The following is a 51,734-nucleotide window of genomic DNA, read 5'->3' on the forward strand; positions in this document are numbered from 1 at the left end:
GCTCATAAAAAACAGCTCTAGCTAGCTAAGTGCAGACAGTGAACAAATAGAGGGCTACATTTCATTTTTTGGTACAAATAAAGCCTAAATCCATTAAGCCAATTGGTGCTCTTGATTTGACTGTTGTTTGATGTGATCTTGTTTTCCTGTAGAGTCGTGGTAAATAAATAAAATGTCTGAATCTGTCTCACCACATCACAGTGCCATTTTGTGATATTCATGTTGCTAGCCTCCTTTTGGCAGTACGCTGTGCACAGCAGTGAGTGTTTGTGGATGGAGGATGGTGCATTATGCATGGACGACACTTAAACTCTCAATTAAAGCGACCGCATTTATGAGCTTACTGCTATCTTTGAGACCATGAATTTATTTAAAAATATAGGAAAAACAACAAAAGCTACAAGCCATCTTTCAAGCTGCCCTAAATGATCAACAGCATTCACCAGAAGCTTCGTCTGCAGTGGAGCAAATCCTGTCTTAAGTGTCCATGTAAGGTACAGAGACTGTTTTGTAAAGATTTTTTATTAAGGTATGTGGCCAACCAATGATATACCTGACGTTTTTGAGTTCTCAAAGGTGTGATGCTACATAAAACTAGGAACAATGCACAAAGTGGTAAACATGGGTAAGAATCTTAAGTCCAGTTTTGATCTGACAAAAATTTGAGTATGACAGCTATCACTATGAAGGAGACACAAAAAGCACAATTTACAAAGATCGGAGAAAATAAATTGCTTTTCTCATTATGACAAGAAGAGAAGCTCATTTCTCACATTTGCTAAAGGCTTTCATATGTATTAAAATGTAGACTAAATTATATAATCTAGATCTCAGTTCTCTGGAAGAAGACACACAGGTTACATTTTTTTCAATGCCATCATTCTGCTGTTGCATTGTATGTTTCAAACCAACATTTTCTTTATTACACAAGATGATGTTCTTTTAAAAAAAGGGTCAACATTTTTTTATCGATGGATGTCTAAACATCAAAAATCTACCTTCATTCATTGGAAGAAAATCGCCTTCACTTTATGTCATAACTGAACAGGCGCTTCAATAAAGAAAGGACGAGCAAGGCCGAACAGGGAAGATGGAGATGACATTTGATCAATGATGACTGATGCGTCCATGGGTACAACACTACCTGCATGCATACACTGACTCATAATGGCTCAACACTGATGTCATTCCTCTCACTGCACCTCCTCCTCCATTTTGTTTTCCAGCCTCCTCCAAGCTGTCGGTGAAACTTAAACTCCTTGTCATGGTCAGAGACATCCCCATTGAGTTGTTTTTCTGGCCGTGGCTTATTTCCCACTGCTCCAGTTCTAGTGAAGTCCTTTAATAACGCCGTGCAACATTTGCAACACCCACTGCAGCTCTTCAGCTGGTCCCTGCAGAAACCAACCCCTTTTATGCCTGTCAAGCTCCTTTATGTGAAAAAACAGGAGAACTGCCACTGCTACAGTCAGAAGGTCTTGCTGTGAGATCACCCTCCCTGCTTTTCTTTTTAAGAGCCTCCTTGATCATATTGCATTGAAACAATAAGAGGAGAGATGAAGACCTTTTTTAATGTAAGATACTTCACACCCAGCTGTATTCCTGGATAGATATGCCATTTATCAGAAGAACATTCAAAGGATTCTTTCAACAAATCCCTTTATGTCCGAGATGCTGTCCTGTAGATTGTTAAAAGGGAAAGTTTCTTCAGCAAAAAATTGACTTGTGGAGCATGGGGTTCACCGGCTGATTAATGCTTTCTTACCAGGAATTTGAATGTGCTGAAGCAATTTTTTACTATATTTTCATTGGTATTTTATACTGAAAAAAGTCAAGAGAAAAATAATCCCTGTGATCCTCAAAGCCTCAATTTTCCTTTGATAATCTTCTAATTTCTGCTGTGTCAAATTGGCGAGTGCACTTATACCTCAGCCTGACACATGCTGAGGATTTTCAGATTGTGTCTTGTCCTTTCATCTAAATCTCCTCTCTGTCTACATGGCAGCAGTTTTATCTGGCAGTGGTTGTGCTTGGGAAGTGCCCAATGTTATGACGCCCTGACATGAACAGATATGGATGAGACACACAGAGGGTGCAGAAACAAGTACAGGACTCAAACAGACACTCTATATTCCCAAGACACGATTCAACCCCCTCCAACGTTGGTAGACGTCTTTATGATGGGGGGAAATTATATATTGACCGGCACCTGGCTAGCACATTCACTTGCAACCTTTATCTAACTGAACATTGGTCTTGTATTGTAAAGATACAACTAGAGTGCTGAAAACAGTTCCTCTCTAAAAGATGACTACTGCATAACTGAAAACTCTTAAAAGGCAGACAGTCGTTTTTTTTCGTCCAGTTCATCTGTGTGTTTGGTTTAAGTCAGGCAGGATTGGTTGCAGAAGGCTGTTGTTTTGCAGAGGGGAGAGGGGAGGAGGGGTGATGGTGATAGTCTGAAGATAGGAGCCTCCTGGTGGGAGTAGAAGTGGAAGGATGGTGATGTGAGCACAGAGGCTCAGATCTCCTCTATGGAGTCAGCTGGGACCAGACCTCTCTTCTTCCCGCTGCTCAGCTTTAGAAACACATCACCTTCTTCCCGCTTCCCCACACAGATCTGAAAGGAGAAAGAAACTGAGTCATTATATTATTACCTTTAAAGTAACTGATAATAAACTATAAGGAAGTTGAGATATGAATTGAACTTTGAGAATATATGTCTGTGTTGGGGGAATTGCAACAAAAATATCCATCTTGGCAGAAAAAGATGTGGCTGAGTGTCTTAATGTTTCCCTGCAGCATAAGCATCATCAGAATGAAGGAAAAGCTTGAAGTTAGTGCCAATTGCCAGAAGGTATTCAAATGAATGTATGCTTAATATATCTTTATTACAAGTAATTTTGAATAAGAAAAAAAAAAATAGCCCTTTTTTGACAATTTGAATTCCAAAGTACAACCCCTCATTTGAACTTATTCAGAGGTTTTTGGAGCAAAATATGAAGTTCATTTGGGTTTTTTCCTTTCATTTTCAAGAAAATATGGTGACCTGCGCTAAAGGACAATGTTGACTATGGTAAACAATGGTGAAAGTACACAGGAACATTATATTATAGTGGATACACAACCCGTTTTGGATGTGGGGAGATGTTTGGATGAAACTTTGTTTAAAGTGACATTGAAACAACAATACTCTGTGTATTTTCGTGCTGTGAGTGTGTGAAAGATGATGGAAACAAGTCTTATAATAACCACACAGAGATCATTTTGATGCCAATCCTTGGATCAACCACTGATCAGGATGTATCCCGCCTCTCACCCAGTGTGTGCTAGGATAAGCTTCTGCACCCTGCAACTCTGAACAGGATAAAGTACCACAAATAGATAATCCCAACAATGCAGGCTGACAAATACTACAAAGCGTCAGTGTAGTTATTTGAGCCCTTGACCTTCTAACATAGGAATGGGGTGGGGGACCCCAAGAGTAAGCTATTGCAAGAAAAATACAACAGTTTTTCTCATATGTAATTATGAATGCAAGAATAATCAATTAATAAAACTTATAAATAAATAAAGTTAATCTGTAATTAAGGTAATCTGTGTCTGTCTACATCAACATGAAAGAGTATTACATCAGGACCCATGACGGTAATTTTATCTATGTATTATCTATAGGTATTCAATTAAAACTGCATTGGTTGAAACTGGGTGCTTTTGCCTTGTAAAGTGGTATTTTTAAAAACAAAAAAACAATGATATGAACTCATTAGGAACAAATTAATTAACACAGTAATGAAACATTGGAGTGATCATTAAGCATCTGCGACTTCTGTGATCCGTGGGTACACCAACCATATGAGTTTTGAGAATCGTAAACATTAATGAGAGGAAGACAAACAGTGGAAGAAGTAATTAAAAGGTTGGATAATATCCTTGTACCTGGGACTCCTTCACGGCCATGTGTCCTCTCTCTCGGTTTCCGGGAAAGCCCTGAACGACCCGCCATACTCGCTCTCCCGGCCGGACCCTCTGAACAAAGTTGGCAGGAAAGAAGCCTATTTTGTCGCCACTCTTGCCCTGGAAAAACACAGGACAAAAACCTCTGGTTGTCAGGATAATCGCACTGTTGAAAGATGACATAGAAATTCTGAAGCTGGTTTTGTTACGGTTACTGATTCATGCATTCTGTCCATATCCATTAGTTTTCACGGTGTGGTTGTTGATGAGAATGTTTTGTCTGACACAGAGGTCTAGACTGGCTTAATGTTTCTGAACTTAATAATGCATTTCATCATGTTTCACTGGTAGAAAAAGCAGTTTCTAAATTCTGAATAGTAATGGGAAATTAAAAAACAAAGTGAGATAAAAAGCGGCACATTTCTAACTGTGCAGTGATGAATCATTGAAGCAGCAGAGACTAGTACAAAATTAGGCAAACAGAACACTAAAATTACTCAAATTAGGAGGCAATTTCATTTCTGAATGCGGAAAAAAATTGCTTCACCTTAATGTCACATTAATTCTTTATGTAGTAAAAGGAACAGCAACGTGCTGGAATAAGAGACAATGTGTGAGTAAAGCTCATTATGCAGCAATGATTCAGTTTATCACCCTCTGCTTCAGGTATTGATGTGCATGTAATTCACAAACCTTACATCAGTTATGAACAGATGAGTCACAAATTATACCAAATTTTTGGAGCAGCAGTGTTTATTTTAAAGTGTTTAATGACTGCTGCTTCACTTTAGGCCACCTAAGTGCTAGTAAACACTGGTACGCTGATGGAAGATAAACAGACTGCACTTTATTTAAGTCTTGGTGCTTCTTCCTTTTTCTGTGATGGAAAAACCACACTTACAGAAGAACATTTTGTTTTCATCAGGAGCAGGCAATGCTCATTACCGACTCAATAAAGACCTCCTTGAGGTTCCAAAGCTTGTCAGGTTCATTATCTTAAACTCTGTTATTTTCAGAGGAAATTATGTTCTATTTCTGTCTGTGGCTGCCTACATGTTTATGGCAGAAATGAAGCCGGTGTCATGCAGTAGTTGTTTTAAAACCTTAAATTAACACATGCACACAATAAATACACTCACACACATTTCTATGCTCTCAAACACATATTATACACACAGGTACCCGCCAACAGGCACACACAAATACACAAGAGCAAGTGATTTATTACCCACCTTCCACCACTCCTCATTAGAGTCGTCAGTGACCTGCACACGATCACCAGGACTAGAGGAGATAAGACATGAGATACGGTAAAGGAGGCAAAAAGGGAAGGTGATTGAGGCGGAGGGAGGTTGGATACATGATGGGGAGAAGGAGAGGAGATCAGCAAACACGTCAAGGAAAAAAAGAAGTTGATGACAAGGGTAGAAGACCACATTATTAAACTGCCATAGAAAGCTGTTGTACCCATGGCTACAAAGTGGTTAAAGTGTCCCTCTGCAGAGTTTACACAGCAGCAGCTTCCAAGTCATCACGTCATCATGAAATACGACTCGGTAGTACCAAGTCTGCAAAACTGGCCTGCTATGTCGCTACCGGTTTTTTACTTTTCACCAACCCCCTGCCCAAAAAGGAGCACAAATTGTCCTAGTTTCACTGAAACTGCTTTTCTGAATGCACTTCTGTACATGGAGTCTCCTGGGTGTCTGCTCTCCCTACTACCCTATATGATCGTTGCAACACACACACACACACACACACACACACACACACACACACACACACACACACACACACACACACACACACACACACACACACACACACACACACACACACACACACACACACACACACACACACACACACACACACACACACTAGTTTGCATAGTTACATAAACTCAAAATAGGGTAAGACCCATATATCCCAAACTTATACTGACCATGTTTTAAATATGAAACAAATATCATTTCTCACAGCTATTTATAAAGGTTTTAGTTCCCATACACAATTACATTGTATATGCTGAACAGGATGGCCTAGTTTAATTCATGTCTTTGGTACTGGCAAATTGGCTCAGTGTCAGAAAGTGCACATTTAATTATTCTCCAATAATGGATAAGGGCACAATTTGTAATTTACATAAATGTAATCATTTTGCAATCTTAACATTTGGAAATATATCAAATGTTGCATCAGTATTTCCTGTTTCTGTGCAATCACATGAAATTGAAACTGGAGAAACGAAAGAGTACATTTATATTTTGGCATCACTCCTGTTTTCATCCTATTACAATGTATGAATAAAGCTAAACTAATCTTATTTCACATTTATATTGAAGGTTTAAATATAAGCAAGGTATTGAATTGTGTAGGAAACATAGGAGGATATCCCTGAAATAACACTAACAATTTTAAAATCCCCACACATAGATCTTTTTCAGCATGCACAATAATTTGTCCAATGCAGTCACCTGTAAAAGTATAATTTCCAGGTCACAACAGTGCATGCTTATCACTCAGAATCTGTTGGCTTTGGGTAAATGATGTGTAATGTGGGAAAATAACTTTTTAAAAGTAAAGCTCTTTTTACATATCTCCTTTTAGTGCATTACATACTGTGATTTCATTAGCTCACGTACTGTATATTGTATATCTACTTCCATTGTCCCCTAACCATTCATACACACACGTCCTGTCCTTGTTTTTACTGATCCGTCCTTCCTTTCTTCACTTTCTTCGTCCTTCTTCCATCATAGGGCTTTTACTTCTATATCTACACTTTTTTTCTGCCTACTTTCCCCTGCTCTGCCTCTCTGACTGTAATAGTCTTCAGCTTCATTCCCACTCCCCTTGTGTCTGTCCGCTCTATCATTTCTCAGTTGTTGAGTTTCTCTATCCTCTCCCCTGATGGGAACACAGCTCAGACTACAGCCCTGTAAAGGGACATGGATGGGCTGCCGGTTTATAATTAGTCGTCCTTAAGGGCACCCCGGCCCCGTCCTCTACAGATGGTGGGGACATTTTATCCTGCAGGAACAACAGCTGGGGCAACCACAAACCAAAAGCAAATAACAAGATACTAGCACTGTGGCATTTTTATTCACAAAATACAAAGGTAAAATGCTTCCTGTATGCAGTCAGTTTGGCTTCTACTCACTGAAGTTCCAGGTCGTTCTGTTCTTGAGGCAGAAACTTGTAGAGCGCTACATAGGTGTGGATGGAGTGAACTTCAATGCGCTTGGGCACCTGGACAAAAGGGACAAAGATGCAGTGACACAGAAATACACGCTCCAGGGAGCAAAACAACAAAATGTGACAGTCTGCACAGTGGGATAAAACAGAGCGTACCATCACATTGTTCTCCTCTGCAGGATCAGCAGCTTCTGCAAGAGTCTGCTGGCTGCCGTTCTCCTCTTCCTCCTCAATCTCAGCGTCTGGGAAAGGGTTGTCTGAGGGTGGGGAGGATTTTTTCTTAGAAGTTGTCAAGCATTCACATATATGCAATCGGGCATGTCAGTTTTAACAAGTAAATCTCTCTCACACACAGAAACGTATGCACAGCAAACACAGCATAATAATAAACACACAAAGGCATGGATATACAGCACATATGCCTATCCACAGACACACAGCAGTGTTTACCCCCTGTCTCCTGAGTAATCTCTTCATCCATGCTGCACTGTCTCTGCTGCATCTCCTCACCTCCCTCCCCCTTATCAGAGAAGGAAAAACAAATACAAAGTTAACACCAGGATATCAGAGAGTATGCATTTGACAGTGGGCATACAACTTTGTTTCGTAATTATTCAGAAAGCACACCAGACAGATCAGTAGTACTAAACACTGTAGAAAGTAGTTTTCTGTCGTTGGGTTTGATTTTAAGTAGGGGACTAGCATCACCCTAAAAGTAAGAAGTATTTAACAAAGCACTAATTTCAAGCGATAGTTTTACCATTTTTAGGGAATAAGGTTTCCTAATTTGTTTTACAGTCATTTGTAAGATGAAGCCACAAGGTGGTAACAATCTATCCATCTTTTGATGTTTATAGATGATTTTTAGAAAATATGGAAGAACTATGAACCTGGGAGTGTAGATATCAGTGCACATCAGTATCTAGGGTCTCCATACCTCAGCAGTGAGTTAACAAATGGACTGATCTCATAAAAACGTCTTAATCAAACTGACCGTACTGTCCTCAACCCCCAACACAAGGTGATGATGTCATACCAGGCTGCGTGTTGGTGACTCTGATAAACTGCCAAAGCTGGAGCGGCTCATATGCGCCAAGGACGTCCCGAAGCGCAGGGCAGCATACACGGGGTCTACACGTATCCGCGCAGCCTCTGAAACACACAAACACACATTCATAAACTCATGCACCGTTATGTTCATTTTCTTTAAGAACACATTAAAGTTATTCACGCAAAGATACAGCTCCACGCACAATTTGGGCTACAGTATGTGAGTGCCGATCTTAATTATTCTGAAATCTGGAGGAACCACAGTGTCTAAATATAAATAAAGTACCACAGTGAGTCCTGGGCCAAACTGACCCACTTTAGATCTGACAGTGAACAGCAGCCAAAAGTAATGAGACATCAAGACTTTACTAAACTCTACTCACTTTGATTTCTTTAATACATTAAATTGATGGCAGTGAATGTGTTTTAGTCTTTAATAGTTAATTTCAAGTTATATAAGGTGAGCTAGTTGAGGAGAAGTGGAATAAGAGATAAGATTAAAAATATCGAAAGCCTGAAAAATCCTTCATTGCTTCATTTCACTTCATGAAGTTAGGCATTAAGTTTTCTGCTCTTTTTTCCATCCTTATCGAAACGATTCAAATGATGATTTTCCTCCAGGGTCAGACGCGCTGTGAGGGTGCAGGATGAAGACATAATGATTTGCAGTTCCATATATCAAAGTCAGTCAGGGGATAAATTAAACAGGAACGCTGACAGTAATACTTTGGGTAGAGTGCCTTTGGTGCACCTGCTGTAGGTAATTACAGGTGATAAAGTTTACCTGTGCTTGAAATAGATTGGAGTTTATTCAGTGACGATGGCAGTTCTGCAACTTAGAGCATGCAGAGGAAGTGAGTAAACAGCAGGAAGTCTTGCTGTGACTAAAAATAACTATTTCCACGACGCAAGTGACCTTCAGCTTTCCTATCAGTTCAGAAAAGAGAATTATAAATGTGGCATGGCTTCATAATTTAATTACATACTTCGACAGATAAGGTTTACACTGAATAACAGCCACGGTTTGACAAATGACTAATATTTTAGTACAAACAATATTTGGGGGGGTTTCCAAAAAACTCTTTCACTTTAACTTTAACCCAACACAGCTTTTTTTTTAATTAAGAATCCTTTCACACGTTTCAGTTGGTAGCTAATAAGATTTTAATTGTCATTTAAAGTTTGCAACCTAGAGCTCTGAGTGTTAAGTACTTCACTCCTGCAGCAATTCCTCTCACACTCATAAAAGAGGTTCAATATGACACTGCTTTGCCAAAAGGCAATTGATGGGAAATTACTTGGTCTGTAACTAAATCTTATATGAGTTCAGCATCTTACCAGGCCCTTAGTGAGCATAATTACAAGAACACTTTGCAATGTGTGATTGTGAGTTTGGCAGGTTGCAGCCTCAGCTGGCTCTGGCAGAGTCCCAGGCGTCATGCTGCTCAGCTCGGGGTGATGACAGAGCTGTGGGTTAATTGTTCCCTGCTTTATGGAAGGTGCAAGGTAGTGACAGCATGAGGTGCCATGATTCAGTGAAGTATAAAGTATGTAGGGGGAGAAAGACCATATCTCCAATACGATATGCACACATATTCCGAAGTTAAGGCAAGGAAAACAAGTTCTCATGTAGAGATGATGATGAAAAGAAGAACAAATTCAGTGTGTGCTTGTTCCTGTGTTTTAACAAAACAAATAAATCCAGTTTGTAGCTTCCATTATTGTAAACCTATAAGTAAAAGTGTGATTTGTATATATAAAACTTATATTGCTGAGGCAGGTTAAGACCAAATGAAACTGAACCAAATGAGTTTCAAGTCCAAGAAGATACAATACAAAGCATAAACAGAAATATAAAAAATGTATGAATATTTATTCACATACTTTCAGGGTGCGTCCGTCAGCCTCCAAGAGAAGCTGAATTTGTTCTTCCTCTTTACATTTTCCCACTTCATGATTCTCGGCCGTCAGGTGAGATGGAGACAGTTCTGGTTTTATTACAGTGCATGCACAAGCACACAAAAATCTACAAATAAACCAAAAAGGCTAGACAGGAGCAACATCACAAAACAAAAGCACATACATAACAAGTGCACTCACTCGTAAACACACGCGCACACAGTCTTTCAGGTATGCTCACCTTGGCTCGGTTGAACTTCCTTGACGACAGACAGTTGGTCATTGACCAGCAGTGGGGAGCTGAAGTTTCGCTTGAACGCTCCAGACTAACGGAGGAGAGCAGAAAAATGATTTTAAATTCTTGTTCATACACTGAGCTGATGGGAAAATGGCCCAATATATGTAGTGACATTAGGACATTGAAGGAGTAGAAATGACTGAGGTTCCCTTTGCTGCTTATAATGAACAATACATTGATCAACCACCTACAAGTATGCACATAGCTGCAACATACAGGCAGGGACATACTATGCTGTGTGTGTCTGCACGGGTACAATTTCACACTGAATTAAGCAGAGTAAGTGACTCGGCTGAGGTATCAGTTTGTCTTTGCATTGACTTGCAAATGAGCCACCCAGTTTATAATGATGAGGAGAGAAACACACTGTGACACCAGTGCTCCTGTTACAAAAACCTGGTTGTTGTCTGATAATATTGTACCTTTTGCTGCCTTCATCGTTCCCCTGGCTCTCCCTCTCTGTGCTTTTCTATCAAAATGCCCTGAGTGGATTTGGACACAGTGCTCTTAAATTTTCCAAGTGGCTCTCAGAAGGTCTCGCCTCTTTCTGCATGCTAATGTCCTCTAGCCTGCACAAGAGGACAAACCCAAAATCTCTGTCTGAAATTCCTCCCAATTTGAAGTCTACTTCACTTCTATCCTCACGTCAAGAGTGTTCGCATGTTTTAATTTTTTCCATGTACAGTTTTAAATACTGTTCCACGAATATATCACATACGTTGTGAGTGCAGGTAAAAGCATAATAAAGCAGTTCAGTTTCATGCTAAAGTTACCATGGTAACAATGTTCCTGCTCAGGTTATTTAAATCATGATGTAATCTGAACTGTTATTGTTGCTGGTGTCTTTTTAATCTGACCTAAAAAAAAATGGCAGGGAGAGAGAATGGAAGTAAAACTAGATTAGGGATGAAAAATGCAATACCTGCAACAAAAAAAGCAAACAGAGTATAATAACCTAAAAAAACCAGACAAACTCTTACTGAAAGTACTTCTTTTTTTTGCTAGATCTAAGCTAATATTTGTTGTTAAAAAGCATTTAACATCAGAAACATTCTCATAATTGTTGTTTGTTGTCTGTACATTGAAGCTGGCAGCAGGTTAGCTTATCTCAGCACAAAGAATAGAAACAGCCCTTTTGTACGAACACAATCTGCATCACTCTATACCCCGCCACTTAACATGCGTTGTTCACTCCTGACATGCTTCGTCGACAGAGGTTTTTTTGTGTAAACATCACAAACTGTCTGAACAAAAGCACTTTCCAAAAAAAAACAAAGCATGGTTTGCTGGTCCAAAGAAGTTGCCAAATAAATAAACACAGAATCACAGATTGGTTCCCAGACAAAACACTGAGCAAACAAAGATATTCATATACAATTATATATAATTAAAGGGAATGATATCACCAACATTTTGTAAGCTTATTCGCACCTTCCCATGACACAGCTGCTGCGAGAGTTCAGAGGTGCACCACAGGTGAGCAGCCATCTTGCAGGTTTTACACCGCAGAGCCTGTTTGGAGTTTCCTGCAGAGAGGGACAGAGATGAGAGAATGGCGCAGACTGCCACAAAAAAAAAAATTTGCAACAGGCAGGCAGTCCTAACAAACCAAAGTGTCCTTTAGATCATATGAGCAGGTTTCCTCTGCTCAGGTAGAGAGTGTAATCAAGAGTTGTCCCAGTTTTATTAAGCTGGCACTGACACTAACAGCTTCATAATCAACAGCTCCTGTTCAAAAACAACCTGGAGAGATTGAAAACCAGCTGGATATATTTCAATCATAACTGATCTGGAACGTTGCTTTGTTTTCAGGTGATACAAATTTAGAGCATTGAGATGTTATGCAATGATAAATCCTTTGTTGAATGCTTTTAACCATTAGGAGTTGAGTCACTCTTTGTCCTAAAAACATAGAGTGGTAGATTTTTAGATTTGTTGATGGGGAAGGCATCGAAGGGTCTCAGAAACAGCAAACAACCAAATTGGATGGCAAAATGAAAATACTGCTTCTGCTTTGAAATATCTGCAGCAGCAAGATGATGCATTACAGAAAGAAGAAAAAAAATCACAATGCATGCAAAAAAAAGCCCTCACGGACGACAAGGCAGAGGAGCAGGTAGGAGTCTGTCATTAATCATAGTGACATTAAGTGGATTTAGCAAAAATACTAGAAGCAGCTAGGAGTTCATACAGGCAGCAATTAGGGATGAGAGCACTCACATATCTGCACCACAGCAGGCACAGTGCTTCAGATATAAGTGTAAGAAAGCAGCATGAAGACTAACTGTCCAATGCAGACTCTTATTTTAAATAAACAGAGCAAGAAAAAAAAATCAGGCAGTGAGGTGAGGTTATTTAAAATGCTTTCCTTCAAACCAAGTAACTCGATTAGCTTCATGCCATTTGTGGAGGATTCATTTGACATGGTTAACGTTTGCATTTCCCCAAACATCTGGCTTTTGGTTGTTGCAGACTTAAATCCTGCCGTAGTAATCAAGAAATAAAACAATGATAAATGCCTAAAGCATAATAGGTGATGTTCACTTAATTGTTCTCCAGGTTGCACAATGGGATGCCACATACTGTAAATATGAAGACTTGGAGGACAGAAATCCTGTGAAAACTGCAGATAAGAGTTGGCTTAATGAAGATGAAAGAGAGTCCAGGGAGTAGGTCAGAGTTCTTACCCACTATCATGTGCTTGCAGTGCTGGCAGTTGGTGGGCTTGCGAAAGACATGGTCCTGGAAACAGTGGGTAATCTGAGGTTGGGGAGGCTTTATGGACAGTGATGGTGAAAGACTGAGGTTTGGGGAATGGGAGGAAATGGATAGGTTGGGGCTGAGTGATGGTGATATGGAGGGTGAGCGGTGGCCGACGAGAGGAGAGCCAGGAAGCAGTGGGGGAGAAGGGGGAGGCGGGTCCGTGATGAAATCTGGGGGCAGGCGAGCGTCGCTGTAGGACCTTTGGAAGAAATTCTCCACGCTTTTGCTGCGCATGACGGTCTTGAAGGACAGCGAGCGTTTTAGTCTCTGGAGCTACACACACAGACATTGACAGAGAGGAAGAAGGCACACTTAGTATAAACAATAGATAAGCAAGAATGCAGCGCCACATTTGGGAGCAATAACAAATGTCCAATATGCCTGCAGGGTAGCACATATATCTTGGCCTTCATAAGAACAACACTCGGTTCCAATCTGTATACCATCGGGCAAGAGGATGACTCATGAAATGCAATATCACCTCATATGGAAACAAAACATTGATAGCTCAGATGCTTGTATGTTCCCTTTAAAGGAATACTTTATAACCCGAACCCTAACCTATGAAAAATATTTTGCTCACATCTTCACAGTGAAGAAATAATCTAAAAAGTATTGGGGAATTTAGTGGCTGTTTATCAAACCTCACACAACTTGTGCAGGCGAGACACTGTTCATGCGAAAGTGTTTTAAATAAATGTATCTAGATTTCAGCAAAAATTCTGAGAGTTTTGAGTTGATCTGAGAAAACTGATATTTTGATCTATAATGAAGTATTTTCCGTTTATATTCCTTTTTTTCAATTCATTAAGAATTTTCTAAGTTTAAGCATGCACGAATATGGTTTCCTTGAATGATTCAAGGAAACACAAGGAGAGTTGTAAATAGTAACATAAAGTGTGAATTATTCCTTTAGTGATACAATGCATATCCTTCGCAGAGACACATTTAACAGAGCAGTGTGTGCATCACATGGCTTAACAAGATAAGCCTTGCCTCTTTGAGAATGCCCATGGCCATACATTGTGGACTGCTGTGTGCATATGACATTTTCTTAGTGGCAGGGGGGCTATTGTGATGAAATGAAACCAGACAGTTTACAAAGCGTTATCATCTATCAACAGCCTATCTTCAGGGCACTTAATCTGATGGAGTCTGCTCGTTGGACCTATTGATGGTGCCACAGGCTTGCAATAAGCACACAGGGCCGATGGATCGCTCTAAACAGGGCCTACAACATCAAACAATATCAAACTGCATTTAACCTCCTGTGTATTGACCCAACTGGCCATGCTTGTATCTTTTCCGCTGCATTGAGCAAACAGTCTTCTGAAATTGATGGTTGCTGCAATTCAGAATCAGGAAAATCAAACAATGAAAACGTCACATGGGCTACAAAGCCTGTAAGCTCTGCTCTCTGCAGCCATCTAGCATTGATTGGCTAGATAAATGCATGTTTCCTGACGCTTTCCTTTGGCTCTGTGAACAGATGATGACGCTAGTTTCCTGGGGGATAGGCGGACATTTGTTACCCTGACATGCAGTGGCAGCTGGTGAGCAGTGTCAGGGCGTGGTCGTGTCGCAGGGTAGAGAATGGATCAACACAGACAGACAAGCACACAGATAATCAGTAGGCCACAGACACTCCATGTGCACACGCTCTGCCTCCCTGCCTCCCTGCCTGTCTGCGCTTGCTCTCTGCTCAGCGCCAAACATAATCACTTTACAGGGACATGCTGTTTACAGCTCCACACGTCTGGGAACAAGATATGAAAACAGTTTGTCTATTTCAGTTTGTGTGTGTGTGTGTGTGTGTGTGTGTGTGTGTGTGTGTGTGTGTGTGTGTGTGTGTGTGTGTGTGTGTGTGTGTGTGTGTGTGTGTGTGTGTGTGTGTGTGTGTGTGTGTGTGTGTGTGTGTTTATAAGGCAGAGCAAGAGAAACAAAATTCTATCTAAGTGAGTGCATATGCTTCCTGTAAATCTTCATTAGACATTTTCATCAGATTACACTGATGAAGACCAGCTAATACAATATAGTAGCTTTAGGTGCACAGAATGGTGTTATTGTGTGTGAGTCAGTCTGACTCGTGGCATTGATTGTTATTCAGTATAGTTTTTAGCCTATGGAAGGAGATTTTCAATTATTCACTGTAGTCTAAAGAAAACCTACCAGCATTAATATAAAGCCTATGGCAGTTACCATAAAAGTGTTGTTACCAACTAAAGTGCAACCAACTCTGCCTTAAGTGACACCACTTGAGGAAATGTATCAGACTTCGCACAACTCAATGTAGGTCAATTCAGGCTATTATAAAAATGTTCACACTCTCTAAGACCATACAAGAAATGGACGTAATCATTGTCAGGTTACCCATTGGTTTCAAGAAGGTTTTGAGGCCTCAAGCATGGTCACTTAATTGTCACCATTTTTTGCAACCAGAAGTGGCAGTGAAAGGATGACACAACGGTTAACCAATCACTGAACAAGACCTTTTGAGGTGACCAAAATCTAACAATTAACTTTCATGAACTGGAAATTCACTGTTAAAAGGTTAAAGTTCTGGGAAAAGAGACACAAATAACACCCACACTGTAGAGCATCATGGTAGCAACATGTCAATAAAAGGGTAGCCTGTCCCTAAGAGCATTTCCTGCTTTATAATCTATGAAACTTTAAATGAGACGATCATTTAAAAATCAACATGATGCTGAAGAGGATGAAATGTTAACGTGTCTTCAATGCAGCGTCACAGTCTTGAGCTATGCTCTCTCCATCAGAGCAGCTGAGTGCTGGAATAACAGCTCCGGCTAGAGCACATGTCTCAATTACTGCTAATCAAATCATCCGTCAGTGTGCGTGCCTAAAAGTATTCCTGTTAGGTTCGATTTGAACATTAGCTGAGAGCATTATACTCCTGAGTCAAGCCAGAGGGATACCACATCCATTGGAGGTTGGATGCCGATGTTTAAAATGAGGCAGATTGTGAGCCGAAGTTTACCATGGGTCATAACCTGATTGTGATGATTAGTCCAGTCCCATGTATTATTGATCCACTGTAATTTCATGACAGTACCTGTCAAGAGAATTACCGCAATATTCTTTCATTTCTCTACTAAATGTATTTCTCATGATAACTATGTTAAGCAAAAGGTTCAGTTTTCCTTAAAAGACACATTTTGTTTCAGTTGAGCTCACTGATGTTTCTCTCTAAATCAATTATTTATACATTTCACAGATGACTCACAGTTCCATGCAAAAAGCAAAATGTTGAACGCGCACCTGCACCGACAATATTTTTCAAGCAGCAGACCAGATTTTGACAAGTTGTCTCAGTGGACCTGTAAAAGCTCATCATTTTTCAAATCTTCGATCCACATGCCAGCCTCCAATTGTTCTTATGTAGCCAATATAGATGTCCGAAAATCAATGCTCCATATGGACTGTTTGAGTAGAAATAATTCAATAATAATGCTTTTATTTCATGCAAACATACAGCTTCTCCTCCCTCCCTAAGAGCTGTATGCTCCAGCCTGTTTAGATGTCAAGACTGAGCAACAAAAGATGAGTCCTCCGGGAATATGACCATAAATACAGCCTGTGGCCATGACTTACTTTACTGTCAAGCGACCTTGGGTATTATGAAAGGCGCTATATAAATCCAAGTCATTATTATTATTATTATTAGTACAGACTGTTTGAAACGATTCACCCAGTAGAGAACATTTCAATTTCAATGAAGGTCATCCAGTCAGACAAGTCAAAATATAATCTCTTGTCTAGACTTTGGTGAAAATGTTTTGTTGGTTTGCCTTACTCAACTCTTGTATTGGTCTAAAACCAATAGTCAAACAGTTACAATGCTTAAAGTAGAGAGATGTAAGGTGTGCATGGGTCTAAAAATGGACAGACTTGTACTGCTTTTCTCTTAATATTTGTTATTCTACCACCATCTTCACTCCTAAACAATGGCAATCACACCTGTGTAGGCAGCAGCAGAAGAAAGGAAGTGCAGAAGTAATTGGGGAAAACAAAAAAACAGATATACACCTCCACTTTGCAGTTTGAATTAAAACAAAATCCATGTTCCTGCAATATTTAAGCCTGTAATTTCAATCAATTTTCAAATCCTGTTCCAAAGCCTTGCCCCACCTCAAATGCTTGTTTCTCTTTTAACAACCCGTCTTTTTTCATGGCCAAAGTCATAGTGTGCAACCTTGATCTAGATGAGGATATTTGCGTCTCAAGAAGAATAACTGTGCTGAGAAGGATACAGTTTCCTGTCCAAATCCAGGTCTAAGACATCAGAATAGGTAGTTTCAAGGGGAATTGGCAACCTCCAGTACCAGGTGTAGAAGATACATTTACACCCTCACGGCATGGCTTCATTTGTTTTTGGGAGGGTAATGAAAAACCTTAATAAAAAAATAGGATGCAACTGCCACTAAACAGGGGTAAAACAACCTGAACGATTTCTCACAACGACCAAATAATTACACATATAAATACATCTTTGAGCACAGCGTTCAAATAGCTTTGGTCTTTGTCAGCACACAGACACTGTGTGAACCAGTTTCATGTCCCAACATTTTCCTTCTCGGCTAAAGTTTGTCATTATGCACGGCAGCCTTGCAGATCCGCTTTGAATACAAGATACTGCTTCTGTCCCTATCAAACATATTACCACACAAGCACCGCCAGCCGATCCCAGGCTAGCTCATACACACTCTCCCTTTGATTGTTTATTGTAGAGGGAAACTGTGTATGAAATAGTAGCGTGGATTATACCCACTTACACCTCACTGCTGTGTAATTCATCACGCCCACATTCAGCCAACCCTGCCACGCAGCTCTGCCCTGGTAACTCACCATCCAACCGTTTTCACTCACCCAATCACTGTTCACACACTGAACACCCAAAGCACGGTGGCTGTCAGTGTCTGACGAGGGGAGGAGGATGTTATTTCTGAGTGAGCATCAACGGCGACAAATAAATCTCCCAAACAGATACTTTCTTCCTCTCATCAGCTATGCACACATATACAGCTAGTTATCATCTACTTGTGGCCTCCTAGTATCCAGTACTTCAACAGCTCACACCTTTTCCTTTAGTGTCACATCAATAAACATCACAGCAGTGAAGGTGTTACATCAATCAATAAAGACCTTGGCCTCCCTTTGCAACATCCCCCCTGTACGCATCTCTCTGCATAAGCGTCATCCCCCTTCATATGACTAGAAAGTACATTTCCATTTTAAAGTGACATTAAAAGTGTGTATGGTTTCAAATAGGTGGAAGGTAGAAGAATAAATTGTAAAAAGACAGTATAGTTACTAGAAATCACCCATGTATACCCTGTACATCATTGGCAACATTTGACTGTAGATGTTATAGTTAACACTGGCTTGTGTAAACAGGTGTGGCTAATATAACCACACCACTTTTAAGTGATATATCTGCGTAATCACGAGTGTCTGAGACACAGATTGTTTTCAAAAGTACTGAAAGATATTCAGACCCATATTTGATGCCCGTATTAGCATCTCCTGCCCTTAATATTTAAATGGATAGAGAAACCAAGGTGTCTGGTTTCTGGCTGTAGGGATATCACGATCCATCTGTCTGTCACTCGCTCAACCAATTTGCAAAGATACTTTTGCACAGGAACTCGTGGTCCCTGAAAGATGAATCCTACAGATTGTGGCTATTTTCCAATTCCCAATCAAACTAGTTCATCCAACGTTTCACTTATTCTGGGAAAAATCAACATAATAATTCAAATATTTATTCAAATAAAGATTTGTTTTATATAAATACTATATATTATACGTTTTCCCAGGGTTACTTGGTTAACTTTGATGATTCTTTAACGTTTGTTTTCGTGCCATCAACAGCACCAATTAGGAAATGTTAGCACGACCTTAGCATTCAGGTCAAAGCACCTCTGGGCGTACAGCTTCAAAAACCTATGCTTATCAAACTGGCTTTTCTGATATTGTTTTAGTATAAGTATCGCAAATGACTGCATTTGGCACACAATCAGCTCTTATTTATTATATGTTTTCAAGGGACAATTGTTAAGCATTACATTCGACAAAACAGTTCAAACAGATACGACTGGTGTTTTCATTTAGCTTGGAAGCGCCCTCAAGTTCTCAATTTTCCAGACCTAGGCATTTCCAGTCACCTTTTATCACTCTACTGACTGAGCATTGAGTGAAGAAATGTGTGTGAAGAATAATGTTCTTGTCACAAAGTGGGCGAGCTTGCAAACGGGCCAATGTCAAAAAACACGGTGGACGGTTTTTATCATTTTGAAATCTTACGCTCAGAGGTTGCCGGTTCACTCATCATAAAAGGATACCTGTGTGGTCTATCACAGAAGGGCTCCCAAGAATCAACAGTCCTGACGGAGATAACAGGTCTTAACAAAGAGCGACAGTTCACTGATAGCTGCTCAGGCATTTTATCTGCTCAACCAATCACATTTCTGCCAGGCTTGGCAATACACCACAGTACATTGTTGGGAGCCAGAGAGAAAGTCCATGCATCCTTTCCTCTTAATCCTCTGGCACAGTTCTCCTGTGTTCCTGATTTCTGATATCCATCTTGGTGGGGAGTTTGGTTCTGGAGAATTTCAGGGAGCATCAGTTATCATAGCAAGCACCCTGTCACCTTATCTAATTAAAACCATCATGGACACATGGCTGTGTGTCTGATTAGATTCCCTCAAAAGTTAAACCCTTGGGTAGTGATTTACACTTTTATAGGTATGGTTTTGATTAAGTGCTTAAAATAGATATGGGTGGAATATTGATAAAGAATTTCAATCTCCAGGGAGCACATCATAGATAATATGAGATCCAGGCTGACATTAACTTAAGTTTGACGGCTTAAGTTTTTCATTGCCATACACTGTAGCTACTGTGCAAATGGCAATAAAGTCTTTGAACTTCAATATTCTCCTGTAAGATTCCTTAAAAGACTGAGAAATATAAGGTTGCAAATTATCATTGACCCTCTATTAGATGTAGTAGGCTAGTACAATTATGCTTTTCCGCACACATGAAACAAACCCTATAATTTAACCAAGTAATGAGCATGAGAGCTGAAGATTAAAGTGAAATATATTAAACAGAGCCCTGGAATTCAATCGATTGGAAGAGCAAAGGGGGATTAGGTGATTGAATGGTTGCCACATTACTTTGTGGAGAAAATGTTTGTGATGTGGTGAAGCTGACCAATGAGTCATGTGAATACTAATCAGTCCCTTTTGGCACAAGATACCGCTTAATTCTCGTTGGTAGCAGCTGGTGAGCAGTGGGAACTGAAGTGGAATACACTAGAGACAGGTCACCATACAATGCTGACTTTCTGCATCTAACAGAGGACGTAAAATATTTGAGTGTCACTTTGCCTCAAACATTTTCACAGCACGTGTGTGTGTGTGTGTGTGTGTGTGTGTGTGTGTGTGTGTGTGTGTGTGTGTGTGTGTGTGTGTGTGTGTGTGTGTGTGTGTTTTCCTGGGCGGCCAGAAGAAGCATGAGATGGAGACTCAGCTGAGGGAAAGTTGTATCATATTTGGGCCTTATGAATCAAGTGTCCTGAAAGCCCTTCATTAAACAGCAGACATTGAGAAAGCTTTCACAGTTCCTGCACTTGGAGGACAGCACTTAAAGTCTTTGTTTATAAAGTCTAGTCAACAAATTGAATGGAATCATAAGGACACTTTGTAAGGACACTTGAGACTCAGACAGCCCCACACTGTCCTGTTAGAGATCCAGCTCTGCATGTTAGGCATTAAATGCACATATAAATATACATGGCCATTTGTGTTTATTGCAATATAAACATTCTTGCAGCATATAAAAAAATATTTTATAACACAGTGTTATCAGTGTTTGAAAGCAGCAATGAAGGGAAAGAGTAAGATATGACTTCAAGTAATTTTTGATATCTTCATAAAAGTAACTTCCAGTAATAACTCTGAATATAATTTAGTGTTCTTCTAAGAAACCCTTACTCGTTCAAATGCATATTATGAATGAATACTAAGCATAAATCCCGTGTGTGTGTGTGTGTGTGTGTGTGTGTGTGTGTGTGTGTGTGTGTGTGTGTGTGTGTGTGTGTGTGTGTGTGTGAGCAGGAAGTGAATTTGGAGCGGCAGAGAGAAAGGGGCAGCAGACAGAGTGACATCACACCTTACGCGTGAAGTTACACCTAGTGACGCAGACATGATGAATACAACTGCAATTGTGAGGGATTAACATCAATATTACATAAACCAGTGGAATAATGAGGAAGGAATATACAAGGATTAACAATAAGCAAAACAAAAAATACTATTAAAAATAATCTCCCCCCTTTATTCAGACAAACATATTTTGGTTTCAGTGTGTGACGGAAGCTACTGTGCAAAGTTGACTGCCTTTAATTCAGCTCGTTACAGAGATCATATTATGAACTGTAGGACATTAGAGTCTATTTAATTTACGGAGGAAAGTTCAACTTGCCTTGGATGACATCGGTTGGATGGACATGGTGCTTGGGGAGCGCTGGAGCTGAGTGTCGCTCTCCATCTCATTGTTCTCAGTCATCATTGACACCGTAAAGAAAAGAGTCGTTGAGGACACACAATTAAAAAGAACTCTTCAAACTGCTTCCTGTCGATAAGAAATCACCGGCTTCAGCCATATAAAAGCGTGGCAAATTGTAACAGATCCACATCACAGGAATGTGTGTGCGCTGCGAGGTGGACGCCTTATGGCCATTAACTCTGCACACACCAACTGCATGTTGATTAAACACTTTCTAAACATAAACACACACCAGCTGTTTATATTTCACTCATGCCATGCAAAGACAAGCATTCAGGATTAAGGCTCGCGTACGGCGCATTGGAAAACTCCAATGTGGCACAGTTCCGTCCTTCAGTTTCAATAAAAGGTTGAAAGCATCAAAACGTCGATGACGAAAAAATATCTTAGTATGAATACATCCAAACAAAGCTTGTGATCTGGAATGCTATAAATCCAAAGCGAACTGTGTCCTTCACCACTGCACAGACTTAAATTTAAGCGCAACCTGAGGCACGCCCTCCCGTGCGTCCGGGGCGCATGATTGGTTACATTTTTACAACTCTACCAGGATTGATTTAGACATAATCAGGATTCACGGTCGTGGGTGGATGCTTATTTTAAGCCCAAATATAGACTACCTTTCAAAAAGCAACCCGAGAACTAATTTTGTCTTTGAGGAAATTAATGTTTTTTTTAATTTTTTATAACAAAAGCAAGATGTCTTCATTTTCTGCCTGCTTTTTAGTTAATCGATTGTTTGTTGTAGCCTAGCATACTTGCAAATTAAAATACTTACAACTGTAACTGCATAATTGCATTTAGTTCAAACAGACTAAATATGACACCATTTGGCTTTTGTTAAATCCAAGAAACCTATGAGCACATCTAAACACAATATTTAAGTGGTGCCTTGTCAGTATCCTTCTGGAAAATCTGTTACAGATTTACACATGTTAATAAACAGATGAGTAGTGCTCTGATATGCGAATAATTTCATTGTACTGTTGACCTCTGTTAACCAACTTGAGAAAAATAAAAAGGAAACTTGAACTTTCCACTAATTGATTCTTCGAAAGATCCTATGATTATTTCTCTTCTAAACATGTCTAAAACAGCCCTGCTAGTGACACCGTATAAAAACAACATAAAGTATTTCATTATTATGAATCAATGTCAGAGGAATGTGAAGTAGTGACAGAAGAGGGTGGAGGACATTGTTGCAGATTTCTCTGCAGGCTGTATAATGGAGCTGTGAGTCACCAGGGTCATTATTTCCTATAGCAGAAAAATGACCCAAATGGGATGAGCTGAACTACTTTCAGTTGTTTTTTTGGGGGGTTGGAAAGCAACACTTTACTCTGTTAAAATGTATCCCTTGTCATTTCCCACCTGCCCTCGGAAGCACTGAATACTGAAGCAGCTGCAATGCAGAGTTAAAGATATGCTATTTTTTCTTTTGCATGATTTGTTTAAAGCAAATACAACAAGGCTAGATGATTGCCGCCTCGAATGTCAAATTCAATCCCATTTCCTACCTGTTTTCACCAGCCTCCTGAGGGGGTTTTCCATTGATTGCCCCTTTAGAAGACATCAGATGAAAGAAAATAAGGCAATAGGGTGCAGTCACAGCTGCTGATTTTGGCATTAACCCCAATAAGGTGTAAAGACAGAGATAGTTTATCTAATTGGGGTATTTTAAAAAGGCGAGGCAAAGCAAATAATGCAAATAAATGGGATTAAAGTATGTTTATGCATCTTTTTTCACCTAAGTCTGACATCAAGGTTCTCTGCAAGCTGTCAAAATACTTGTGTGTGGGTGTGTTGGAGAAAAGAGACAGAAGGAAGACAAAGGGAGGGAGCCTCTGTTATCACATTAATTATTGCTTCACAGCAAGGGCAGAGCAGTTAGAGTGACTGCTGAAGGGAAGACTTTGCGAAGAAACAAAACAGAAAGCCAAGTCAAAAGTTTTCTATCTGTGGCTTCGCCGTCAAAAATAAACTGACACACAATGTCTTGGTGGGGCATTGTGCAATGATCTGCCATCAGATCTGTCTGCGTTTAAAGAAGAAAACTCAGAAAAGTGAAGTGCTGTAGGGTGCGCACACACACACACACACACACACACACACACACACACACACACACACACACACACACACACACACACACACACACACACACACACACACACACACACACACACACACACACACACACACACACACACACACACACACACACACACACACACACACACACACACACACACACACACACACACACACACACAGATCCCCCAGGTGCCGGAACAAGGCTGCTAAAAATGAACATTAAGACGACAGTGGAAACACATTGAACTCTCAGTGATTTGGAGACAAGCGAAACAAAAGGAGGATGGAACGAACAAAATGAGTCCCATGCCGCGGAAGACAACTCCCTGCCATGACAGCAGTCGTCATGGTGCAGTAACAGGACCAGAGCTGCTGCTCTTTCCACTGGAATAAATTGATACTGATTGTTCATCTGTCATTTCACCTCAGAAATGTGTGCGTAAGCAAACACAGAATTGAGTCTGCATGCGGTGTCCAACGTGCTCCAACAGTCACATTTTGAACCATGTGCCCCCATCTGACAAAGGCTGTGCTTTTGGATTTTTGTGAATTGTACTTTAAATCAGCAAATTCACAAACAAGCTGTACTTGTGAGTAAATTATGTTATAATATAATGGACAAAAAAAAGATTAAGGTGCAAGTTTTTTCCACTTGTCTTCAGATAAACTTGAGAATATGTACAGAAAAAATACTATGTATTTTGTCCCCAATCTCTTACAATGCAAGTGTATTAGGGATCTTTAATGGCCAGTATGAACAGGAGGATCATTACAGCAACAAAACCTGCTTCACGCTCATATGGACACCCGACTAGTGTTTTTAAACCGACTATACAAGAAAAATCTTCAGTTACCCAAGTGCCAGTTCTAATCCTGCAATATAGCTTCATCTTAATAGCTGAAAGGAATAGAAAAAAGTGAAGCATGTCCACTTGTGTTTTGATGTGGCTTACTTGGTCCTCAATAGCAAATGTACCTTGCTGGGGGAAAAGAAAGAAACTGCAACATAAATCTCAGTGTGCAACAGTAGTGATTTTGATATACAAATATAAGTTTTACATTGTTCATGTTTTCATAAAGAATTTGAAGGTTAAAGTTCACATGAAAATCAATTGTGATTTACTTTAAATTTCTATAGAATCCATTTTGTTTTCCCTTAAAGAAATAATCCATTATCTCAGGATTTTCTTTTTTTTAACAAACTATTCAGTTCGATAATTGTATTTCAAATGAACCATGTATATCAGTCTGTCAACTGGAGGTTTAACTACCTTTAACCCTGACTAAACAAAATCAATTGGGCTCATTAAATCAGCAGACAGATCTGAACCCTGTCACCAGCTGGGCTGAGATCAGACCTGCAGTGATGGAGGGAGCATTACAACTGAATCATTGCTGCCATCTGCTGTCTGACAACGCTTAACAACCGTTAGCTGTGAATTGAGAACAAGTTCAACACCAGAGAGAAAACCACACGTTTTAATAATATAGGTATATATTTATTCATACGTACATATTCATTTATATCGGTTAATAAAAAAAGAAAGAAAAAAAAGGAAAAGATTTACAGTAATTATATGAGCTACAGTCATTGTCAAAATTGTTTTTGAAATTTCTCAGGTGTAAATTTAGAATGAACACACCTTAGATTCATCTCTTGCCCTCTGTCCTCACTCCAGTGTTTGGGACATAAAACAAACGCATCGAGAGCACAGAATCCGACCTCCGTATGAACAGGTGGAAGGTCTGACAGAAGGACAAAGAGGTGTTTGATACTGTTAGGAAAAACATGTTTGCTTCCTTGAGCCTGTAGTGTATACTGTGCCATGAACAGAATGACGATAGGATGTTTCTTTTGTTCATATTAAACCATCAGGAGCAGTTCAAAGATGACCTGTAATCCCTTCATTGTGTCTGACTTGTTTGAGCACATGTTGTAAGAAGCATTGCCACCAACAGGGCAGGTTTTAACAACAACGCTCACAGTCTTTAATCCTGCAAACCTTTCCTTTTTCCACCAGTTAACCTGCTTAACCCCGGAGGCAAGTGACAGAATACATTACATATATCCGCCATCTTGACTCTTAGTTGTTCACTAATCTCCGTAAATCCCCATTCAAACAAAACAGATCTGACTGGATTACACGGAATTGTCGCAGTTTGTATTATCCCGCCTGCTGTAGCCGTCAGATCTCAAAGTCACTAGAATTGTCTTTGTGACAATTTCCGTCTCTTTTAATATTTGGGCAGGATGCATTATGAGAGGGCAAGGCATAAAAATGAAGGTCAGCACGCATAGGGAGAAAAATCTGATTCTGCTAAAGTGGTAACTATGCCTGAACAGCCATCCTGACGACTTCTCCTTGATGGAAACATTCAATAAGTAGAACCTACATCATACATACATGTCATCGTGAACCCCTTCTCAACTCACATTTTAAAAAATCCAACTCAAATATTAACATTTATTACAATTGCACTGGCTCCAACACTTCCCCTAGACAAAGGCTACACTCTGGACATTTAGTAACAATAAACTCTGAATAAAAACACAAACACCATCAGATCAAAACTGAGGACTGGAAGAAGGCTCAAACTCAACTTGGAGACACTGAACTCAAGACTTCAAACACAAAGCAGGCGCAATCCAAACCACACCAAAACAGAAATGCGAAAAGAAGAGAGAGAAAAAAAAGGTGGAGATCCAGAAGAAACCAGAAAGAAAAGCAGTAAAAGACACATTTATAAAAAGAAACTTGGAAGAAAATGAGACAGAATAAAGCAGGTGCAAGTGCAGGAGAAGATAACCCATAAGAAAAGGCTTCAATACTTCATAGGGCGTAGGTCCGAAGTCCATTATCACCCACCGATGAGACAAAAATCATTCCATCATATCTGTCAGTAGGCCAGAATTGTGCGCTCAAAATTCAGTTCACTTCCCCTTTCAGTGACTCCCCCGCTCTGATCTGGTTTATACATCGGGCAAAGTCACAGGTGGCAGGGTGTCATAAGTCCTCAAGGGAGTCGAAAAGTCACCGGCGCATCCTCTCACCGCTGGTTGACCAGATCCTCGTCATCAGAAACTTCCCCGATGCAAAAAGAAGAGCAACCAAATGAAATCAAATTAACGGAAAATAAACATACTTTGACTGATTTCAGTTGGCTTTTTCTTTCCATTCTTCTTGTCTGACAACATGAATGTAATGTCAGACTTTTTTTTACGCCAGTCAAAAGAGTGTCTTTATAACTTTTCAGTTGTTGACAAGCGATTCAGAGTCCAGTCACAGTCAGTTCTTCTAGACTAGACGGGATGTACCCAAAAAGTGAATGTAAGGAGCATTTATGGGTACAAGTTGGGAACCGGCCTACTTTACATATTTCAAGGGTGCTGAATCCAAAAAAACCGGTACCCGAGCGAAATTTTGAGTTTTTGACCTTCTAATTTGCATATCAAAATGGCCGCCAAACTCCCTATCTTGCTCAGTCGTTGGACCATTTTCCCCAAGTTTTTTTGTAAGTAGGCAATCAAAGATGATGAATTAAGTGTCTAGATCTATAGTCTGGGGTCAGAGCAAGGATATAGTGGAGGCTCAGTGCCTTTTTTATGTATATATATATGCAAAATACCAACTTTTAAGGTGAAATTAAGCATTATTTGTGTCATTTTTTAAGGCCGACATAAATATTCAGTCAATATCACTCTTAAATGTTCCCAGTGTATATATGATATGTGATGTATTCCATATTACATAATAACTAAGAAAAACACCATTGCAAGTTGTCTGAGAATTCATTTTTTTATGCAAACAAAGCATAATGCTCTTAATTCAAACATCGAAAAACCCAAGTGAATAGGGAAAAAAAAACATGAAACTTCCCTTGAACAGTTCTACAGATCACATCTTGTTTCTGTATATTTTCTTTCATGTTTCTAGCTGAATTGCTTTGCTTTCATCTGTCTTCTGTAAGTTCCATAGGTCACTTGTTTTGGTAAATTGTTTTTATACCTTTCTAGTTTGCTTGTGTGCCATTTGTCTTTGGAATTTCATTTTGATTAGTATTTCTTTCTGCAGTCCTTTTCCAAGTTCTTTGGTTACCCATTGCCTTGGTATGCTTGAGGACTACAACTCCACATTTAAACAAGGACATTGGTCATCACTCTGACATGTACACATTGCAGTGCATAACATCCCCGATTTTCGGCATTTGCACTGGCGTGTTGTGCATTGTTTTTTACAGGCACACCTGATCATTTCCAGGCAACTTTCAGGTATTGGGTTCTGTGACATAAGAATGGGCTGTAGTCCTGAATCACCATCTTTCCATCCCATGTCCAAGGGTGAAGGAAGCTCAGGTGTGGCATAGTGAGCATTTCTCCAAACCATTGCCTGGTAGTGTACTCTCAGCAGATGGAAGTGGAGCGCATCGCTTGTAGGCGGCATTGCTTCTGGTTTACCTGTCCTGGAGAAAAGTATATGCCTTGCTGCATCAACAGAGTCTGTTTTATGCACATCATATATTCTGCAGACAAAAGCCTCTGAAGATCTTTGAGTGTCCTCCGTGAGATCACCAATTCCGAGGTTGCTGAGCAATTGATGGTGCATTTTCCAGACTTTCCATGATGTACTTTTGGTGTGACTTGCAATGTATGATGTGGTATCACAACCAGTTAGTGCATGAAATGCTACAAGGCTTGGTGCTGAATCCTTTGGCAGTTTGTTAAAAACAGCATCAATTGGTATATATTGTGGCTTCCTTGTGGTACCAGACAACAGCCAGAGTTTTTTACATGCTACGTGTGGGAAATGGGAAACGAGAATCACAAGTACATCAGTGTCTCTAGATGACACGACTACTGTGTCTGACTGGCAGTGCACTGCATGTAATACCAATCGGGTATCTGCCTCTTCGTGTGTGGCTCTCAGATGAGTCAGGTTGGTTGTTGCTTTTGATGACCTAACCTCCGTCTCTTCGTCTCTGAACCCACCAGCAACTACTATCTCTTTATCATCCGGTGCCTGAGCACATAGTTCTTCAGAGAGTAGATTGGCAAGATCAGCTTTGTTGTCAGGGAGGGACAGGAAATTGGTCCAGTTTTTTGGAAGAGGCACATCACGACCCTCAACAAGTCGTCTGATTGGTTGAGCTGCTTTTGTGCGTCGTGTCCTGGTAGCACCCTTGATGGTCTCTTCTCTGTATCTGTCAAACACAACGTCTATCCTTTTATAGTAACATCCTGCTTTCAACACTGCTCTGACAAATGTGTCGGCCAGATCCCCAAATGTTACTGCTTTGTCTGGCTTTCCAAGGGCAACCACAAGTGCCTGTCCATCTATGATGAGACAAGATGACATGTCGGGAAGTTCAATAGCCTCAGGACAGACTATGTCTTCAGTTAACTTATTTACTAATACAGACTTGTTTCCAGTGCGAAGTGTCCCATTCATTTCAGCAAGGGATATGGGAACTGGCAGAAGCTCGTGTTTTAGGACAGCTGGTAAGTCAACTGGACGACCTGCCTCATAGGCCGTAACAAGGCGTTTGAGAATGTTTCGGTCAGCCTTTATGACAGTTCTGTTGTCTTTGATTTTAGGATTTTTGGCCACTTCATACAGAGATGCAAATGTTTTAGCTTTGCTCTTATGTAGGGTTGCATGGATTGGGACCTCTGGTTTATCTTTGTCCTCAGGAACAATCATCCTTTTCTCAATGAATGAATTCACTTTTTCTTGTCCTAGGTCTTTGGCAGAAAGTAATGAGCTTTGGATAGCCTCTGTGGCAACGTCTTTCGTGGCGAGATTTTGCAATGAGCCTGAGGAGACTGAATCAAACACCTTGAACCCTTTGAAGACTAAAACCAATGCCATTTCGTCTCTGTTGTCTCTCTTTTCACGGGATTTGGTAGCTTCATTGTGGACGTAGGTTTTCTCAGGTGTGTTGCTGAACATCAAATGTGTCTCTTCTGCTACATGGGACCTCATGTTGTAGGAGAGTGTCCATCTGGAAAGGGCTGAAGGTGTCTTAGTAATGCCAATGATCCCCCCTCCTTTTTTCCCTGTTCCGTTGATCCACTCCATTGCTTGGTCTGGATCGACCTGGTTGAATCGTTGATCGGACCGCTTCACAACAAAGTTGCCTCTTTGGAACTCAGATAGTACAGGTTCTGGGAGTTGGTGCATCTCAGCAATATACACTGGCCCCCATCTTGCATAGTTCAGGTGGTCATATCGCATGAAGTACGGCAACATCCAGCTGAAGGAGTGAAGATGAAGCTCCCAGAGTCCATCACGCTGAGCTCGTGTAAACTGCAACAGTGTTGAGACCATATCCATGTAGTTCCACCAGAAGACAAAGTTGACATCTTCAGATTTACTTGCGATGAAATCTTTGAGGAGACTGTCAAACTGTTCCTGCTTCAGATATGTTATCAACTGAGGAATCATTTCAGGATTTTCATCAGCAGCCATAGGGCTGGGACGATATGCTTTTCTCCCGATTCGATTCTTCTACGATTTTTTTGGATGGCGATTCGATTTAAATTACGATTCTACGATATTGCCGATTCTCTCGATTTTTAGTCTGCATTTTTAACATTTATCTGCACACAAATACTGTAGGAGCCAAATTAACATACTCCATTATAAAGTGAACTTAAACCCTTTTCAAAACCTGTACTCTCTGTATGTAAAAAAGGCGAACAAATGCACATTGCACAATAAAGAAGAAAAAGATCTATTTAAAAATCGTCAAAAAAGATATCGTGATGTATATGTGAATCGATTTTTTCTCCCACCCCTAATGTTACATGAATGTTTCATAACTGGTATGGCCCTTTGAGGATATACCACCTCTGTTGACACATGTATTTTTGATAATTCCTCCCCCCAAATCTAGCCCTGTCACAGCAGTCACTCCCCAGCATCCATTGCCCTATGATAGCTTGTTAGCTAGCTAGCTAGCTAGAAAGTAGGGGGATTTATGCTGCCACAGGGCTATGTTTGGGTTGGAATTATAAGAAATAAACTTGTATCAACAGAGGTGGTCATCTTTAGGGCACAACTGGAAGAAAAAAAAACTAGCTAGCTGTTTTTTTCCCCTCCAAAACTGTTAGCTAACTGTTAGCTAGTTTTCTCCCAGTTGCTAGCCATCTCAATATCATTGAAATACACAATTTTGACCCACTATGGTTGAAAAAGTATCATTTTGGATAAATAGGGTTAACAAGCTCAATCAATAACTAAGGAATATTGACATTTTTTGTCTAAAAAAATCAAAAAGCAGGAAACTTACCAAAGCGTGTGAAACTGTTACGATCCTCTTTGCTGTTAATTCACCTCAGGCAAAGGGTCCGCAGCGATGGGACTGACCATGCTATGTACTGATCTAAATATTCAACTTGGTACGTTTCATGGTGGTCTCTTTTTGAATATTTTTCCCTATTCACCTGGGTTTTTCCCGTCTTAGAATTTAGAGAACAAATGCTTAATTTGCAAAAAAAAAAAAAAAAAAAAACATGAAATCTCAGACAACTTGCAATGGATTTTTTTCTTTGTTATCATATAATATGGTGTACATCATATGTCATATCAACAGGGAAAATTTCAGAGTAACTTTTATTTAATATTTATGTCGGCCTTAAAAAATGACACAAATAATGCTTAATTTCACCTTAAAAGTTGGTATTTTGCATATATATATACATAAAAAAGGCACTGAGCCTCCACTATATCCTTGTTTGACCCTTGACTATCGATCTAGAAACTTAATTTCCTCATCTTGATTGCCTACTTACAAAAAAAACTAGGAGGAAATGGTCCAATAACTGTGCAAGATGGGCAATTTGGCGGCCATTTTAATATGCAAATTAGAAGGTCAAAACCTCAAAATTTCACCCGGGTACCGGTTTTTTTGGACTCAGCACCCTTGAAATATGTAAGGTAGGCCGGTTCCCGACTTGTACCCATAAATGCTCCTTACTTCTTATAAAAGGCCTTTTTTCTGAAATCCGTCTAGACTATTCTGTCAAACTCCAGATTAAGTGTCGGCTCATTCTGATGGTCTATTAAGCGCCAGCACATATTTCAAACACACTTTAACAAGCATGTGCGAGCTTCGCCATAGTTCCCTCGGAGCGACGCACTGACAGAAACCTCTGCCCTGATCTCATATCATCATCTGTCGTTTAGCTGGCTTTGACTCTCGGACTCCGCAGTCCACATATATTTACAATTAGATTTTAAAAAACTAGAGGTGTTACATGCATCATTTGGCATCTTTTCGAGTCCCAACTTGTGAGTCTTAATTGGGGTCCATTTTTAGAAAAATATCAAACTTTGTCTTTTTTTTTTTCCTCTTCAGTATATTGAAGCATCTGATTGTAACAGAGAGACAGAGAGAGGTGAGGGCACAGGTGTAGCAAGCTCAGTGTGTGCATGGAGATTTGTGTGTGTTGTTAGTAAAATGACAGTCTTAGATTAGACTTAGATTCTCAGATGGTCATCTTTTTAAAGTGTCTCATCATTGCTTTACTGTAAGTGCAAATAGCTGCAAGTTTTTTTTCTTTTAAATCACAAAAATAGGCTTTCTGCTGCTTTCTATGTGTGTGCATGTGTGTGTGTGTTGGAGGTGTCGGCAGTTTACTCGCTGCATCGCTACTCTTTTCAACATGAACTGCAGAACAAAGCTAACACAGGATCTACTCAAGTGCAGTTCCCGTCTAGAGGTAGCTGTTAACACCGAGGGAAGTATTTGTGAGAGGTTAAGAGGGCTTTTTCAATATTCAGTTTAGAGGCTATGACTGTAATCTGTCTCAAAGTGCTAAATAAGTAAATAGTATCACTCCTCTCAAATACAGAAGAATGGTTTCTGATGTGAAGGTTAATATTTACTTTTTATGATTGAGAGGTAAATCCCTTAAACCGTAGGGACCACTTTTTATTTGTATATAACCCTCTTTGTACTAGTTGTTTGTTCACTGATCACAGACCAGGAATGTTCTGACATTCTTCGAAGCGTAAATCCGTGTGTTTAGATATGTGTGTGTGCACATCCGAAAGTCTGCTGTGCATCAACTGTATTGTTGTGGAGGAGAGATTGGGGAATGTTTCTGGGGAAAGTTACCCAAGATCGTGTAGGATGTTTTGGCTCTCTCCCTCTCTCTGCAGCTCAAAAGGGTGGGGAGGGGCAGGGAGGCACACCAGCACGTACTCTTATGTCGGGGCGCCAGGAGGAGGACAGCAGGTCAGGGGTCAAGTGACGAGCTGCGGGAAGCGTGTATGAGGAAGAGGAAAGGGGGGTTGGTTGTCTTTACATCATAGCAGGATGCAACAGCGGCAAAACCTCTGACGGCTGCCCCCGACAGAGGGGGGCGGAGTGACGGGAGCAAAGTACGCATGCACTTTGATGTTAGGCAGATGGGTCTGTAGAAAGAAAAGAGGAACAATGTCTTAATAGATTTTACAAATACTTCAAATAATTGCAAACATTTCACTCACTTGATTCATCACTATGTAGGTGGAGAGTCGACTCCAAGTTTAATCTTTGACATCTTAAACTCTGTTGCTTCCCTTACCAGACTGATTTGAAACATATATATCTTCATTAAAATACATCTTTGTTTTGAAGCTGAAATGATAGGCCTTCTTGAAATGTATGTGTCAATTTAAATCACACGGACTACTCAGAAAGTCAGATATACTCCTCTAAATATTTGTATTTTCAACTCACTTGCATAACACATTTTGAATACATTCTGTGTTGGACCATGGAGTTAACACTGGTTATGAGGTTGAGAGATATCATAGGTGATGAGCTGTGTTGGTAAACGACTTCTGTACTTTAAATAATAACCTTCCAGAGTCCAAAACTAGCCTGGATAGTTGAGCCTGAACTCACAACCAATGGGCAGCTAGAGATACAACATCATTAGCATAAAGGCAATTATGACAAATATACATACCCTGATAAAGGAAATCAATCTCGCACCAAATCTTTCACAAATTGGGCACTTGGGTATGAATCAGTGCTTACTCACTGAGGATAGCCCACACAACTCACCCTTAGTCTCTTGATGCCTGCGCGGGTGATCTGCTGGCAGTCGTAGAGCTCAATGCGATCCAGACTATGGCAGTTCTTCAGGTGCTCCAGCGAGGCATCTGTGATGAGGGGGCAGTTGTCCAGCTCGATCACCTCCAAACGGTCGTGAGCGCAGGGTCCGCTGCCCAGGTGTCTGATGCCGTCATCCGTGATCAGCTCACAGTGAGACAGGCTCTACAGGAGGACCAACAGAGGAGCTCCATTACTCAGCTGTCTGCCAGAACAAGCCGTGCTGTGGTTTTGGTAAATGCTACACGAGTGGCAGCTGTACACTCACCAGGACTTGCAAACGAGGACAATGGATGGACAGCTGGATGAGCGTTCCATCTGTGATCTGAGGCAACATTAAATACAAATGTCACAACTGCAGTCTTTGTGCAACAACGGCAGGAAATGTATTTATGTTGCTGGGATTGTTTACTTACCTGCACACATTCTTCTAAATCCATTTTCTCAAGCTCATGACAATTCTGCAGCAGAGAAAGTGACAAGCAAAGGGAAATGTCTGATATAGCATTGTGAATCTTGAAATATTTGGTTTTCAAGATTTATTGGGAATAAAAGCAAATGAGACATCAATGTCAAATGTGTGTGCATCAAGTCTTTGTGTTTACATGTCAACAAAACGCCGCACTCACCCTCGCTAACGTAGTGAAGCCCACATCTGTAAGCTGAGAGCAGCGAGCCACTTCTAGTATTCTGAAATGAAAAACAGAGGAGCAGAGAGTTATACAATGGCTCCACTTCAGTCTGTGACTGTTTGATAATCTATCTGGATCAACAGTAGTAAAGATTGAGCTTTTCTGCAGAAAGGCTTCTTTTTTGTATTCTTAGCCATCAGATTCTTATTCTCCATCCTTAAAACTTACGTCAGGATTATTAAAAGGAGGTAATGTTTTCCTTTTGATTTGTTTGCCTGAAAAAAAACACTGGCCAGATTTTCTACAAACTTGGTTGAACAGTGCAGCATGGGCCACAAAGAAAAACACATCATTTTGCAACAGATTCAAACCAGACACACACATTATTTTTCACTTATTTAAACAGCGTTCACAGAGGTCTTTGTGCAATGAGTAAATATGATTTCTTATAAAAAATATCTCACAATGACAAAAGAAATCCTTCCCTGAAAGCTATTTATTCTTAGGTTAAGTCTTCAAAAATGAAAGTGAATAACGAAATGAAGTGCTTTTTTTCCACCATTGCAGACAAGTCAAAGAAAGCAATTAGTTTTCAAGGATCTAGGGTTTCAATCAGAGAACTTTAATTATATATATATAAAAGAAAAGAAACCATTCACGGGTATCTAGGAAGTGGTGCGTGCTTCGGTATGAGGAAGTGTGTGTATGCATTAGAATTGACCTGAGGCGAGGGCAGTTCTGTCCCAGGGCGTGCAGAATGGCGTCTGTGATGTTGGCGCAACCCGACACACAGAGAGACTGAAGGCGGTGACAACCCCTGCAGATTGTGATGAGGCCCTCATCTGTGATCTGCTACTCACAGAGAAAGAAGATTTGCGTGACATTTAAATCCATCTACTGGGAGATGAAAAACTGTTTCCTGTGTTCACCAATAGCTATGTGTAATACAACATATATATTCATGTATACCACCTCGACACTCAGCAAATGAGAGCAATTTCTTTATCCTTGTATTTTTTTGTTTCAAGCTTAGCTCAAGAAAACTCTTGGGAGTTCAGGCTGAGGATAGATAGGTGAGAAAAAGCTGGGTAAGGGAAGAGAAGGAACAACTGGGACAAGAGGAGAGGATGAGATCCTGAGGTGTGAGATGAGGAGAAGATGGAGAGATGTAGAAGGGTGATGTGAAGAGGTGCTGAATGAGGGGGATTTTGAAGATGGGTACAGCCAGAAAAAAATATATGCGCATTGTATGCATTATAGGCTAACAATGAAGTCTACAATGTGATTCGAGTTGAAAGGCACATTGTGCACTTGTTTTTTTAATAAATCAAACCGACGAGCATTCAATCTGAAAAATACCATTGAAATTGCAAAGAGAAAGAGGTTTAACTTACTGAACATGTCTGCAGGTTGAGTGTGACCAGCTCCGGACAGTGAGCCCCGATATGCTTCAGGGCCTCGTCCTCTAACTGGGCAGGAGATAGGCAGAGGAAAGAAAGAGGTCGAACATGTATTACAATATTTAGTACTTTTATTATTTCTTAAACTGATCCTCATCAAATTGGCCTAGCATCGATTTCGTTTACAGCAAAGCCATGATTCCACATTCATAAAGGGCTAAAACGAAAAACCATATATGATAAAAATCAAAGTAGGAGCTCTAAAGTTAAGAAAATTGATTAATTGACTAGTTAATAGCAGATATACAGTAATAAAAACAGTAAGATGCCGGAAAAGTCAAATAACACATTTTATTGATAAACCAGTCTGCAAAAGATTTAAGGAAATACAACGGCAATGACATGTAAAAACGATCTAACAGAAATATATAAGGATTATCACACCTAACCCCTCTACTGTCACAGATATAGAGCTGTTATACAAACACATCTTGATTTAACACAATATAATTTAACAAACTTTAAATTACCATTATGTTGAATCAACAGCTCTGGCAACTCAGTAATGTTGTGATTTGTTTTGTTCTTTAAATTCATTATTTGTGGCGACCTTAAATAGATACGTGGTTGTATTTTCACACTGCAGTGTTGACTGTTAATAGAACCGGATGGTGCTATATGAAGGCGTTCACATTTGCTGTAAACAGTGTCTGGCATTGCTTTCCTCAGAAATATTCTCTATTGCACAGGAAATAAATGTTTGCAGTAGAGCAACTGTGTTGTCTTGGATCCAAATAAGAGGAACTTGGCCGTTGGTGTAATAAGTGATGGCAGCTATGAAGTAATGTACAAAAACAGTTCAACCTAGTGCAGTGCTTAACAGTGGTCCAACATCCCATATTGGCTCAAGTTACTCATGATGTATTTGACATCTACACCCCTTATATTTTATATAAAATGTTTAAATTCAAAGCTCAATCAAAAACTAACCTAAATCAAGGCTGCCTAAAAAGTACATTTAGAAAAAAAAAATCTACACAATTTTAAAACATTTAAAAACAATATTAAAATGATATATTTTGATTTATTTAATGAGATCTGGACATTTATTACATTTGTAGAATACCATTATAGGCCAGGACTTCTCTGCAGCACCAACATACATTCAGATATTTTGACTTCACCAAATATTGCGCTTTCTGTGATTCAGATAATGGGATTTCGATAACATTTGGATTAAGTGCGCAGCGCCACTCTCCAACAAATTGTGCTGTAAGCCGTACCCTCACAGCCCTACTTACCCCCCCACCCTAGCATACCTGTGTGCATCCCTTGAGGAAAAGGCCTTTGAGCCCAGGACAGCAGCGCACCAGGGCCTGGATGCCATCCTTGGTAACCTGATCACACCAGGAGATGTTGAGCTGCTCCAGCAGGGGACAACCCTCACTGACAAGAGGAAATAAGGAAAGGTCAGAAAAGTAGTAAGAAACCAACTAGAGTAAGATTGCAAAACACAAACAAAGCTATGAGAGAGGGAGAGAATATACAGTACAGAATGTACAAAGAAAGTACACAATGTGATAGAAAGCTTACAAACCAAATACACTATGATTTAATAGTGTATTTGTATTTCTTTAAATCTGATTTGTTACTGTTGTGGGTTAAACAGGAAATAAACCAGGGAGGTATGCTTGTATCTGACTGTTGGATAAGGATGCTTAAGATGTTGTAAATGCAGTGGAAGTGTACAACACAATGTTAAACATACCTGAGAGCTTTGAGTGACAGGTTGGTGATTGAGGTACAGGAGGCGAGGTCCAGGTGCTTTAGCTTTGGACAGAACTTACTGAGGCTATTACACGTGCTGCAGAGGAGAAGGACAATGAGCCTCTTCAAGGAGAAGTAATAATAATAACACCGTTTATTATAGCAAATTTCAAAACCAGCTTAACAAAGTGCTTTACGATGAACATATAAACACAACAACAAGATTCATAATAGTTCTCAAATAACTAGGCAAGCACAAGTAGAAAAAAAAAAAAAATCTAAAATAAGGAATAAATACACATTAGAAGATCTGTAGTAGAAATCATCAGGCAGCCTTTCAAAAGACACATAAGCATACCTGTCAGTAATTTTGGTACAGCCGTTCAGACTAAGCAGCTCGATGTTCCTGCAGTTCTGCGAAAAAGTCCTAAAGAGAAAAACATTGTTTATGTGATGTGAGTTACAAAGAACTCGCTGGTGTCGCTGTCCCCAGAGTCTGAACTAGAACTACGATTTCTGACAGTCCTTGCCAAACTCACCTCAGGGCGCTGTCACCCACACCCAGACAACCCCGCAGGCTCAGCTTCCTGAGGAACCCCCCACATCGCTTCGAGATGTTCTCGACCACCCGGCCCTGCAACAAAAAACGATCCACTCAGCCGGCTATATCTGCTTCTAAACCTCAATTTAGAGTAAAGACATATAAAAAACATTCCCTTCAAAAACGATTATTCTTATATCAACTACTCAGTGTTACCTTGAACTCTTAAAGAGAACTTGTTTTTCCCCCCGCATGACTCCACGTTGAATAAAGAATCCAAACACGTCTTGAATCGAGGTTAATGGGGGCCACGTTTAATAACAGCAAAACTAATATCAACAAATCCATTTACAAATAAGGATATCCAAGTCTCATTTATCTCCATATTTAAAACATTTCAGCAGAAACAGTGTCAAGCTTGCAATGACGTGCTACATGTATGGTAGTGGGAAGTGTTTCAAACACTCCGTGTGTTTAGAAAGTAGTGAGAATATGACTAAGTAAGTATGACTTGGTTTATAGTGCCCTAGTTTGTGGGGGTGTTTGTGAAAGGATGTTTTGCTATAGATTTGTAAAACGCGGTCCCTATTTACTTCAATTTATGAAAACATTTCTTTGATTTAAAATTCTTTGTCCTCTGTTAGCAAGAAAAATGTTTTCTTTGCAAATCAAGGTAGCACAGGGTGAGTCATTGGTATACAAATGATCATGTTGGGGTTAAGCGTAAACGGAAGAGTGAATAGCAAAGACTGAAGTTAAAAGGTAAGAGTAAAGTACTAGGAGATCACATTTACTCACCTCAATGTCCCTCTGAAAGTCGAAGAGGTCGATCCGTTGCCAGTTGCTGCCATCCAAGGCCAGAACGTTCCAGGACTGAGAGCAGGGGGGAAGAAACAGACATTTAGGGTCAAGTTTGTTCTGGAACATACTACATAAACACACAGACAAACACGCACAGTCACGCACACATGCATACACACACCTTGTGAAAACAGACTCACCCGTGAGACCTGGGCACAGCGACAGAGTGTCACCACATCCAGAAAGGAGAAGATTCTGGAAGACAGACAGGGAAGGTTTAGAGACCCTGATCCCAGCTACCAGAAGCTTCCTTTTTACACTAAACTGCCCAACTCAACCCTGCTTCTGCTGACCCTCACAACACACGGGTGTCAGTAAATCAGCTAATATTGTCTTTGACTAAAGGCAGGAGAAAAATGTGTAGCCATTTTGCAAGAAAAGGGTGTGTTTATTCAAAGAGGGCGGCCTGGAGAGGAAGACAAGCTTCTAAGCAACAGAGCTGGAAACTTACTATAAGATTCACTCAATGCAGCAAAACCTGTGTTAATGTTGAAGCAAGGATGCAGTGAGTCCAAGCACAGCCTACCAGTCTCACAAATCAGGGTGCTGATTCTGGCCCACAGCACAGGCAGCTGGGCTGACAAGGACGAGGCTGGAGTTACGGCCTTCATTTTCTGTGTGCCCAGGGGCTCTTGGATTTTATTTTATGTTCAGCCTGAACTTGATTTCAACACTTTATAGCCTCATGCATCTGTTTTTAATTAGAATTTTAGCATAGTAAGGTGGAGAATGAGGGGAAACGTGCATCTCAGTGGTTAGTTTAGTGGAAATATTTGCTAAGGGGCATGTAAACACAACAGTATATGATTGTGGAATGCACAACATGTGTGTTCGTTTGGAGGTTGTCGAGAAAGAGTGTGTTGCAATGAAGGCAGGGAGGGGCGTATACAACATGGCCATTTTCACTTGTTAAAAACCCTAAAGAGATTCTGATTGAAGTGTTTTGAAATGTCACTCACCGTAGCAACAGCTCCTTGGGCAGCTTCTTATTGATGACCGCCTCATCACTATTTGTGAACATCTGAAAGGTTGCAGAGGATAATATTAGTCCTGGTAGCCAGGGCCCCCTCTATCCAATCGGCTCACACAAGGATGGCCCCAGCATTAAAACAAAGAGACATTTTCTAGAAGCAAAATCAGTGCAAAATGCATATTCTCCCAATGATTCCTGTATTGTTTACACTGCTGAATTTACATCAGTAATCTTTGTGAGTCTAAGAGAAATTTATCCAAGTCCTGCAAACAGAATGCATTTCAACATAAATCATTGTGTGTTGTTTGGCCAAATACAAGCCTTTGACCCACAGAAAAAGCCTAAGTACACATTGACGCTATCAATTAGCATGTATTAGGCCCAAATATTTAAATAGACACACAGTTATTAATGACTCCAAGGTTTTCCATCATTTTTAAGGAATAATTAACAGCTGGATTTGCTAAATGAAGGATGTCATCGCAAGAAGGCAAATAAAGCAACATCTGGCCAATTGTATTTTCTTCCATAGATTCTATGGAAGATAAATCTAAACAGGGGACAGAGTAATTGAGGGGCGGGGGCTTAAGTGTGTAAATAAAACGTGCACATGATATTTACAAGAGGCAAACATCTGTGACAACATCAACAAGGAATTGGCATGTACTTATTTGCGCAATTCCTTACAGGTACAAATACGAAGCATCCATGATCCCAAAATAAATGTGATGTTTGATTTTTTGTGTTTGAGTAAATACAGGAACTCATGGGTAATTACATCATTTACGCTGTGGATTTTGATTATAGGTGTCTCTCCAAAACCTTTCACAACAGTTTCAGATTTTGAGGGACTTGCAAAAACCTATTTATCAGCCCATAAAAATAAACCAACAGGTTGAACGTTTTAGAAATCCATCCTTCTCTGGGTCATAGCCTTTCAATGTCTCTCTGATAAACACACAAACTCCATTCAACCACAGCTGTCTCTACAGGGTGTGCCTGCCAGCTCATACGTTTGAAATTGTGACAGGGTAAGAAAGGACAGACATTTCACATTTGGATTTAGGGCAAATGGACTGACAGCTCGTCCTCCACAGCGCTACTTTGTGGACAAATAATCCAGGGCCATTTCCAAAGAAGCAGATGCACATGGTCGACAGGCATACACTGTCCCCTTTTGTAATCTAACAAAAAATGAACCTGATGCTGCATGAATGAAGAGCATTATGTTTTCTCCACTGGTCAGCTATAGCCAGTAAAGCAAGCCTGGCAGGAGGTACAAAAACCTGGGTGAACTGTAACCTCCAGCTAGAGATCATTGTAAAGCAACAAAAAAGTGAAAATATTTTTGGGAGAAATCGTTTTTTTAACTTGTTTCTTGAGATTCTGACACTGTGTTTGATTAACAGTGTCAAACTAATGTAAAATAATTCCTTTTTATTGGGAAAACAGAATTCGGGGTCATTAATGCCTGTCAACTTTTCAGAGGGGTGTATTGTTTTGTTTAGGGCTGGTATTCATCAGATCAGTATCTGCTGCAGAGCCGTAAAGCCAGACAAAGTGCATGAGGAAGTTTCTGGAAATGTCTGTTAAAATAAAACTCTCCCCACAAACACTTTAGAAATTGCTTTTGTAACTATTTTATCTCAAGTCTCAGGCTTCAGGATTCTACAATTAGACTACTGGCTAACTCTGGACAAGTCAAATAAGAGAAAAAGATGTATTGTGCTTTGATAATACATCCTATTGGCTTCGTTTTTTAACATTTAAAAAACACATTTTTTTACAATTTCAAACATTTTACAATTTCAAACATGTACAGTACATGCGACTTCAACATTTTAAAAATGTGTTCCGTATCAGATCAATCATGCCATCATACATTTCATAGACTGCATGATTTTCTAAGACAAACTAATACCCAACTTGAAGTTTTACTGTCAAAGATGTATAACAGACACTCAACTTTACTCTAAGATACCCTCTATAGGATCAGAACCAACCAATTGAAAAGTAATTTATTCCTGATGGACTTTGTTGTTGTCTCCCCTGTTTTGTATTTTTTATTATTAAATCTTTATTGAAAAAGGACCATGCTTAAAAATACACAAATCTCAAAAAGAAAAGAGATGCTTCTAAACATACATTATGTTTATTGTTTACTTTTCTGTATCCCAAGTTGCACCAATGGAGACATTACAGTTTTCTAATATCTACATATACTGATTAGGTTTAATACAAGATGATACATATGCATATTACAAATATTATAAGGACTTTCAATGTATTGTTCTCCCTAAAGCAAAGTGAAGGGAGCTGAATTGTAAAACGTACATACTAAGAAGTATAATTTAAACCACATTTGCCGCTAAACCAATACTAGGAAACTAAAAAGAATGACTTGTGTTTCTACCATTTTAACGAAAAGTTATAGAACACGTACCTCCTGGTTAGGATCCCTAATAAATACAAAAAAGTGTTTATTTTAATCTGAAGTCCAGGTCGTGGTACTTCCGGTTTCCTACCCCAAATCCTCTTAACTTGACACAGCCGCGCTACTGCAGCTGTCGGGCCAGAAGGTAACTGCCTGGATCTTCTGAGTAGTCAGCTGTTGCACCGTTAAAAATAAATAAAACCACACACAAATCCCACGCTAGTCGGGGATTAAACAACACCAAGTGCACAGGCCACCCCGCCCAATGTCACCGGCCGCGAACAAAGCGTTTGTGTGCAAGTTTGATCAAAATATTCAGCTACGCTTCTTGCGGCACAAAGTTTACTCAATGGTAAATGCTACATAACACCGTAGCATAAGTCTGTAGCTTCAATATGGCCCTTGTGCTATCAGTACAGGTTATGGTGTGTTACATCGGGGCGGCTTGGGCCTATTTGTTGTTAGGGTCCGTGCTAACACGGGGTTCATGTAGCAGTCACTACCCGAGGCCCCCACAACCGCAGCAGCCATTCACAACAATCCGGCTCGATAGACAACCCAAGAAATAAAGTCGGTAAATAATCACACCCTGGCATATAAAAAGAACATAATAAAACAGCTTCTTCAAAAAGTGAAGCCCACACATTTCTTCTTAATAAATATGTTATTGTGTGCCAGAGCTGTTCTCGGCGTGCTCAGTGTCTTTGTTTTGACGGCGCAAAGGGAAACGAGTGAGGTCCTTTAAAGCCCTCTCATTTATCGATTAACGGCCGGGTATGCTAGCTGAAAAATAGCGTGTGGGTCCTGAACAACACAACATGCCATGCTTAGGCTATATGTGTTTTGAACAAAACAACAGCGTTTGACCTAATCCCAAGCATTGACTGCGGAAGCTGCATCAACAGCCTCACCATAAACGCAGTTTTACAATAAATACAGCGACAGCCTCAGTGTAGGCCCATATCCTAACTTGTTTAACAGCTACGTTGAATGCGTGTCAGTTACTGTCAAGTAATGTTGATGTTTAGCTCACCTCAAACCGACTCCGCGAAACACCGTTTACCTCCTTCCCCATTTCGGACACTGGTGGTTACCGACTCAATGGATTCGGTGCAGGCGAAGTAAAATGCAGACACGGGCCGTCTTCCGCCGATTCCCCTCCACGACTATCATGCTACCGTCCTCTCAGTGGGGTGCGATGTCGTTATTGTTTTTAGGCCTGTAAAACAAACGTCAAGACCTCTTATTTTGTATTAGAACAATAAGAGCTACAGGCAGCAGACAGCAAGCCAGTTCTCTTATCTGCTTGCTTGTTTCGCCCTCACCTCCTCCCCCTCCTCCCCCCTATACAGCTTCCCATCCATCCACACAAAAGCCCAAAAGGAATAGGACCTGGCAGCTTAAAATGGAGCAGGTCTTACGCCTACATCTCTTTAAATATAACACATATAAATAAATTGCACTGAGGCATGTAAAGGCATATTGCACACACACAAAAACGAGTGCCTTTGGCTACTTACTTGTTGACTGTTCCTTAAACCACAGCTCGCAGTGCGGGTCCAGTAGGATACAAGCTCATATGAGCAAAGATAAATATCAAAGTGGGGTGTCAACTTTTCGACATCCCACGTTGCACGAATGCCTGACTAGAGGCAACAGGTTTACAGAGCTATGTTAAATTAACTTAGTTTTATCCCAGATGGTTGGTAGATTGTACCATCCATGAAGGCCAATAGAGACACATTGAGATATTTGAGGATATAGTTTGTGATATCTTTCATACAGCCTACGTAAAATAATAAATATCGCTTTTAATGCCGTTTACACTTGAAGGCCCTGTCATATAAGTGCATGAACAAAGCGCTCATAATTATATTCACAACTACATGAGTGTGCTATATCGAGCACATACGCGATGTGTTTTTCCTCTTGATACACTAACCATATAAAGGATTTTAAGTATGTTATTAACTCTATTCTATTGCAGTCATTGTAACTTTGTTATTATTGCAGAAAACGCCACTTCCTTGTTTTTCACTGGCCACGCCCCAGTTTGACAGTGGAGCCAATCAGCATCCAGGATGGCCGCTTGTCATTCTGCGTAACCGAACCAAGGAACACGCTTGACAACAATGCTTTAAAACTGGAACCTACATTATTTTTTGTGGGACTGATTAAACATAACAAACGCTCTTATATCACATGATAAATCATTTTAACGGCAAGACAAATTGCAGCCTTGAGGGTTGGTAATGTGTTTTCCCCAACACATAAAAAAAGCATTACAAAATGGTACATAATATGTATATGACTAAGATAAGATAATATAACATGTACCGTTATTAATCCCCGTGGGACTAACATGCGTCTCAAGATTGGTGGTTCTCTAAAACACTTTAGAATTTTGTAGAACGAGAATAAGAAATGTTTAACATATTTGTATTGAATCTCAGTTAACAATAAAATTCAGGAAGAACATTAAGGGTTATTTTAACACTCACATCCATAACTTAATTAACCTGTTAGCCAAGGGTCTAAAATTACACAAAGTATAAAATACGTAGACTGTTCATTTATTCATTTGAATGGGAACTTTCACATGACTACGTTTACTTTGTATAAATGTATGATAACTTTGAATTACATCTTTATAGTTACAATATCTACACTTACTGTTACTGCTTACATTGCATGCATTGTCTACATCTGATTAGTGCACCTTTTTGATCACCTTAATTGTTCATATTTGATTCACTTTCACTTTTCATGTTTGCACAATTTCCAACATCAGCCTACTGCAACTGCTGCATACTGATTTGCTTCACCTGATGTTTTATCTTATATTATCTGTGAAATGTTTACATTTTTCCCTGTGTTATTTATCATGGCCACATATTTCCTGTAAAGTATTTAGAATAAATATGAAATGACTTAAGACACAAAGGCCACCCTCAAAACAAAATAGGAGAGAAAAACAGGACCTACTAAGTGTGCCCTTATCAACCCTTTTTGTGTTACCAATGTTTTTTCTGTGTTCCCTCATTTCTCATTGTTAAAACGTCGTTGTTTTTTCTTGGACAGATTGTTGCATCTCTGAGCATTTTGCGTAGCTGGCGCGCAATGACGTGTACAGTAGGCGGGATACTCCGTACAACAGTGTTCTGATAGGCAGTTGCTTAGACACGTCACTTGATTGACAGCTTTCCGGTTTCCGGTTCATTCCGCTGTTCGCAGAAGTTGCCAGTCACAGGAGCCACAATGGCGTTTGTAGTCTCCTTCAGATAGGGCTGTAGGTGATATTAAATCCACTAGCATCGCCCTAAATATAGGCCTGGTTGATTCCCAGAGCCATTGATAATAAACTGGAACATCTACTGCACACGAAAATACTATGATTTCTAATCAATATTGAATTTATAGTGGATAAAACTTGCATTAAAAGGGAACATGTAAACAGTACCAACCGGGTCAAGTTTTCATTTTGTTCGAGAAACGAGCGGCTTTTAATGAAGGCATTTGCTTGTTTCTGAATGCTAAGACCGTAACTCTGTGGAATAAAAGCACCTTTACTTAACTTGGCACCGGACAAGGACACCTTTCACAAAGGGACTTTTTGTTTTTTTACGGTTCAGCTTGCTAGCCGCCAAGCATTAGCTAGCGATGCTAGCTAAATTTGAGACGGAGACGACACCACAATGCTCCGATGTCTGCTTGGGATCTTTTTCATTCACTGACTAATTCAAAGTACTATACTTTACATCACTGGAAAATCACCGTGACATTTTTCAGCTTTGACAAACTATGTTGGGAATCTCAGAGGAATGAATTGGCTTTGAGGAGGACTGGACGTGACAGGCCTGTTGTGTTTATTTTGTGTATTCTTGCCCTGTATCTGCTTAGTAACACGTTTGTTTTGGCATTTGGAAGAGCTACTGTTCTCTTGTGAATGAATTGCCTGGACTACCGAGGCCCAGTTGCAGGAGAGGCACCGACGCCGGCGTGAGGGATGCCTGGGTCGGACCGACACCATGGGACCAAGAGGAAGCCAGAATCCAGCAGCCTTAGCGGCGTGCCGCAGCAGATCCAGGCCTCGACTCGCACCTCCGCTGGAGACAAGACGAGCAAGGACGGCAAGGTGCATGTAAAATCTTCAATGTCCTCTTCTTCTACAAAACGCAAACGGCATAAATCAACCAAACATAATCGGGAATCCTCTGCAACTGGAGAAGAATATTTTACCCTCGGCGATGCGGCGCCACCTGGTGTCAACACGGTGAAGCCTCTCGTGGAGTACGATGATATCAGCTCGGACTCGGACACTTTTTCAGACCCTCCGTCCTCCAAGCCATCAGAGAGGGGGGCTGGGGACCGACTGGAGCCTTCACCAGACTTCGAAAGGCAGGTTATCGGGGGAGAAGCAGGTGGTAGGGAGAACAGGGGGCACAGACACTCCCGAAAAAAGCCCAAGGACCCTAACAAAGTTAGAGACCCTGGGAATGGCGATCGTGGCTACAAGAAAAAGAACAGCAAAGACCACGAGAAAGGGGGTGCTGGAAAGAGCAAAGAGAAGGCTGCCTCCTCAGGTGCATCATCCAAACACCATGTCCAGCCAGAGGGTGACTCCAAACGTGGGGAGCTGATGCTCTCCACACAGCCTGCAGCCAGTGTAGGTAGTACTACTTCCTCCACATCCTCATCTCGCAGCAAGGAAAGCAGCCGCTCAGGAAAGTCTCGCAAAGAGAAGCAGCAGCAGCGAAGAGAGGGCCGAGCAGCGGAGGGCAGCCACAGCTCCTCCCAGAGGAACCGAGCAGACAAGACCCACCGCAAGGCCTCTAAGAGCCTTAAGTCAAGCCCTAAGGGCAAGTCTTCGAATAGGGGTAGCCCACGCAGAAAGGGCACAAACTCTGCTCATTCACCCAGTCCCAGAAGAGTGGCTGGCAGCGAGAGTCCACAGGGCAGTGGGTATGGCCAGCAGGTGGATGACAGCTACTCCAGGCGGAGGGTGGCCCAGCAGAGCCCTAGTCCTTATGGGGACATGTCCCGCCGCAGCAGACAGAGATCAGACAGCCCTTATGGCAGCAGACATCGGTCTTCCAGCTATGAGAGGGACAGCAGCCCATACCCAAGGAGACGCTCCATCAGCCCCTATGGTGCCCGCAGGTCCTCCAGCAACAGCCCCATGTCTCGGTGAGTATAAACTGCAGTTTGGCCTTTTATCTTAAGGAATAATAGCTTTAACTTACACACACTTGTTGATTCGGATAATGGTAAGTATCTTCAGGCATGATGACGTAGAAGACCAATTTACCATTGTGCCATATTTGGTATTATGTTTGTATAGTGCTACTTGCTTTGGTGTTTTATAATTGAGGTTACAACATGACAAACTTGAATTGTGAGTTTAAAGTCTGGCTAACTTGTGGCACAGAGTCCCCAACCCTCCAGGTAATAGTAACTGTTAATGAAAGCTTGCCAGTAGATTCTCTTGAACACCCTATACTGTGGGCATACACTTGGGGGTGAAAAAATGAAAAGCTGGTGCTGTTAACACAGGCAGGTGAATGCATGGTTTCACTACAGCTGTTTAATTTTGCATTGCAAAATGTAAACCACCGAACTTTAGCTAACAGGATGCAGTCAACACAACTTTCATTTTTAGATCACCTTTCATGCAAACATGCAGCCCTAAGTGATCCACATTAGAATAACAGGAATACAAATCTATTAATAAAAGTCAATAAAATAATCAGAAAGATATAAAATGTTAAACCTAGGTTTGCAGCTTAAAAATAAGGCTTTAACATCTGACTAAAGTTTAGGCCATAGCAATCCTGATCAAAGCCACTCATTATTTCTAGTTGCCACATTCAGTGTGAAGGATAGAGCTGCAGTTTGTGATTTTAACAGTAAACGTTAGAAAACTCACTCTTAATATAGCGCTCCTTTTTTATGAAGAAGTGCAGGATAAAATATGAAGTGTTTGTCATTCTAAAATGTATTTCTTTTGTTTAGCCGCTCTGGTCGCTCCAGGAGTCGCTCCCCGGTGCACTACTCGACTTCTCGTCGCTCCACCTCTCGTTCCCGTAGCAAGAGACATTCTTCCTCTGTTGCTGCGGGGGCCAGCTCCCACAGCAGTCGGCCAACTAGCCGCTCCCCTCCCTCCTCCCGCCTGCCACTCAACTCCAGCCTCGGAGCAGAGCTGAGTCGCAGGAAGAAAGAACGACAGGCTGCTGAGGCGGCTGCTCGTGCTAGTGGTGGTGCTGCCACCCCTCCTCCAGCAGCACGTAAACCTGCAGGCACCTCCTCCCTAAGGCCCACTAAACCTGCAGCTCCCCAACCAGAAAAAGACTCAACACCAGCTGAACCTCTGCCCGCACCACCTGCGCCCTTATCCCAGGATGCTCCCAGCGGTGAAGATCAGTTTTCTGCACCTCTACCTTCCTCTTCCACTTCCTCTCCTGCACCTCCTCCTCCCTCGCCTCCTGCTCCACCAGCTCCAGCCACCCAGATTCCTCCACCACAACCTCAGGCCGAAGCAAGTATTCAGCCTCCTACACCCTCAACCACATCCCAGGCCAAATCTCCAGCTCCTCCACGCAGCCCTGTCCGCCAGATCCCACTTCACAAGACGTCGACTCTGCCTCTCCTGCCTTTACCACCTGCACTGCTGGGAAACACTCAGGCCAGGTGAGCACCCCCTCAAGGGCTCAGACATACACCATATGTCCCACTGATCCTAATGCCCCCTTATCCCTTTTATCAAGTAAACGTTACCTTTTGTACAATGAATTTTATGCCTTTTTGCCACCCAGCAATACTTGCATCATAATACAGCTTTCAAGGTATCACTTTAGATTTCTTAAGTTGTGACAAGTTAATGCTATTATTTGTGACTCTTTTAGTCATCACTTAATTTGCAAAAATGTTATACTGCAAAAAAAAAATAATATATATTGACCCTTACGATGCGCAATCATGTTTCAAGTGTGTACAGTACATGGAACAAAAGAACACTCATGCGTACAAACTCAACTCATTCCACACCTGACTCCCCCTCAAACTAATTAAATATACATACAGTTAATATAAATGTTCACATAAAAAGATATGAACTTGAGCCGGAGGTTTAAAGTAGTACATTCAGTAGACTTTCACAACCAAGTTAGTGTTGTTGTTTCTTCCATAATTCGCAGAAATGGTCATAATGGTCTTACTGCTCGTTAAATGCTCTGTTAGGCCCCCATGCTCAACATTTCTAAGCGGAGTAAGAGGCAGCTGATAACTATACATTATTACAAATCCTCTTTGAATGTAAGCTTAAAGGCTCATGCTCTTCTCTGTCCCAACCTTCGAGGTACATGGTTTTTAGCCAATGGTTTTACAAAAACTAAATAAAAATAGCGATCTGGTGCACACCATTAGGACTACCCTTTTTAAAAGTACATATGTAATATTTGCTTCTCCTCTGTCCCTTCAATCATTCATACTTTCAGTCCAAAGAAGTCCACCCCTCCTCCACGGCCATCCAGGAAGGAGAAGGAGGTTCGCAGCCGGCCATCACTCATCGACCTCCCTTTACCACCCACCCTCCCTGGAGGTGACTCCTCGCCCCCACAGTCCCCCATCCGCCAGGCCACACCGCTACCCCAGGCAGTCCTTAAGAAGAGACCAAAGTCAGGTTCTTTGATTACTTACCAATGTCCAACCCCTTCTTCATTCCAAATCAAGTCTAATTGTTGTTTATTTGATGGTTTGCAGGATTTGCTGCCCACGATATGGTGAGCGCAAACATACCCAGAGTGACTGGGGCAAACGCTGTGTAGATAAATTCAATATTATTGGCATCATTGGGGAAGGCACCTACGGCCAAGTGTACAAGGCCAAGGACAAAGAAACTGGTAAGGGAGTTATATTTAGACGTGATTCACTGTGATACTCTTATGTGTTTAAAGTAAATACAGACAGAGTGTCAATTTTCATTGTGATATGTTCTCTTTTTAACATGGCAGGTGAACTGGTCGCGCTGAAGAAAGTGCGTTTGGACAATGAAAAGGAGGGTTTCCCCATCACAGCCATCAGAGAGATCAAGATCTTGCGGCAGCTCAAACACCGAAGTGTTGTCAACATGAAGGAAATTGTCACTGACAAGCAGGATGCACTTGACTTCAAAAAGGACAAAGGTAAATAAATGAATATAGCTGAATATAGTATGATGGTGCTTACGTCAAAATTACGGACCAGCTGCCTTTCTGGCTAAATACTGCATCAGAGCAAAGCAGAAAATAATAGTTTCTCCATCTCTTAAAGCTGCTGAGTTCTATATTGCACCTCGAACAACAAATAAATCCCGAGTTACGGATTCTTTACTTCCTCTACAGAAAAAAGGACAGTAAAAGAAACAATGTAGTTCAGAAATCCAAGTTTAAGTGTAAGCCTTCTGCCTGCCAGTTGTCCACCGGCAGACCGACCGGACACGCATCCCCTTTTATTTGGAGCTCCTTAAAAACAAAGCTTTCTCTGCTGACGGTCTATTCGACACAATTTTCATATTTTTGGAGAAATTATATATTTTTTGACTAACAGAAATATTGTTTTGTGACATCACTTTAAAGTGTTACATGGAAATAAGCATTTTGGTATAAGGGCGCACACCAAAAGTAAGAGGGTTCAGCGTCCCTGCTACCCAGTTTAGACAAAACTCGTTGGAGGTTTAGGCTGCATGCTATATGCAACAATTAGGACATACTACTGCAACTTGAACTTTGACCCATTAGCTCTGGCTGTGAGTAAGAATAACCCAAAAAAAGTATGCTGGCTTACAAACTGCGAAATGCCAGCAAATTCAGTAGGGCATCCTCAAATCTGTGGGCATACAGCATTTCACATACTATTTATTTAAGCCTTCTAAATATTTCCCTGACATAGCGACTAATATGGCAGTATGTTTTTGAAAAACACAGTAGGTAAACATTTCTGAGCCGGTCAAAGTACATGGCAATCTGTGTGCCACCTGCCAGACTCTCTCACCCCGAGACTTCATGCGTCAGGCTGTACACATTTTAGACATTTTTGAAGCTTCATTTAAACATCAAAATCAACATTTCCTGCTGTAGCCTACTACTTCTTTTTCTTTTGCGCCTCTCATAATACTATTCAAACGCTTTACTT

General features: G+C 40.7%; 3 protein-coding genes across 6 annotated transcripts in view; 1 reads left to right on the plus strand and 2 right to left on the minus strand.

The window, feature by feature from the left end:
• Window positions 1-422: 422 nt before the first annotated feature.
• On the minus strand, window positions 423-22,194 carry LOC134877439 (SH3 and cysteine-rich domain-containing protein 2-like). Of its 4 annotated transcripts, none has more exons than XM_063902923.1 (11): window positions 21,677-22,194; window positions 13,090-13,438; window positions 11,834-11,928; window positions 10,346-10,430; window positions 8,192-8,307; window positions 7,606-7,675; window positions 7,312-7,412; window positions 7,121-7,209; window positions 5,190-5,241; window positions 3,940-4,077; window positions 423-2,620 (listed from the first exon to the last, which is right to left on the minus strand). In XM_063902923.1, the coding sequence occupies exons 1-11, from the start codon at window positions 21,761-21,763 to the stop codon at window positions 2,522-2,524; spliced, it is 1,281 nt and encodes a 426-aa protein (XP_063758993.1). In that variant the 5' UTR covers window positions 21,764-22,194; the 3' UTR covers window positions 423-2,521. The 4 variants fall into 4 exon arrangements, with proteins under 4 accessions (XP_063758993.1, XP_063758992.1, XP_063758996.1 ...); XM_063902922.1 differs by having other exon boundaries at window positions 11,813-11,928; XM_063902926.1 differs by lacking the exons at window positions 7,606-7,675; window positions 8,192-8,307.
• A 9,255-nt stretch (window positions 22,195-31,449) lies between these two features.
• fbxl20 (F-box and leucine-rich repeat protein 20) lies at window positions 31,450-44,491 on the minus strand. The gene is made up of 16 exons (XM_063903562.1): window positions 44,087-44,491; window positions 43,600-43,785; window positions 40,119-40,180; window positions 39,300-39,354; window positions 39,097-39,171; window positions 38,297-38,391; window positions 38,116-38,184; window positions 37,759-37,854; window positions 37,310-37,436; window positions 35,985-36,059; window positions 35,312-35,442; window positions 34,588-34,648; window positions 34,375-34,419; window positions 34,227-34,283; window positions 33,911-34,123; window positions 31,450-33,273 (listed from the first exon to the last, which is right to left on the minus strand). The coding sequence occupies exons 2-16, from the start codon at window positions 43,639-43,641 to the stop codon at window positions 33,166-33,168; spliced, it is 1,311 nt and encodes a 436-aa protein (XP_063759632.1). The 5' UTR covers window positions 43,642-43,785; window positions 44,087-44,491; the 3' UTR covers window positions 31,450-33,165.
• A 1,308-nt stretch (window positions 44,492-45,799) lies between these two features.
• cdk12 (cyclin dependent kinase 12) overlaps window positions 45,800-51,734 on the plus strand; it is a 13,700-nt gene continuing 7,765 nt past the window's right edge. Inside the window, exons 1-5 of the mRNA XM_063903721.1 lie at window positions 45,800-47,753; window positions 48,579-49,253; window positions 50,060-50,239; window positions 50,325-50,464; window positions 50,576-50,746. Coding sequence (XP_063759791.1) covers window positions 46,573-47,753; window positions 48,579-49,253; window positions 50,060-50,239; window positions 50,325-50,464; window positions 50,576-50,746 — 2,347 coding nt within the window. The 5' untranslated portion in view covers window positions 45,800-46,572. The remainder of the gene's footprint in view (window positions 47,754-48,578; window positions 49,254-50,059; window positions 50,240-50,324; window positions 50,465-50,575; window positions 50,747-51,734) is intronic.

The sequence above is a fragment of the Eleginops maclovinus genome, chromosome 16 (genome assembly GCF_036324505.1).
Source record: "Eleginops maclovinus isolate JMC-PN-2008 ecotype Puerto Natales chromosome 16, JC_Emac_rtc_rv5, whole genome shotgun sequence".
In the NCBI taxonomy this organism is placed as follows: Eukaryota; Metazoa; Chordata; class Actinopteri; order Perciformes; family Eleginopidae; genus Eleginops; species Eleginops maclovinus.

Excerpts from the sequence above, each read along its gene's own strand:
- LOC134877439 (XM_063902922.1), bottom strand. The coding sequence starts at position 21,763 with ATGATGACTGAGAACAATGAGATGGAGAGCGACACTCAGCTCCAGCGC. Across the intron at positions 7,413-7,605 it reads GATTACTCAGGAGACAGGGG|ACAACCCTTTCCCAGACGCT; the intron begins GTAAACACTGCT and ends CCCCACCCTCAG. Across the intron at positions 2,621-3,939 it reads TGGCCGTGAAGGAGTCCCAG|ATCTGTGTGGGGAAGCGGGA; the intron begins GTACAAGGATAT and ends TTCTCCTTTCAG.
- fbxl20 (XM_063903562.1), bottom strand. The coding sequence starts at position 43,641 with ATGGGGAAGGAGGTAAACGGTGTTTCGCGGAGTCGGTTTGAG. Across the intron at positions 35,443-35,984 it reads TCAACCTGCAGACATGTTCA|CAGATCACAGATGAGGGCCT; the intron begins GTAAGTTAAACC and ends CTCTGTGAGTAG. Across the intron at positions 34,649-35,311 it reads CAGAACTGCCCTCGCCTCAG|AATACTAGAAGTGGCTCGCT; the intron begins GTCAATTCTAAT and ends TTTTCATTTCAG.